This window comes from Dipodomys spectabilis, unplaced genomic scaffold (assembly GCF_019054845.1).
Source record: "Dipodomys spectabilis isolate Male_0828 unplaced genomic scaffold, ASM1905484v1 ptg000265l, whole genome shotgun sequence".
Taxonomy (NCBI): Eukaryota; Metazoa; Chordata; class Mammalia; order Rodentia; family Heteromyidae; genus Dipodomys; species Dipodomys spectabilis.
Genome location: NW_024870942.1, coordinates 943,251 through 1,015,339, shown reverse-complemented (window position 1 = coordinate 1,015,339; position 72,089 = coordinate 943,251). Strand labels below are relative to the sequence as shown.

The 72,089-nt window shown below is 38.6% G+C and overlaps 1 pseudogene and 2 gene segments (V, D, J or C); 1 reads left to right on the top strand and 2 right to left on the bottom strand.

The window, feature by feature from the left end:
• Positions 1–28,769: 28,769 nt before the first annotated feature.
• LOC122125467 lies at positions 28,770–29,391 on the bottom strand. The segment is given in 2 exon segments: positions 28,770–29,200; positions 29,320–29,391. Coding segments are annotated over 2 exon segments (477 nt in total).
• Positions 29,392–34,275: 4,884 nt separating this feature from the next.
• Positions 34,276–35,932, top strand: LOC122125466 (annotated as a pseudogene).
• Positions 35,933–40,349: 4,417 nt separating this feature from the next.
• LOC122125465 lies at positions 40,350–71,270 on the bottom strand. The segment is given in 2 exon segments: positions 40,350–40,777; positions 71,209–71,270. Coding segments are annotated over 2 exon segments (480 nt in total).
• Positions 71,271–72,089: the final 819 nt, after the last annotated feature.

Below are 72,089 nucleotides of genomic sequence, written 5' to 3'. Positions count from 1 at the left end.
AATACCAAACTTCAAACTCTACTATAAAGCCATAGTAATCAAAACAGCTTGTTATTGGCATAAGAACAGACCTCAGGACCAATGGAATAGAATTGAAAACCCAGAAATGATCCTACAGACCTATAGCCATCTAATCTTCGATAAGGGAGCTAAAACAATAGAATGGAAGAAAGACAACCTCTTCAGTAAATGGTGCTGGCAAAATTGGTTAACTACATGTAGAAAACTTAAGCTAGATCCTTATATATCACCCTGCACCAGAATCACCTCCAAATGGATCAAAGACCTTGAACTCAAAGCAGACACTCTGAAAACATTACAGGATGGAATAGAGAAACCCTAGGACTGCTTGGCTCAGGCCGAAATTTTCTGAATAGAGACCCGGAAACACAACAAATCAAAGAAAGGTTGGACAAATGGGATTGCATAAAGTTGCAGAGCTTCTGCAGGGCAAATGACATAGCTAGCAAGATCAATAGAAAACCCACGGATTGGGAGAGGATCTTTACTAGCCATACAACAGACAAGGGTCTCATATCTAAAATATACTTGCAACTCAAAAAATTAAACCCCCCAACAACAAATCCTCAAAGAAACAACTGCCCAATAAATAAGTGGGCGAAAGACTTAAAGAGAAACTTCTCTGAAGAAGAAAGAAGGATGGCCAATAGACACATGAAGAAATGTTCAACATCCCTAGCCATAAAAGAAATGCCAATCAAAACAACATTGAGATATCACCTCACTCCAGTTAGAACGGCAAAAATCAAGAACTCTAACAACAACAGATGCTGGAGGGGATGTGGACAGAAAGGAACCTTACTTCATTGTTGGTGGGAATGTAAACTTGTTCAACCGCTTTGGAAAGCAGTATGGAGATTCCTCAAAAGACTTCACATAGAGCTCCCCTATGACCCAGCAATCCCACTTTTGGGCATTTACCCTAATGTTTACAAACAAGACCACACTAAAGCTACCAGCACAACTATGTTTATTGCAGCATTATTTACCATAGCTAAGATATGGAACCAACCCAGATGTCCCTCAGTAGATGAATGAATCAAGAAAATGTGGTATATATACACAATGGAATTCTATGCCTCCATCAGAAAGAATGACATTGCCCCATTTGTTAGGAAATGGAAAAACTTGGAAAAAATTATATTAAGTGAAGTAAGCCAGGCCCAAAGAAACGTAGGTCCCATGGTTTCCCTTATTTGTAATATCTAGTATATGTATGAGTCAAGCGGAAAAGGTCAGATAATGTGATGTCAGGAAAATGAACCCTTAGATGTGTATTTTAATGTTTTTTTCTTTCATGCATGTGTTTCTAACATATTTATAAGATTATCTCGTTGTTGCTTTGTATGTCCCTCCCCCACAGTATAACCCCTGCTTTCACTCTATTTGATGTCAGTATAACTTGTGGAGGAGATGGGGAAAAACCAGTTGTTTAAGGATACAGGTGGACCTGTTGCAACAATGAGAAGTACAAGTTGTCATGTCCAAAACGAGCTTTACAACGTTGGTGCGGGGGGGGGGGGGGGGGCGGGGGGGGGGGGGGAAGGAGAAGGATTCGGATTAAGGGAGGAGGGGGGATGCTGGGAAGGGATGTGAAGGGTAAACAAAGGAGGAGGCTGCATTGCTTGGTAAGAAATGTACGCATTATCCTGCCCATGTAACTATAACTCCTCTGTACAGTATGTTCACAAATAAAATTAAATTAAATTTAAAAAAAAACTGGATTAGACAACAACATTAATATTAATCAATATTGATCTGACTACATTAATATACTTCAATAATAAGATAGAGGAAGGACACTTTCTGGGACAATGTTTATGTTTGCAGCATTATTTATGTGACAGTTGTTTGGCTATTATATTTAAATTTCTCAAAAATATTTAGACATTATATGGACCCTTTTGGGTATTCCTTAATGAAAAATTTTAAATTGGAATGTTAAGAGAAAACTGGAAAATATTTCAACCATATCAATAATTTAAAAATTAATATTTTAAAATTCTCTTAGAGGAAAAATATTCACTCAAACCCTCCCTGCTATTTCTCATCACACCCATAGCATCCAGATCCCAGCATATTTGCTGTGCGCTGGGTTCTGCTGCAGCTCAGGCCTTACTGGGGCCCCTGTAGGTTTGGATACAGGCTGCAGGTGTTGGGGGAGCATTGTGTACTCATTGCACATAGATAGGTTGCTGGGTCACTGAGCTAGGAGTTTCTGATGTGCAGGGAAAGATAGAGGCTGGCTTTGTTGAGGTGCACTGTGAATTTTCCTTCATCTTTATCACCGTTGGAGTATGTAGATGCCAGAAGCTCAGGGCCTTTCCCAGAATACTATCTGTACCACATGAAGTACTGATAAGCACTATTCTTATAAGTGCAGTTGAGAGAGGCAGTGGCTCCCTCTGGAACACTGAGGGACTCATGATGCTGCTCCACCTCCTTCTGTTGGCTGTTTACCCCTGTGCAGAAAGACAAATGTCATATAAAGGAACAATACAATACAAAGTGGATGCTTTCTCTTATGGAATGTAAATTACTTTTTTCCATGGCCCTTCCACCCTCCCTTGCCTAAAAACTGAGAACCTTCTGGTTTTTCCTCACATACCCGACACAGACACACAGACAACAACTCCCATCACTGAACTTCATGTTCCCATAGAAATGCCAACTCACAGCTCAAGTGATGCCACAGGATCACTAATAAGACACTCAACGATCTCATCCTTTCCCACTGAGGGCGAAGATTACAAACTGCACAAGAAAGTAAATCTCAGTATTGTGCTTTAGAAAACATAACAGGAACTGTCCTTCAAGTAGAAAAAGAGGATCTTTTCCCCACGCCTCCTGCACCAACCAACTCCTCCCTTCCTTTCTCACTTAAGAGAACTTGAAAGGTTTCTTTTTGGTCCCTGAATGCACACTGCCCTCTTGTGGTCGCTACTGATCAAATACTTAAAATGCAAATCAAATATTCAAACAAATATTCAAAATGCAAACCCTTCTTACATGAAATGTTAAAACGTAAAAATAGATATCTAGTTAGAGATTTTGGCAAAATTTGCTCAGAGTAAATATGGGGTCGTGATGTTCATGTGTGCATTTTATATTACTTTTTTTTGGAGTAAAGCAGTGATTCTCAAAACCCTGTTTCATGCACTAAAAATATTATATTTTTACTGTGGAAATCTGGGTGTTGTTTTCAGGACCAAGCAGCATTTCACATAGTAGAGATCTTCTTCATATCAATCTAGGCACCTTCAAGTCATTCCTCATCTTTAATTTTCAATGAAATTTCCTGAAATTTAAAAGAAAACTTTATAACACAGAATGGTTCAACATCTACTTAATGGAATGTTTCTTGTTCACAGCCTGGGAAATATTTATTTTCATTTTACAGTGTATATTAGTTTTGCAAAATAATGGGTTTATTGTGATTTTCATACATGATATAATGTACTTTGGTTATTATCACTCCAACATTCCTTCCTCCTTCCCCTTTACCTCCTTCTTCCTAATAGTTCAGCTTCTATTTAGAATGCCTTACGTTTCTCTAGTTTACACATATTAGAGAAAACATTTGTCTTTCTGAATCTGGATTATTTCATTCAATGTGATGATCTCTAGATCCACACATGATCCTTTCATCAATATGTTTCATTTTTGTCTTCAAATACTACATTTTCTTCATCTATTAGTTCTTTGCTGAACTGATTCCACAGCTTAGCCATTGTGAACAGTGTCACATTATGCATGAGTTGTGCTAGTGTCTCTACTGTATATTGACTTTGATTCCTTTAGGTATAAACCTGAGAGTGTTAAAGCAGTATCTTCTGATATATATATATCTATATATCTATATATATATATATTCAAGAAGCTCCATTCAGAAAGCTTTGTAGTTATTTCAGTATATATTTTCAGGAAATGCTATAGTGATTTTGATAGAAGCTGTATTAATTGTCATGCCTACTGTCAGCACTTAAGAGTTCCAACAGAGTATTTGGAAATGAGCACACTTACCTTGATTAAATAGAAATAATTGGCCCCATATCTAAACTTTAAATAAAAGGAGACATATCCATTATTTTGTTTAAATTTTCTAATCCTTTCATCTTTCTTGAATAAAGCCATAAAAATCTAGGAGTTGTAAAGTTCGTTTTTCGACATAACGACTTGTACATCTCATTGTTTTAATGGGTCCACCTGTAACCCTATTTAAACAGTTTGTTTTTCCCTTCCCCTCCACAAATTATATCAACATCAAATACAGTGAAAGCAGAGCTTATACCCTGGGGAGATACATGCAAAGCATCAAAGAAATCATCTCATAAATATGTTAGAAACAATCACAAGAGAGAAAAAGAAAACATTTGAATCCTTATCTTGGGGTTCATTTCGCCTAACATCAACTTGTCTGACAGTTTGTTTGTCGCAGACATATACTAGTTATTGCAAATAAGGGAAACTATGGGACCTATATTTCTTTCGGCCTGGCTTACTTAACTTTATATAATTTTTTCCAAGTCTTTCCATTTCCTAACAAATGGGGCAATGTCATTCTTTCTGATGGAGGCATAGAATTCCATTGTGTATATATACCACAATTTTCTTGATCCATTCAACTACTGAGGCGCATCTGGGTTGGTTCCATATCTTAGCTATGGTAAATAATACTGCAAGAAACATAGATGTGCTGGTATATTTAGTTTGGTCCTGCTTGTGATCATTTGGTTAAATGCCCAAAAGCGGGATTGCTGGGTCATAAGGGAGCTCTACGTGGAGTCTTTTGAGGAACCTCCATACTACTTTCCAAAGTGGTTGAACAAGTTTACACTCCCACCAACAATGCAGTAAGGTTCTCTTCTGTCCACTTCCCCTCCAGCATCTGTTGTTATTAGAGTTCTTGATTATAGCCATTCTAACTGGGGAGAGGTGGTATCTCAATGTTATTTTGATTTGCATTTCTTTTATGGCTAGAGAGGTTGAGCATTTCTTCATGTTGTATATTGGCCATCCTTTCCTCTTCAGATAGGTTTCTCTGTAACTCTTTAGCCCACTTATTTATTGGGCAGTAGTTTCTTTGAGGATTTGTTGTAGGGAGATTTAATTTTTTGAGTTCCAAGTATATTTTAGATATGAGACCCTTGTGTGTTGTATGGCTAGTGAAGATCTTCCCCCAATCCCTTGGCTTTCTATTGATCTTGCTAGCTATCTCCTTTGCCATGCAGAAGCTCTGCAACTTGATTCAATCCCATTTGTCCAATCTTTCTTTGATTTGTTGTGTTTCTGGGTCTCTATTAAGAAAATTTCGGCCTGTGCCAAGGAGACCTAGGATTTCTCCTATTCCGTCCTGCAATGTTTTCAGAGTGTTTGCTTTGACTCCGAGGTCGTTGGTCCATTTGGCGTTGATGTAGCTTTAGTTTTCTACAGGTGATTAAACAATTTTGCCAGCACCATTTACTGAAGAGGCTTTCTTCCTTCCATCCTATTTTTTTTTTAGCTCTCTTATCTAAGATTAGATGGCTATAGGTCTGTAGATTCATTTCTGGGTTTTCAATTCTATTCCATTGGTCCTGAGGTCTGTTATTGTGCCAGTACCAATCTGCTTTTATTACTATGGCTTTGTAGTAGAGTTTGAAATTTGGTATTGATATTCCTCCAGGAATGTTCTTTCTGTTACAGATCATTTTTGCTATTTTGGGTCTTTTATTGTTCCATATGAATTTTTGGATTGCCTCTTCTATTTCCTTGAAGAATGAGGTAGGAATATTGATAGGTATCACATTGAATGTGTAGATAGCCTTGGGAAGTATTGCCATTTTCACGATGTTGATGCTTCCAATCCAAGAGCATGGGAGGTTTTGCCACTTTCTAAGTTCTGTTTTTATTTCCTTCTTCAGGTTTTCAAAGGTTTCATCATAGGAGTCCTTCACTTTTTTGGTTACTTAATTCCTAGGTATTTTATTTTATTTATTTTATTTTTTTTTGTGAACATACTGTACAGAGTGATTACAATTACATGGGCAAGATAATGAGTACATTTCTTATCAAGCATTGCAGCCTCCTCCTTTGTTTACACTTCACATTCCTTCCCAGCCTTCCCTCCACCCCCTCACCCAATCCCCTCCCCCACACCAAAGTTGTAAAGTTCATTTTCGACATGACAACTTGTAGGTATTTTATTTTTTTGTGGGGCTATTATGAATGGAGTTGCTTTCCTGATTTCAGCCAGGCTTTTCTCATTGTTGGCATACAGAAAAGCCATTGATTTTGGAGGGCTAATTTTATAGCCTGCTACTTTGCCAAAGTTTTGAATCAGCTTGAGTAATTTGGGAGTGGAGTCCGTAGGATTCTTTAAATACAAGATCATCTCATCATCAAAGAGGGAGAGTTTTAGTTCATCTTTCCCTATTTGGATCTCTTTTATGTTTGCATCTTGTCTTATTGCTGTAGCTAGGCATTCTAATACTAGATTGAAGAGCAGTGGAGAGAGTGGAAATCCTTCTCTCATTCCTGAGTTAAGAAGAAAAGGCTTTAGTTTTTCACCATAAAGTATAATGCTGGCTGTTGGGTTGTTATATACAGTCTTTATTGTATTGAGGAATGTTCCATGGATTCCTAATTTTTCCAGAACCTTCATCCTAAAGGGTTGTTGGATCTTGTCAAGTGCTTTTTCTTCATCTATTGAGATAACCACGTGATTCTTATTCTTGCTCCTGTTGATGTGATGAATAATATTAATAGATTTGCGTATATTGAACCAGCTTTTCATCCCTGAAATGAATCCTGTTTGATCGTGGTGTATGATTTTTTGGATGAATTGTTGAAGTCGATTGGCCAAAATTTTGTTGAGAAGTTTTTCATTGATGTTCATCAAAGAAATGGGTCTATAGTTCTCTTTCCTTGATAAGTCCCTGCCTGGTTTTGGGGTGAGGGTTATGATGGCTTCATAGAATGAGTTTGGTAGTAAACTTTCTCTTTCAATATCATTGTTGAGTTGGAGGAATATTGGTGTGAGCTGTACTTTGAAGGCCTTGTAGAAATCTGCTGTAAACCATCTGGTCCTGGGCTTTTCTTAGACGGGCGGTCTCTTATTGCTGTTTCTATTTCAATGCTTGATATGAGCCTGTTAAGATGGTTTAACTCATCTTGGTTTAGTTTTGGCATGTCAATACTTGCTAAGAAAAGGTCCATTTCTGCCAAGTTCTCAAACTTATTAGCATAAATGTTTGAGAAGTATTCCCTTACAATGTTCTGAATCTTGGTTGTTTCTGTGGTGATGTTTCCATTCTCATCTCTGAGTTTATTTATTTGGGTGTGTTCTCTTCTTTTTCTGATAATATTTGCTAAGGGTCTCTCTATTTTGTTAATTTATTCGAAGAACCAACTCTTTGTTTTGTTGATTTTTTTCTATTTTTTTTTTTATTCTAAATCGTTTAATTCTGATTTACTTTTAATTATTTCTTTCCATCTACTGTCTGGGCATTTATCTTGCTGCTCTTTTTCAAAGAGGTTCAGATGTCTCATTAAATTGTTGGTTTCAGATCTCTCTAATTTGTTGATGTAGGAACTTAGAGCTATAATCTTTCCTCTGAGTAATGCCTTTGCTGTGTCCCAGAGGAAATGGTAATTTGTGTGTTCATTTTTGTTGAATATTTGAATTTTGTTTCTAATCTCTTCCATGACCCACTGGTGATTCAACAGTATGTTGTTCAACTTCCATGTGTTACAGGACTTTCTTTGATAGCTTTTGGTGTTGAGTTCTAATTTTATTCCCTTGTGGTCAGAGAGAATGCAAGGTATAACTTCAATGTTTCTGAATTTGGACAAGTTTGCTTTGTGACCTAAAATGTGGTCTATTTTGGAAAATGCTCCTTGTGCTGCTGAGAAAAATGTGTATTCTGATGCTGCTTGGTAAAATATTTGGTAGATGTCTCTTAAATCTAATTGTTCTATGTAGTTGTTCAGATCTGTGGTTTTTCTGTTGAGTTTTTGCTGAGTTGATCTATGTAGTTAGGATAGTGGTATGTTAAAGCCCCCATCAATTAATGATTTTTTTATCTATGTGAGATTTGAGGGAAAGTAGTGTTTCTTGGATAAATTTGGGTGCTCCCTTGTTTGGCAAACAGATATTTAGAATTGTAATATACTCCTGAAGGACAGATCCCCTAATTAGTATGTAGCAACCTTTTTTATCTCTTATCACAAATTTTAATATGAATTCTATTTTATCTGATATTAGGATTGCACCTCCCACCTGTTTATGGGGGTCATTTGCTTCGTAGATTTTGTTCCAGCCTTTGACTTTCAAAATATGTTTGTTTTTATGGGCAAGGTGTGACTCCTAAAGGCAGTAGATATAAGATAGTGCTTTTTAATCCAACTAGACAGTCTATGTCACTTAATTGGAGAGTTAAGTTTGTTTATGTTGAGAGTTATGACTGAGAGGTGTTTGGGAGTTCCTGCCATGTTATCCATTTTCCTTGGGCTGTGGCAACTGGGTTCTTCCTTTGGTTCTTGGATTCTCAGTTTGGGTGTGGTTTCTTGGCCTTTATTGTGCTCTTGTTGGTTTTCTATGTGTAGGACATCTTTAAGTATCTTTTGTAGGGCTGGTTTGGTGGAGATATATTGGTTATGAAGGATAGTTTAGCTGGGTACAGTATTCTTGGTTGATAGTTGTTTGTCTTTAGGGCATGGCATACATCATTCCAGGCTCTTCTTGCTTTGATTGTCTCTGCTGAGAAATCTGAGGTGATTCTAATTGGTTTTCCTTTATAGGTGATTGATCTTTTCTCCTTGACAGTGTTAAGGATCCTTTTCTTAGTTTGAATTGTTCCTGTGCAGATTATAATGTGACAGTGGGATGTCCTATTCTGGTCTGGTCTATTTGGGGTTCTAAAAGCTTTTTGTATCTGAATAGGCCTATCTTTTTGTATGTTTGGGAAGTTCTCTGCTAGGATCCTGTTAAACAAATTTCCTAGACATTAACTTCTGTCTCTACCTGCTCCTCCCCACCCATTATCTTCTGATTAGGCCTTCTGATGGTGTCTTCCAAATGTTGAATAGACCTGTCATATTTCTTGGATTTGTCTTGGATAGTTGTATGTTCTTTCTCTATAATATCTAGGCTGTCTTCAATCCCCGAGATTCGATCTTCTGCATAGTCTAACCTACTGTCAAGACTTTCTACTTTGTTTTTTATTTCTTTTCCTACTAATTGGTTGGCTTTGATGGCTTCTAATTCTTTGTTGGAACTTTGTTTTAGATCTTGTATGAACTTCTTTACTTCCTTAATTGGGTGTTCAGTGTTTATTCTCAATTCACTTATTTGATTGGTTATGGTTTCCTTGGACTCCCTTACCTTCTGTCAGGGTCCATTCAGCATTCCCTTTGTGGTCTCCCTGACTTTTTTATTTATTTATTTATTTTTTTATTATGAAAAAACTGTACAGAGGGGTTACAATTACATGGGCAAGATAATGAGAACATTTCTTATCAAGCATTGTAGCCTCCTCCTTTGTTTCCCCTTCCCATCCCTTCCAAGCCTTCCCCCACCCAATCCTCCCCCCACCCCCCTCCCACCAAAGCTGTAAAGTTTGTTTTTGACATGACAACTTGTACTTCTCATTGTTGCAACAGGCCCACCTGTATCTTTATTTAAACAACTTGTTTTTCACCATCCCCTCCACAAATTATACCGACTTCAAATACAGTGAAAGCACTGGTTATAGTGTGGGGGAGGGACATACAAAGCAACAAAGAAATAATCATATAAATGCGTTAGAAACAAATGCATGAAAGAAAAAAAAACATTTAAATACATATCTTAGGGTTCATTTTCCTAACATCACCTTATCTGACCTTTTCTGCTTGACTCATACATATACTAACTATTGAAAATGAGGGAAACCATGGGACCTATGTTTCTTTGGGCTTGGCTTACTTCACTTAATATAATTTTTTCCAAGTCTTTCCATTTCCTAACAAACGTCTCCCTGACTTCTTTCAGCTGTCCGTTTATGGATTCCATGAATGCCTTTAGTGATCTTTGTCTATTCTCATTTGCTCTCGCAATCCTGTATTACTCCTTGATTAGCTTCCTCACATTCACGCAATTCCTATAGTTCTCTTTGACTGTTCTCAACCTGCTCACGCAATTCCCGTATCAATCTTTGAGCAGCTTTCTCACACTTATGAGATTCCTGTATTGATCTTTGGTTTGCCTCCTGTCTCTCCCTTTCATGCTCACACTGAGTCCTTTGCAGGTTTTCAATATTTTCATTCACTATGTTTACCAATAGTGTTTGTAGAGCTTTTTGGGAACTCCCCTCTGGATTATTTATTAACTGTTCTGTCACCTGATTACCATGAGTGGGAGTTGAGATACCAGGACTTGCCATTTTTCTTATGTTTTTCTGGCTTGTTTTGCCCATTTGGTATGAAAGGAAAACCTATTTTGTGCTAGAACACTATTTTAAGGCAAGCATCAACCAAAGTCCTGTAGTTGCAAAGTCAAAAGGCTGCACATACAATCTAGTTCAACAGATACAATCTACTCACTATCAAACAACTATGGATTAATGGGCTAAGAACAGCAAGAAAGAATTTGGCAAAGCAGAAATTATTAGGTTTAGGGAGAAATGTGGGGAAAATAGGATTAGTGGGATGTGTAGAGTAAAAGGAGTGTGAATATAACCAAGTCCTAATCTCAGAGAGGGAAATGGATTGGATAGAATGGTAGGAGAGAGATTAAAAAAAAACAAGAAAAAATGGAAAAACAAAAATTTAAATTTAAAAAGTGAAACTTAAAAATTATCTATGTTTAAAGATGATATTGAGAGAAAGAAAGGATAGGATTAGAGGAGGGGAGGGATAGAAGAGACATGAAAAACTAAAAAATAAAAATTCTTTAAAAATTATATAGGCATAAAGAGATAATGCTGCTATTAAAGAATTTAAGCCTAAGAGGTTGTGAATTGTGTAGTAAATTTCTTGATTAAATTTGTAGACAATGGGGGATAAGGTCTAATAATCGAGGACAGGTATATATCTGAGGATGAGAAGATCAGCAATAATTCACGCATAAAAGTAAGAAAAAATAAAAAGAATGAAGAAAGAAGGAAAGAAAAAGGACCAAAAGGTCAATACAGATTAAAAAAAGCACGCACACATACACATATACACCTAAAATACAAATTATAAGAGGAAAAAAAAGATTAATAGAAAACATTTTAAAAAAAATTAAAAATAAAATAAAGGTACAAAAAAGAGTTCTTTGATTTTTTTGGGGGGGAGGATGGGATGGGAAGATCCTGTATCCCCTTCTATTCATAACCAGTCTCCTGGTGGAGTCTCTGGTCTGCTTGTGGTGTTTGGTTTTCCTGTGGCTTGATTAGTTTCTTAAGTTAGTTTCTTTGAGCAGGCAGAAAAATGCTCTGCTTTACCCAGATTCTCCACCCAAGCTAGTTCAATGGGTAGGAGATCTGCTTTGAGTATCACAAAAGAGGGAGATGACTGTTTCTTTTAGTTTGGAAATGCTGTGATGAGGCTAGGTTCTGGGTGGGGTTGAGGCCTTTCAGCAAACAGTAGCTATTTCCTGAGGGCTCTCTCCAGAGACACTCACAGAGCCCAGCCTAGAGCCATTCTCAGGGTTTATGTTTACTGAATTTCAATTGATTGTCTAGGCTGAGGTAGGGAGGGGCAGCCTCTGGCTCTGTTTACCCAGTGAAGAAAGCCACTTCTCTGGGGGCAGGGTTTTCTCTGCCTGGGCCAGGTGACTTTCTCCTGGGTGGAGTTGAGCCTGGCAGGTCCGGTCAGGTTCCTATGACCTGCTAAATGACTCGGCATGCGAGCGCGCACGCGCGCGCGCGCGCGCATACACACACACACACACACACAATCATACCCAGAACTGATGTCTTATGTCTGTAATCCTAGCTACTTAGGAGGCAGAGATATGATGATCATGATTTGAATGTAGCCTGAGCAGGAATGTCTGTGAGACCACTTATCTCCAGTTAACCACTAGAAAATTTGAAGTGAAGCTGCATCTCAAAATGGTAGAGCACTAGCCTTGAGCACAAAGCTCAAGCCCCACAACTGACCAAAAATAAGAACCATTATTTATTACTTTTCTAAGAAGTCATTAAGTGCAGCTTTAAGATTGCTGAAGCTGAGGACACACCTGGATTTGGCATATCTTGAGAAGAAGAGGAAGGAAGCCCTGTGTCCCATCCCAAAATATAGCCTATGCATTTTTTACCTCATAGTATGTATTCTACTAATAAATAAAATAGGAAAATAATCTCTTCAGTAACAATCACTCTATTTTTGTTTTCACCTGTCAGGGTCTCCTTAGACCTAAATCTTTGTGTGTTAGCTGCTACTTGCAAACAATTGGCAAATGCTGTGCAAGAAGGTCTGTGGCAAAGTATGGGCTGGAGCTCCAGTCTTGGTGGCAAGTTTGAAGACAGGCTGCAGGTGCCTGGAGAGCAATGTGTTCTTGCTGCACAGAAGTAGACAGCCGAGTCCCCAGGCTGGGCATCTTTGATGTGCAGGGAGAAGTGTTTGTCCTTCTTTTTCAAAAACACAAGGAATTTGTCATTTTCAATTTTGTCCCTATTTGAAAGAATGTTTATAATGAGCTGAAGACCCTATCCTGGCTCTTGCTTGTACCAAAGAAAGTAGTCTGAAGCACTGTCTGAATAAGTACAGTTGATGACACAGCTGTCTCCCTCCTGTATGCTCAGGATAGACGGACCCTGCTCCAGCTTCTCTCCTTCACTCACCCCTATGTGGAGAAAAAAAACCAAACAGAAAGGAGACAGTTGTCAGCTCAGTACTCTTCAGGACTGCCTTTTTCTACAGTAAGTACAGACAGCCTAGATAAAGTGATCTCCTGGATGTCTAAACATCAAGTATTAATGTACTCTGGTTTCCCAAATCAACTTACAGTTCAGCTGCAGCCACAAGAGCAAGCATATACCATGAATCAATCTCTTCATATTTCTTCCCAATTACAATCACTTGAAGACTTATAATCTATAGTAAGGACAACCACTTCTGTCATCAAATTGTTTCCTTTTCTCTCTTTCAATTATAGTGCTTTCTTGAATTGTCTACACAGCCAATAAGAAGACTTTATTTTTACCCTTAACCTACTCCTTTAGAATCCACTGAAATAACCCCCTGCCTATTGGGCATCAGCTGAAATTTACTGCCACCTCGTGGTCACATTGTTTACTAGTAACTGTAGTTCACTTTTGAGGACTTATAGGGACACAGATATATATTTTTCTTTCTTGCTATTGTTTCTAACGTATTTTTTATTATTTCTTTTTTATTGTGACAATACAATACAGAGTAGTTACAATTACATGGGTAAGATAACGAGTACATTTCTTACCAAGCATTGTTGCCTCTTCTTTGTTTCCCCTTCCCATCCCTTTCCATATTCCACCGACCTCCAACCCACACGATCCCTCTCTCCCACCAAAGTTGTAAAGTTCGTTTTTTGACATAACGACTTGTATATGTCATTGTTGCAATAGGTCCACCTGTATCCCTATTTAAACAATTTGTTTTTTCCCTTCCCTTCCACAAATTATACCGACATCAAATACAATGAGAGCAGGGGTTATACCATGGGGGAGGGACATACAAAGCATCATAGAAATCATTTAATAAATATGTAAGAAACAATTGTATGAAAAAAACATTTAAATACTTACCTTGGGGTTCATTTCCCTAACATCAACCTATCTGACCTTTTCTGCTTGACTCAGACATATACTAGTTGTTGCAAAACTGTATTTATAATGTACCATGTGGTTTTTTTGAGAATTTAAAATTTATTGTATGCATTATTATAAAAACTGTTAAGGTAGAATTGTAGAATTCATAGCTTTGATTTGATTTTTAGTAGCCTATAAGGAACTCTTGCAAGGTGCTATAGTTGCCAGAATTGGTTACTTTTTAAGATTATTATTTCCTTTTTTTAATTGTGAAAATACCATACAGAGAGGTTACAATTACATGGGCAAGGTAATGAGTACATTTCTTAACAAGCATTGTTGGCTCTTCCTTTATTTCCCCTTCCCATCCCTTACCTAACCTTTTCCCCACCCCACATCCAAAGTTGTAAAGCTCGTTTTTTTGACATAACATAAGCTCATTTTTGCAATGGGTCCACCTGTATCCCTAGTTAAACAATTTGTTTTTTCCCTTCCCCTCCCCAAATTATTCCAATATCAAATAGAGTGAAAACAGGGGTTATACTGTGGGAGGAGGGACATACAAAGCAACAAAGAAATCATCTTATAAATAGAAACAACTGCAAGAAAGAAAAAAAAACATTTGAGTCTTTATCTTGGGGTTCATTTCGCCTAACATCAACTTATCTGACCATTTCTGCTTGCTCAGACATATACTAGTTACTGCAAATAAGGGAAACCATGGGACCTATGTTTCTTTGGGCCTGGCTTACTTCACTTAATGTAACTTTTTCCAAGTCTCTCAATTTCCTAACAAATGGGGCAATGTCATTCTTTCTGATAGAGGCATAGAATTACATTGTGTATTTATACCACATTTTCTTGATCCATTCATCTACTGAGGGACATTTGAGTTGGTTTCATATCTTAGCTATGGTAAGTAAATCTAAAATAAACGTAGTTGTGCTGGTATATTTAGTATGGTCCTGTTTGTGATCATTTTGGTAAATACCCAAAACTGGGATTGCTGGGTCATAGGAGAGCTCTTTGTGGAGTCTTTTGAGAACCTCCATACGGTCCAAAGTGGGTGAACAAGTTTACACTCCCACCAACAATGCAGTAGGGTTCCCTTCTGTCCACATCCCCTCCAGCATCTGTTGTTATTAGAGTTCTTGCCCAGTCATTTTAATTGGGGTGAGGTAGTATCTCAAAGTTGTTTTGATTTGCATTTTTTTTATGGCTAGCGAGTTTGAGCATTTCTTTCTTTCTATTTTTTGCAGGTAGAAAACTTGTTTATTAACAGAGAGCAGCCCTTGAGCAATTTCTGCATGTACATCCTTCTTTCCTCTTCAGAGAAGTTTCTCTGTAAGTCTTTAGCCCACTTATTTATTGAGTTGTTCTTTGAGGATTTGTTGTTGTGGGATTTAGTTTTTTGAGTTCCAGGTATATTTTAGATATGAGACCCTTGTCCATTGTTGGCCAGTGAATATCTTCTCCCAATTCGTGTTTTTTTTTTTTTTTTTGATCTTGCTAGCTATGTCTTTTGCTATGCAGAAGCTCTGCAATTTCATACAACCCAACCTTTCTTAGATTTGTTGTGCTTCTGGGTCTCTATTAAGAAAATTTCAGCCTGTGCCAAGGAGGCCTAGGGTTTCTCCTATTATGTCCTGTAATGTTTTTAGAGTATCTGCTTTGACTCTGAGGTCTTTGATTCATTTGGAGTTGATTCTGGTGCAGAGTGATATATAAGGATCTAGCTTTGGTTTTCTACAAGTTATTAACCAGTTTTGCCTGAATCATTTACTGAAGAGGCTGTCTTTCTTCCATTCTATTTTTTTGGCTCCCTTATCAATGATTAGATAGCTATAGGTTTGTGAGTTCATTTCTGGGTTTTCAATTCTATTCCATTGGTCCTCAGGTATGTTCTTGTGGCAGTACCAAGCTGTTTAGGTTACTATGACTTTTTAGTAGAGTTTGAAATTTGGTATTGATATTCCTCCACCACTGTTCTTTCTGTGAAGAAGCGTTTTTCTATTCAGGGTCTTTTACTGTTCCATATGAATTTTTGGATTGCCTCTTTTATTTCCTTGAAGAATGAGGTTGTAATATTGATAGGTATCACATTGAATTTGTAGATGGCCTTGGGAAGTATTGCACTTTTCACTATGTTGATCCTTCCAATCCAGGAGCATGGGAGGTTTTTTCCACTTTCTAAGTTCTGTTTTGATTTCCTTTTTCATGTTTTTAAATTTTTATCATAGAAGTCCTTCACTTCTTTGTTAATTACTAGGTATTTTATTTTTTGTGAAGATATTACACACTGCTTTGCTTTCCTGATTTCAACCATGCTTTTCTCATTGATGGCACACAGAAAAGCCATTGATTTTGGAGGGTTAATTTTATAGCCTGCTACTTTGCCAAAAGTTTGAATCAGCTTGAGTAATTTGGGAGTGGAGTCTGTGGGATTCTTTAAATACAAGATCATGTCATCTGCACAGAGGGAGAGTTTTACTTCATCCTTCCCTATTTGGATCCCCTTTATGTTTACATTTTGTCTTATTGCTGTAGCTAGGCATTCTAATATTAGATTGAAGAGAAGTGGAGAGAATGGACATCTTTGTCTCATTCCTGAGTTCAGAGGAAATGGCTTTAGTTTTTCACCATTAAGTATAATGCTGGCTGTAGGTTTGTCATATACTGCCTTTATAGTATTGAGGAATGTTGCATGAATTCCTAATTTTCCCAGAACCTTCATCATTAAGGGGTGTTGGATCTTGTCATATGCTTTTTCTGCATCTATTGAGATAACGACGTGGTTCTTAATCTTGCTTTTGTTGATGTGATCAATTATATTAATTGATTTGTGTATATTGAACCAGCTTTGCATCCCTGAAATGAATGTTGTTTGTTCTTGGTGTATCATTTTGTGGATGAATTGTTGAAGTCGATTGGCCAAAATTGTGTTGGGAATTTTGCATCAATGTTCATCAAAGAAATGAGTCTATAGTTCTCTTTCTTTGATGAGCCTCTGCCTGGTTTTGGGATGAGTGTTATGATGGATTCATAGAATGAGTTTGGTAGTGAACTTTCTCTATCAATTTCATTGAAAATTTGAGTAGTATTGGTGTGAGCTCTGCTTTGAAGGCCTTGTAGAATTCCACTGTAAATCCATCTGGTCCTGCCCTTTTCTTAGATGAGACGTCTCTTATTGCTGTTTCTATTTCAATGCTTGATATGGGCCTGTTAAGATGTTTTAACTCATCTTGGTTTAGTTGTTGACATTTGCTAGGAAAAGGTCCATTTCTGCCAGTTCTCATACTTATTAGCATAAAGGTTTGAGAATTATTCCCTGATAATATTCTGAATCTTGTTTGTTTCTGTGGTGATGTTTCCATTCTCATCTCTGAATTTATTTATTTAGGTCTGTTCTCTTCTTTGTCTGATAAGATTTGCTAAGGGTCTGTCAAATTGGTTAATTTTTTCGAAGAAACAAATCTTTGTTTTGTTGATTCTTTCTATGTTTTCTTTGAATTCTAATTCATTTAATTCTGATTCAATTTTAATTATTTCTTTGAATCTACTGGATTGAGATTTGCCTTGCTGCTCTTTTTCAAGGAAGTTCAGATGTCTCATTAACTGTTGGTTTCAGATCTCTCCAATTTGTTGATGTAGGAACTCAGAGCTATAAACTTGCCTCTGAGTACTGCCTTTGTTGTGTCCCAGAGGAACTGGTAATTTGTGTGTCCATTTTTGTTGAATGCCATGAACATTTGAATTTCCTTTCTAATCTCTTCCATGACCCATTGGTGATTCAACAGTACGTTTTCAGCCTCGATGTGTTACAAGGCCTTCTTTGGTGGCTTTTGGTGTTGAGTTCTAATTTTATTCCCTTGTGGTCTGAGAGAATGCAATATAACCTCAATGTTTCTGAATTTGGACAAGTTTGCTTTGTGACCTAAAATGTGGTCTATTTTGGAAAATGTTCCAGGTGCTGCTGAGTAAAACGTGTATTCTGATGCTGCTGGGTGAAATATTCGGTGGATGTCTGTTTAATCTAGTTGTTCTATGCAGTTGTTTAGATCTGCGTTTTTTCTTTTGAGTTTTTCCTGAGTTGATCTATGTAGTTGGGATAGTGGTGTGTTAAAGTCCCCAACAATTAATGTCTTTTGATCTATGTGAGATTTGAGGGAAAGTAGTTTTCTTGGATAAATTTGGGTGCTGCGTTGTTTAGCGAATAGAGATTTAGAATTGTAATACCTTCATGAAGGAGAGATCCCTTAATTAGTATGTTGCAACCTTCTTTACCTCTTCTAAGTAATTTTAATTTAAAGTCTATTTTATCTGATATTAAGATTGCAACTCCCACCTGTTTAGGGAGGTCGTTTGCTTGGTAGATTTTGTTCTAGCCTTTCACTTTCAGAATATGTTTGTTTTTATGGGCAAGTTGTTACTCCTGAAGGCAGCAGATAAAAGGATCTTGCTTTTTAATCCAACTATGCAGTTTAAGTCACTTAATTGGAGAGTTATGTCTGTTAATGTTGGGAGATATGACTGAGTGGTGTTTGGTACTTCCTTCCATGTTATCCACCTTCTTTGTGGCTGCAAAAACTGGGTTCTTCCTATGGTTCTTGGATTCTCAGTTTGGATGCAATTTCTTTGCCTTTATCATGATCTTGTTGGTTTTATATGCATAGGACATCTGTAAGTATCTTTTGTAAGGCTGGTTTGGTGGAGATATATTGTTTCTGTTTCTCTTTGCTATGGAAGATTTTTATTTGACCTTCAGTTTAGCTGGGTACAGTATCATTGCTTGATAGTTGTTTGCCTTTAGGTTGTGGCATACATGATTCCAGGCTCTTCTTGCTTTAATTGTCTCTGCTGAGAAATCTGAGGTGATTCTAATTGGTTTCCCTTTATAGGTGTTTGATTTTTTTTTTCCTTGACAGCTTTAAGGACTTTTTCTGTGGTCTGAATTGACCCTGTGCAGATTATAATGTGAAGGTGGGATGATCTGTTCTGGTCTGGTCTATTTGGGGATCTGAAAGCTTCTTGAATCTAAATAGGCCTATCTTTTTGTATATTTGGGAAGTTCTCTGCTAGGATACTGTTAAACAAATTTGCTAGACCATTAACTTCTATCTCTAGGTGCTCCTCTACAGCCATTATCCTCAGATTAAGCCTTCTGTTGTATGTTCTTTCTCTATAAGATCTAGGCTGTCTTCAATCCCCAAGATTTAATCTTCTATATGTTCTAACCTACTGTCAATACAATCCACTTTGTTTTTTTTATTTCATTTCCATCTAATTGGCCAGCTTTTGATGGCTTCAAATTCTTTGTTGGAGCTTTGTTTTAGATCTTGTATGAACTTCTTTACTTTCTTAATTTGGTGTCCAGTTTTTATTCTCAAATCACTTAGTTGATTGGTTATGGTTTCCTTGGACTCCCATTCCTTCTGTCGGGCTCCATTCAGCATTCCCTTTGGGGTCTCCCTGAATTCTTTCAGCTGTCTCTTTATGGATTCCATAAATGCCTCTATTGATCTTTTTTCTATTCTCATCCTGCTCTCACAATTCCTGTATTACTCTTTGATTAACTTCCTCATGTTCACACAATTCCTGTAGTTCTCTTTGACTGTTCTCAGCCTGCTCACACAATTTCTGAATTTCTCTTTGACTATTCTCAGCCTGCTCATGCAATTCCTGTATTAATCTTTGAATAGCTTCCTCAGGTTCACAAGATTCTTGTATTAATCTTTGGTTTGCCTCTTCTCTCTCCCTATCACACTCACACTGAGTTCTTTGAAGGTTTTCAGTCTTTTCATTCACCATGTACACCAGTAGTATTTGTAGAGCTTTTTGTGAACTCTCCTCTGGATTATTCATTAACTGTTCTGTCATCTGATTATCATGAGTGGGAGTTGAGATACCCGGACTTGCCATTTTTCTTGTGTTTTTCTGGCTTGTTTTGCCCATTTGGTATGAAAGTAACACCCATTTTGTGCTAGAATACTATTTTAAGGCAAGCATCAACCAGAGTCCTGTAGTTTCACAGTCAAAATGGCTGCAGATACAATCTAGTTCAACAGATACAATCTACTCAACATCAAACAACTATGGATTAATGGGCTAATTACAGCAAAGAATTTGGCAAAGCAGAAATTATTAGGTTTAGGGAGAAATGTGGGCATAAATAGGATTAGAGGGATGTGGAGAGGTAAAAGGAGTATGAATTTAACCAAGCCCTAATCTCAGAGAGGGAAATGGATTGGAGAGAATGATAAGAGAGCAATTAAAAAAAAAGAAAAAATGGAAAAACAAAAATATAAATTTATAAAGCAAAACACTTAAAATTATGTAAGTTTAAAGAAATGATATTGGGAGAATGAAAGGATAGGATGAGAGGAGGGGAAGGATAGAAAGGAGACATGAAAAACTAAAAAATAAAAATTCTTAAAATTAGTTACTTGAAAATTATATAGATATAAAGAGATAATAATGGTATTAAAGAAGTTAAGTCTAAGAGGTTGTGAATTGAGTAATAAATTTCTGGATTAAGTATGTACACAATGGGGATAAGGTCTAATAATCGACCATGGATATATATTTGGGGATGAGCAGAACAGCAATTAAAGTAACGAAAAAAAGAAAGAAAGAGAAAAAAATGAAAAGAATTTTAAAAAATAAGGACTAAACGGTTAAAAGTGATTTAAAAACTCACACACATATATAAACCTAAAATAAATATTATGAGAGAAAACATTTTTTAAAAATAAAAATTTTAAAAAAGGTACAAAAAAGAGTTCTTTAATTTTTCTTTTGTGTGTGTGTGGGGGGGAGGGGGCTAATGGGAAGATCCTGTATCTCCCCTGTGTCCATAACCAGTCTTTTGGTGGAGTCTCTGGTCTGCTTATGGTGTTTGGTTTTCCTGAGGCTTGATTGGTTTCTTAAGTTAGTTTGTTTGAGCAGGCAGAAAAATGCTCTGCTTTACCCAGGATTTTGTGCTCCTCCTCCCAGGCTAGTTCAGTGGGAGGGAGATCTGTTTTGAGTATCACAAAAGAGGGAGATGGCTGTTTCCTCTAGTTTAGAGATGCTACGATGGGGCTAGTTTCTGGGTAGAGTTGAGGCCTTTCAGCAAATAGTAGCTTTTTCCTGAGGGGGTAGCTTCTGAGACACTCACAGAGCCCCGTCTGGAGCCATTCTCAGGGTTTATGTTTATTGAATTTCAATTGATTGTCTAGGCTGCTGTAGGGAGGGGCAGCCTCTGGCTCTGTTTACCCAGTGAAGAAAGCCACTTCTCTGGGGGCAGAGTTTTCTCTGCCTGGGCTGGGTGACTTTCTCCTGGGTGTAGCTGAGCCTGGAAAGTCAGGTCAGGTTCCTGTGACCTGCTAAATGACTCTTTAGTTTTCTTCCAAGGCCTGAGTTGGAGCTAGCTGCTCAGCCAGGAAATAAAGAAGATACAATTATGCAATCAGCTACTTTTTTTTTTTTTAGTGAAAGTAACAACCCTGATTTCTAACAAGCGAAAACATGAACTGTCAGAAAGAAAAGAGGATGAGAAATAATTCTGTTTGTGTTCCAGATCAAGAATGACAGACCTGCAAAACAGCAGTATATCTTGCTGAACTCAAGCAGCACCTGCAGCTGTCAATCTATCCTGGGTTGCCATCTCTTCTCCATTCCTTAGGAACAAGAAGCTAATGTGAAAATGGCTTCTCTTTTTCAATTCTGCTTATAATATAGATGCATGAATCAGCATAAGCTTTTCTCCATAAACCTTTACCAACACTTACATCATCACATCTTAGTTCAGGGTTAGTCTTAGAATGTCTACAGAGATTCCAAATGCTCAGTAGCATCATTCCAGTGGTTCAAAGTGAAGTAATGCCAATATTAATACAGTTTAGTTTGAATAACAAACAGTACAAAACTACCCTTCTTATTATGTTGTGTCTACTGAGTGAAGTCCATTGAAATTTTTCAACTGGGAATTGTATTTAGGCTTCAGTCAGTTTGACAATTAAACCAAAAATCAGCAAATTCATCTAAACTCCCTTTCATAGGCCACAATGGGGAACACATAATACACTAGATATCTATATTCTGGAGCTTTCTCACAACTGAATAAATTTCTTATCGTGGGACAAATGAATTTGGTTAAAAAAGATTACTTCTATTTCACTGCTTAGAATTCTGCATAAATAGCTTTAATTAACTATTATTGAGACAAATTGAATATATTTAGTTCATATTAATCAGAGTGGCTTGTGAAGTACCATACTCAGGAGAAATATTTTTAGGACAAACCAGTATGCAGGACCAGGAGCAGATGTTGAAGCTTGTCCACCATGAGTCTTGCTCTGATACTAACAGCAATGTTTATTCCTATTTCTATTAAATAGGGAAGCATGAAGCTTAGTGCCTCAGCTGTGACACAATACTATTACAGGCATATATCCACCAGTACAAACCAGGGCCTCTGTGAACATAATGGAAGAAAAAGGGGAATGGAAGCAAATGTACCAGTATGTATGCTATTTGCTGTGCCAAGAGTAAGTTCTTCATCTTTGACCCAGTTGTCTTCGATTATTAATGACAATACCAGTGTAATAATAACAAAAATACACATTAGCTTGAAAACATGAAATCCAAGAGCTGATAATCCCCCTCACAACCATAATAAAGCCTTGAATTGCTTATGAAAAATCTAGGTTTACCAAAATAAGTTTAAAGTGGACCTTTTTTTAAAGGATATAATATACCTCTGATAAAATAAACCTGTAATAAACCTCTGATAAAATGAATAAGCATTTTTAAAAATCGATGTTAATGAAATGAAGACTCATCTGCCATATTAGTGCAGTACACTAAGATGACTTGTGAGAAGCCTAAGAGCCACTGCACACATAGTAGGAGTAGGAGAGTTTGTAACAATCCACTCACTGCAATCATGACCTTTAACCCTTTATAATCTAATCACTTATAAAATCTCTACCAGGGATAATTACTTGAATTTGTTTCTGGACTAGAATAAAACTTGAACAAATACTTACAACTACTTAATATGAAAATACTCATATTTTCCCATATCTTGTAGTTGTGCCTATTTTTAAAAGTACTTTTTAAGTATGTTCATTAAATAATTTTCTATAATTATGGATAATTAGAAATAGTATAAATGTGATTGATTTAAAAATGCATATCTACACAAATAAAAAGGTGATAATTAGAGGTTATGTGCTTAATGCTTTTTTTCTCTGGCATGGAGATAACTAAATATAATGTGGAAAAAGCAAATTAATATATATCGGACACATATAAAATTCTGCCAGGGTATATAGTTTGTAAAATTTGGCTTTCTTTATGGAGAGCCTGAGTCTCAAAGGAGTTTTTCATTAGAGAAAGGAGGGACAGTGGACACAACTTGTCAGCAACAGGCCCAAGACCAGAGCTATTTACCCTAAGAAATGGAATACTAATGAAAGGAAATTTAAGTCAGCTTACATTCAGATTCTTCACCTAAGAAATATGGTATGATATACCATAAATTTTGAGGTAATATTGTAAAGGAAACTCCATTAATAAATACAAAAGACTTTTCCTTCCCACCCACAAGGCCAGGCTGAAAACTGCAGAGCTGGGATTCAGGTTTCAGGTGTTTGGGGAACACTGAGACACAAAGCACAGAAGGAGGTGAATGAATGTACAAGAGGGAGGCTGTGGAACTTCTTTTCAATAAATGATTTAATTTAACTTTACTACTCTTGGCTGGTTAGGTAGAATTAAGGCCAAAGACAGAGATCTTTCTCAAGGTATTACAGGAATCAGTACAAGTTGGAGATGTTTCTGTTTTGAGATGTGCAGTTGAGAATGGCAGGTGCTCTCTGTGGGTCTTCATGAGTGATGGGCTCTGCTGCACACAAACAGCTGCTCATCCTGTTTAAATGGAAACCACACTGAGAAGAGGACTTGTTGCTTCCACTTTTAATGCATATATAAATTTGCATTTTTTGATGAATTAGTAATTATACAGAAGAAAAAATATAAAGAAGAAATCTGAACTATCTAATTTAGCTTAAATCTAATTTAATTTCCTAACTGAAAAAAAGATGTATTTGATGGATACATACCTTTAAATTTGCTCTGTGTGTGTGTGTGTGTGTGTGTGTGTGTGTGTGTGTGTGAGAGAGAGAGAGAGAGAGAGAGAGAGAGAGAGAGAGAGAGAGAGAGAGAGACACTCAGGACCTTGTGCTCTAAGACAACTTTCTTACAACTGTCTCTGTACTACTTGAGTAATGCCTCCAGTTTGGCATTTTGCTGATAAATGTGACATGGAATTTCTTAAATTTTTCTTTTGGCCTGGCTTGCTTCTAACTGTGATCCTCCTAGTGTCAGCCATATGAGCAGCTAGGATTATAGACATAAGCCACTGGCGCTCAGCCTTGAAGTATTTGAAAGAATTGAAAGAATTTTGAAGCATTGGCATTCAACTTATCTCCAGACTAGTTACAATGAACTGTGCAGGGCCTGGTATCAAACAATCATGAAATATCCATTTACTAACTGCAGAAATGAATCTGTATATACAATCAAAATGATATTAAATTAACTAAATAATATATTGGAATATGTAATCACTTTAAATATGTAAGATTTAAAAAATCATATTCCCCTGCCAGGAACCAGTGGCTCATGCTTGTAATCATAGGAACTCAGGAGGTACAGTGCTGAGGGTCACAATTCAAAATCAACCTTGGTAGGAAAGTTGATGAGACCCTTATCTCCAATTAGCCACAAAAAGTTAAAAGTGAAGCTGTGGTTCAAGTGGTAGAGTACTAGCCTTTAGCAAAATGAGCTCAGAGACACTTCTCAGATCCTGAGTTCAAGCCCCAGGATTGGCACACACAAAAAGTCATAGTCCTACCACCCAAAGACAATCATTTTTAATACATCAGTTTATGTTTTTTGTGGTTTCTTTAGTTAGTATTTGCCTTTCACATAAGTATTTACTTATGTGAAATACCATATTTAAATGTTTCTAATTGTTCCTAGCCTGTGCAAACAGTGCTCTCAATTGCATGTAGGCTGCTTATCTCTTAAGTGTTTTTTTTTTAGATACCAGCAGCTGAAAAGCCCAGGATAGCCTTGGCTGCACTTACCAGTCACACTGCCAAGTTGTTGGAGCAAAAAGACCTTCTCTGGAACAGTTACAGAATATGACAGAAGAGTGTTCAAGATGTTGATCCTGACTAAATTAGTGGAGCAGGAATCTCCCTCTACAGTGAGCTTGCTGTGAAGCTGAACAACTAGGAGAAAAAGCCTGAGTAGCTAATCAGGAGAAAGAGACAGGTCAAGACATTACATTCAACCTTCTGTCTGTAGTTGGACTTTACACTGAGCTTTCAAACTGTGATGAAGTATGATGATCTTACTCACAGAAACAGAAACCCTGGTTAACTTTATGTGTTGACTGAGGATATTTTAGACTATAGAATTCCAGGTTCACCCTCAAACTCTGTTGTGTCTGGAAAAAAACAGCAGCTCCTTTATAAAAGCAATAAACAACATACATACAACACCCCTGCTCCACCTGTAGGCATCCTTGTCAGCCTCCAGGGACAGGTTCATGTACTGGCTGTAGAAGAACATCATACATCCACGATGGAGGAGGCTGTGATGTGCAGGGAGCTGTGCTTGGTGGCCACATCCATAGTTGCTGTGTCCCTTCCATTCCACTTTTTGCTTTCCATGAAATTCATCCTTGTTAGGGAAACAGGGCCTTTCCCTGTGTCATTTTTGCTACCTTATGGTTGTGAAAGGGGCTCATGGTGTAATTGTACTGAGAGTGCAATTCTCTACCTCCAGGATGATCAGGGACTCAGGCCACTACTCCAGTTTGACCACTCACTCCTATTCAGAAAATTCTGTAATGTGAGAGTTAAGACTTCAGTTGTCCAGCTGGGAAGGTGGCTCAGTGGTAGAGTGCTTGCCTTGCATGCATGAGGCACTGGGTTTGATACCTCAGCACCACATAAGCAAAAAAGAAAAAAACTGGAAGTGGTGCTGTGGCTCAAGTGGTAGAGCGCTAGCCTTGAGCTGAAGAGCTGAGGGACAGTGTCCAGGCCCAGAGTTCAGTCCCCACGACCAGACCAAAAAAAAAAAAAAAAAGGCTTCAGTTGTTCAATTATCTTAATGTTTTCTAATTAGCATCCCTTCTTTACAGTCCATAATGAATCTCTAGTTAGGTAGATAATGTGCCTAATTTTTTTGCCTCCTCCCACCACAAGATATTCACCTTTATCCCAGAATCTAAGAAATACTTCTGTGGGCATTTTCATCCAACCTGGTGACCTCTTTTCATTAAGTTATCACAAAAACAAAGCCAAGAAGCCACTAATGAGGAACTCAAGTATTTCTCCATTCTGATTCTGCAGAGAGGTCTGCCTTGAAAGCTGATTTGACAATTCAACATCTTCTCTTTTCTGTAAGGTCAAACAGAAGGATTTGAAAAGAGTATGGTCAGTCAGAGACCAGACTCAGTACATACTAGCCCAGAAACAGTGGAGACAGAGACATCTTGGGGCCAGAGCTAGGGTTTCTCATTAAGCTTTTGGATGATTTTCCTCTCCTCTCCTCACAGTGGCATATAGAATATAAGCCCATAGGGTCTATATAAAGACAGCAGATTGGTAATTAAGACATATATTTGAGGACCACAGTTTGAAATCTGGCTCTATCTGACATCAGATATATAAATTAAGCTTTAGCTTTCTGATAGGAAAGTAGGTTTTTAACATCTTGCAATTTTTGAAAAATTGAAACAAGTCACTTAAAAGGTCTGTGGAAGAGGTTAGAATGAATTTAAATCTTCAAGTAAAGTAGCTCATGTGTATAAAATTATATTTTCTATTGGCTACTGAATCTTTACAAGGTGGATTGTGCAAAAAACTTACATAGTAAATTTTATGAGTGAATAGCTGGTGATTTTGCTCAGGTAGTGACAATAGTACTTTAATAACTCATTAGTCCTACAGTTATTTTTCAAGTGTGTGTTGGTCAGATGTGGTGACATGTGCTCAGGGTCAGCAAAGCCCTGATTTGGAGAACTTATTGAATGAGAGGAAATGAGAAGTACTGGAGCTTGGATGCCAGGAAGGAGTAAAATACTCATGCTTATGAAATATTTTTTATTACCACTATTTTCTCAGTGACATGGACAATCAGTAAATCTGAAAAGTATAGACATATGGGGACTTAGTGTAAGACAAGATGAAATATACAGTGAGGTTGAAAGGGAATGTAAAGATATAGAGTATTCAAAATCAAAAGAGAGCTGTATAATTTAGTTTTAAAGGACAAAGTAGGCATTCAGAAAAAAATTACTAAAGCTGAAGATGATGAGATTTTATGTGCCCACCGGGATATGCTACTGTATCCAGGTATTTGTAAATTTATTCCCCATGTCACTTTGAGGTTTCTTTCTTTCTTTTTTTGGGGGGGGGAGTCTGGTCGTGGGGCCTGAACTCTGGCCTGGGTGCTGTCCCTCAGCGCTTTAGCTCAAGGCTAGCACTCTACCACTTGAGCCACTGCGCCACTTCTGGCTTTTTTTCTTTTTGCTTATGTGGTGCTGAGGAATCGAACCCAGGGCCTAATGCATGCAAGGCAAGTGCTCTACCACTGAGCCACCTTCCAAGCCCTGAGGTTTCTTTTTAGAAGATTAATACTTAAGCCAGTATGTTTCAAGCAAAATACTTTGTCCCCTATATTATGCATGGAACTCATCCAATCTGTGTGGGTTTTAAGAGACAAAGGAGGAAGTTTTGCCCCCATATGGATGCAAACTTGAAACTTGAACTGAAAAGCCACTCTTCCATGAGTGTGGAGCATATTAGCCCACTGAAAAAGTTAGACTTACAAGTTGCACAATCGCATTAACGAATCATCACAATAAATGTAGATGTTGGGTGAAGCAATGAAAAAATTCATAGCAATATGAATACAGAGTGGGTCCCCAGGTACAGATACAGAAGACACAATTCTGCAGTCATCGCCTTTGCCTTACACTTCAGAGGCTCATGGCCTTTCCAGTTCTTACTCTCTAAATTTTTAACTTTAAAAACTTTCTCATGCCGAAGTTTGAATTTAGGGGCTTTTATGTGATAGGTTCTACTCTCCCAGCTATTTTATACTTGATTTTTCTTTAGATGTCATTCTCTTTTCCCTGGAGTTACGCTCAGACTACAATATTGAGTAGTACCTACCCATCATGCAGAGCTGAGGTGACAGGTCTGTATCACCACACATTGCTTGAGATAGACTGTCATTAAAATTTATTCTGGCTGATCTTGAAACTCACTCTGGAATGATAGGTATTTCCCACCATTTCTGACCCTTTACTATCATTCACATAAGGTTTGTGGTATTAAGGATGAAACGTGTGCTTAACCTTCCACTGGTTAAGTTAACTACCTTGTTTATGCTTTGTAAGAAGGCCAGCTGATATGGGGAACTGGCCAGGGACACTCATCACTTTGACTTTAATTATTTCTGCAATTATACTTTTACTTTTTGTCTTTCTTTTGAGCATCGGCATTTTGTCTTTCTGATTTACTAACCAAGCAACCTTTCTTCTAAATGATGAAAGTCCTTTTTTCTCCATGAGAAGGTTTTCTTTCTCCTTATTCCTTCTCTTCCTGTCCCTTCTTTTTCTAAGAAGAATTCCTAGTAGGGAAAGAGCTGTGGCCTTTCTGTGACCTCTCCTTCCATGCACTGTTATTGGGTTATCATGCAGATTCCACTTTCTTTGTCACATGTGGCCCCTTAAAAAGCAATAGGATGGAGCAATGTGGACCAAGGTGACCTGGAACAAGATATGGAGCTGGTCTTTGCAGGAATAACTACAGAGACCATTTCAATTTTACCTGGCTCACATTGGTATTACTAGACCACCATAAGAACCTGTTTCAGATTCAGTAATGAACAGCTGAGCATGGTGATGTTCACTTCTTGTTCACCTGCTCTAACATTTGAATGATTTTACATCAGCAGAGAAGTTGAGGGGTGTATGCATCGGACTGTGCTGAAACCACACAGATGCCAGAGAAGAAGTTCAGCAGCCAGACCCTTGCTGTCACTCAGTTTGTGCTCAGCTTCCCCTGTGGTTTCTGCCACTGTGTCACTCAGAGCACAGTAGTACACAGCTGAGTCTGACTCTTGGACTGCAGCTTTCTTCAAGTGGAAGGAGGTGTTTTCTCTATTGTACATGGCTTCAAATCCGTTGTAGCTTCCCTTGTCATTGGCCTTGGAGACCCTAAAGAGGAGCTGGGGACCTTCTCCAGGATACTGGACATACCAGAAGAGAGAAGGGTACCATGTGGCTGAATAAGTGCAGTCTATGGTCATGGAAGCCCCTTCTGACACAGTCACGTGGCCTTCTTTCTGGGTCACAGAGTCTCCACAAGTCCTTCCTGGAGGAAAAAGAGAATGGTGGCACTTTGGGAATAAAGCTTTCAAGTATATTTATGGTTAAATATCTTGCTGAATTTATAGAAGAAAGTATCCAAGTTTTAAAATTGATTTTACTTACCAAACATTAAGATTATCACAGTCACTAAGCCTGGAGAAGTTCTCATCTTTAAACTCTTCACAGGAAGAAATGTTGAAGTGATGTAGAATGGATGAGTCTAAACCTTTAGCTCAGACAGGAAATGAGTTTGTATTAGGGAGCTGCTCCCTCTGGTGGACAGGGACTGAACTGGGATGAAAGTTTTCCTGGTTTTCTCCCAAAGTCAGAAGTATGTCCTCCTCCTGACCTCATTTATGAGTAAGTCTTAAGTCAGTCTTCAAGTGTTCTCTATCAATCTATGGGACAGCAATGATATTTTTAGGTCTTTAGTTGATAGCAATGTACATTAGAAGACCAACCCAGTTGTGTGTGTGTGTGTGTGTGGCTGAGAAGACACCCATTGCCTCAAACATTTTAACACAAGACTAAATATTTTCATGTGTTAATTGTGAGCCACTGAACTAACCATTGTAATATCATAGAAGTGTTTTTCACTGAAATCATATTAAGTGACAAGAGGACAAATTAATATTGAGTGATTCTCAGTTTTCAGTACTGTTTTCCTACACAGAGAAGAGCAACTGACTTCCCAGGTACCCAATGCATATTTGTTAAGTGAAACAAAAAGTTGAATGGGTGGTCTTTGGCTGAGGCATCACTATTGAAAGATGATATTTCCTCTGTTTTAAAATTGTTTCAAATCATAAGGATTAAAAAAATCTATTCTATCACTTTTCTGAAGAAAATGTATACTATCAAAACAATAACTCAGGTATTCCTGAATATCTAAGCATTGAAAAGTGAAAATGTGTGACAAAGTGTGGAAAAAAGGCTGTAATTTAAGCTGCTGAATCTCTATAGAATGGTCTGACATCAGTGTCTTCTTTCACAGTTTCATTGACTCCAAATTGTGAGTACTGCAATGGAAGTTGAGCCTGAAGTATTCTTGTAATGTGGATGGAAGCTAACTGTAGACTGTTTCCTGGGGTTCACTTCCCATAGATTCAGATAAAGAAATTTATGACTTTACAGGTAGACACTGAATAAATTCTTAGACAAAGACTTAAGTAAAAATCTCAGGCCTAGATAGCATAGGATTCACATATCCCTTTCCCTCTCCTCTACCTTCTAAATCACAGTGCCCCGACATGACACAGAACTATACTACAGAGAAAATGGGGGAAGTCAGTCCCAGATTTTTCTGGGAGAATGTAGAGTAGGTTGGGATGGTGCTTACTTATAAAAAGAAGCACAGTTTCAATTTTACAGAGTTAATAATGGTATTCTGAAGAGGTTTGTAAAATTGGTCACGTACTCAATACTACCGAACAGTGCACTTTAACATGATTAGGGGATAAAGTTAATGCCATGATCTTTCCCCACAATTTAAAATGAGCTAAATGAAATGCAGTAGAAGTTTTCTTTTGATACTTTTACTCTCAGCTGTCCTATTGCAAATACTGAGGAACTTAAAATGAAAGTCAGGCATCAACCAACCACTGCAATTCCTTTTTCAGGAATTGGAGGGAGAACTGTAGAGAATGAAGACTGAATTAAAGAGTGCTCATAGAGTAAAACAGGCTGCTGGTAAAATGGTCCACATGCTGACATATTTCTTGTAAAAGAAATGAAAGACTAATAGTATACAATCTGTTCCATCACCATGTCTCCTTCAGACTAAGTATTTATTGGTTATTTTATGGGTAGGATGGTATGTTTCAGACAAACTTGTCATATAGGAATTATGCTCTTTTACACTGTGGGTTGCAGCAATGTCATTAAATCTCATGAGTTTTCCATTCACTGTAGGCACTCTACATTTTTTGAATAGATGAATATACATACAAATACATTTTTTTTAAAAACCAAGCTTCCTAGGTATTTTGTTTTTGTGGGGCTTTTACGAATGGGGTTGCTTTCCTGATTTCAGCCATGCTTTTTTCATTGTTGTCATATAGAAAAGCCACTGATTTTTGAGGGCTAATTTTTTTGGGGGTCCAATTGTGGGGCTTGAACCCTGGGCCTGGGCACTGTCCCTCAGCTCTTCAGCTCAAGGCTAGCGCTCTACCACTTGAGCCACAGCGCCACTTCCAGCTTATTTCTTTTTGCTTATGTGATGCTGAGGAATCGAACCCAGGACCTCATGCATGCAAGGCAAGTGCTCTACCACTGAGCCACCTTCCCAGCCCCTCAAGGGCTAATTTTATACCCTGCTACTTTGCTAAAATTTTGAATCAGCTTGAGGACCTTGGGAGTGGAGTCCGTGGGATTTTTGAAGTACTAGATCATGTCATCTGCAAAGAGGGAGAGTTTTACTTCTTCTTTCCCTATTTGGATCCCTATTATGTTTGCATCTTGTCTTATTGCTGTAGCTAGGCATTCTAATACTAGATTGAAGAGAAGTGGAGAAAGTGGACATCTTGTCTAGTTCCTGATTTAATGCAATGGCTTTAGTTTTTCACCATTAAGTATAAGGCTGGCTGTACGTTTGTTATATACAGCCTTTATTGTATTGTGGAATGTTCCATGGATTCCTAATTTTTCCAGAACCTTCATCCTAAAGGGGTGTTGGATCTTGTCAAATGCTTTTTCTGCATCTATTAACCATGTGGTTCTTATCCTTTCTCTTGTTGGTGTGATGAATTATATTAATTGATATGCATATATTGAACCAGCTTTGCATCCCTGAACTGAACCCTGTTTGATCGTGGTGTATGATTTTTTGGATGAATTGTTTCGATTGGCCAACATTTTGTTGAGAAGTTTTGCAGCAATGTTCATAAAATACCTAGGAATTAACTTAACCAAAGAAGTGAAGGACCTCTATGATGAAAACTTTAAAAACCTGAAAAAGGAAATCAAAACAAAACTTAGAAAGTGACAAAACCTCCCATGCTCCTGGATTGGAAGGATCAACACTTCCCAAGGCTATCTACAAATTCAATGTGATACCTAGCAATATTCCAAGGAAATAGAAGAGGCAATCCAAAAATTCTTATGGAACAATAAAAGACCCGAATAGCAAAAATTACCCTTAACAGAAAGAACATTCCTGGAGGAATATCAATACCAAATTTCAAACTCTACCACAAAGCCATAGTAATCTAAACAGCCTGGTACTGACACAAGAACAGACCTCAGAACCAATGGAATAGAATTGAAAACCCAGAAATGAACCTAAAGACCTATAGCCATCTAATCTTTCATAAGGGAGCTAAAAAAATAGAATGGAAGCAAGACTGCCTCTTCAGTAAATGGTGCTGGCAAAATTGGTTAATCACTTGTAGAAAACTAAAGCTAGATCCTTATATATCATCCTGTACCAGAATCAACTCCAAATGGGCCAAAGACCTTGGAGTCAAAGCAGACACTCTGAAAACATTACAAGATAGGTCTCCTTGGCACAGGCCAAAATTTTCTTAATACAGACCCAGAAAAACAACAAATCAAAGAAAGGTTGGAGAAATAGGATTTCATGAAGCTGCAGAGCTTCTGCATGGCAAAGGATATAGTTAGCAAGATCAATAGAAATCCCACAGATTGAGAGAAGGTCTTCACTAGCCATACAACGGACAAGGGTCTTATATCTAAAATATACCTGGAACTCAAAAAATTAAATCCCCAAAAACAAATCCTCGAAAAAACAACTGCCCAATAAATAAGTGGGATAAAGACTTAAAGAGAAACTTCTCTGAAGAGGAAAGAGATGGCCAATAGACACATGCAGAAATGCTCACTCTCCCTAGCCATAAAAAACATGCCAATCAAAACAACATTGAGATACCACCTCACCCCAGTTAGAATGGCTATAACCAAGAACTCTAATAACAACAGATGCTGGAGGGGATGTGGACAGAAGGGAACACTGCTGCATTGTTGGTGGGAATGTAAACTTGTGCAACCACTTTGAAAAGTAGTATGGAGGTTCCTCAAAAGACTCCACATAGAGCTCCCCTATGACCCAGCAATTCCACCTTTGAGCATTTATGTGAATGATCACAAACAGGAGCATACTAAAGATACCAGCACATCTATGTTTATTGCAGTATTATTTACCATAGCTAAGATATGGAACCAACCCAGATGCCCCTCAGTAGATGAATGATTAAGAAAATGTGGTATATATACACGATGGAATTCTGTGCCTCCATCAGAATGACATTGCCCATTTGTTAGGAAATGGAAAGACTTTGAAAAAATTATATTAAGTGAAGTAAGCCAGGCCCAAAGAAACATAACTAGTGTATGTCTGAGACAAGCAGAAAAGGTCAGATAAGTTGATAGTAGGTGAAATGAACCCAAGATAAATATTCAAATGTTTTTTCTTTCATGTGATTTTTCTAACATATTTATAAGATTATTTCTTTTTTGCTTTGTATATCCCTCCCCCACCGAATAACCCCTGTTTTTACTGTATTTGATGTTGGAATAATTTGTGGAGGGGAAGGGAAAAAATTGTTTAACTAGGGGTACAGGTGGACCCATTGCGACAATGAGATGTACAAGTCATTATGTCCAAAAACAAACTTTACAACTTTGGCTGGGATGGTTGGGGGTGGGGGGTGGGAGCAGGGGAAATGGGAAAGGATGGGAAGGGGAACCAAAGGAGAAGGCAACAATGCTTGATAAGAAATGTACTTGTTATTTTGCCCATGTAATTGTAACCCATTTGGGCGGTATTTTCACAATAAAAAATAATAAAAAAATAAAAAATCAGGCTTCAGGGGCTCACTTGCCTAACGTCCTGAGGTCAGGCTGGCGGCTCAGAGCGTAGGGCCGGTGCCTGCGGCCATGGGAAATCAAGTTATCAGAACTGACTCCAGAAGAGAAAACCTGGCCGACCAGTAACAATGGAAGAAATTGGGAAAGTCTCCAAAAAGCGGTCATCCTCCATAACACCAGGCTCAGCTGGCATCTCAGGTTAAAAAAAAAAAAAATAAAACTCCTTCATGAAGAAGAACAACCTTAAGCAACATCATGGATTCAGAAGCTCATGAAAAGAGGTCAGCAATTTTAACATCTTCAAAACAAGAACTATCACCTCACATTACAAATGTTGGTGAAAAGAAGCATTACTTCTGTAGTTGTTGTGCAGCTTTCAACAACGGTCACATTTCCCATTCAGAAGCTCCTGTTCAGGCAGCAGCTGTATGGACTCAAAACCCTGGATGCGGTACTTCTGTTGAGAAAGGATGGATTTCGAAACTTGTATCGTGGAATCCTTCCCCCATTAATGCAGAAAACAACGACACTGGCCCTTATGTTTGGTCTGTATGAGGATTTATCTTGCATTCTAGTGCTCCCGAGTTTGCAACTCGTAGTGTGGCTGCAAGTGCTTGCAGGGACCACAGAAGCCATTTTCACTCCATTGGAAAGAGTTCAGACATTACTTTAAGACCACAAACATCATGACAAATTCACAAACACATATTAGGCTTTCTGGGCACTGAAATGCCGTGGGATTGGAGAGTATTATCAAGGTTTGGCACCTATTCTGCTCCGTAACTGTTGCAGCAATGTCCTTTTTTGGCCTTTGGGGTCCCATTAAGGATCATCTCCCTACTGCAACAACTCACAGTGCTCATTTAGTCAATGGCTTCCTCTGTGAGGGATACTTTACTTACACATAAATAAGGAGTCGGTTTCCATCTGGAGAAATCCACAGGGGAACTGAGCTCTTTGGCGCTAGAGGTAGTAAGGAGTCTGAATTTGTACTCAAGCATGAGGCAGGTCATATAGTATACCTGTTTGTGTCTTTGTTTGTTGTTCATGCTGGGCAAAACATTTATGTCTCAATCTAGGTGCCCAGCCCTTTTGCTTTGGTATGTTTCTGAGACAGACTCTCACTAATTTTTTTTTGAACTGATGATCAGTCTGGCTTTATTTCCTGAGCACCTGAGATTTACATAATTCTGTTAAAATAGAAAATACAATGACATATTGAAAACCCATTCTTATTTAAAACACTAGATTTAATATACCATTTATTCAGTATTAGCAGTGGATCAATTGAAAATTCAAGACTTCTTGCAAAGTTTTGCTCACTTTTTGGTCACAGTTCTGAATTTCTTTCACGATTAATCTGAAGGCCAAGTAGCACATTGTTTATTATGGGTATTCTTCCCTTTCAATCCTCTGTTGAAAAGTCTGTGTTTAGCTTCGAAGATTCATGGATTTAAAAAAAATTAGTCATAATTCTAGATGTGACCTATGAACCTAGAGATGTATTTTCTCAGAGGAAACATTTTCCCTCAAATACAATATTTGTGCCACAGACCTGGCCACTTTCTACCTGAAAAAGTGATTCTTTGCTTTGGTCCCTATAGCAGGTGGATGTCAGGCAATCCCCGAGTTCTGTAGTGTGCCTCTCTCCAGAACTCTTGTGTTTTGCTAACACGCTAGCCCCTCATCTGTGAAGCTGAGATAAGAAGAATGAAAGACTTCTTTGTCTTCTATAATTCTAGTAAGCAGTAACTTGCCCTTTCATTTTTCTGGTTCTGAGAGTTCTGGAGAACAAGGAATGCCATATCCCCACTGCTGGGCTCCTTGTACCAGAAGAGACCATGTCTCTAACACTGGTGTCATAGGTGCAGTGCAGGAGTACATCCTCTTTCCCCTGAACCCACACTGCTAGTTGCATCTGAGCTACCTTCTGGATAAACTGGATCATGATGGACAAGATAGAATCAGAAAGTGTAAGGGAGCTCAGCACCAGTAGCTCACTCCTGTAATCCTAGTCACTCAAGAGGCTGAGATCTGAGGATTGTGCTTCTAAACCAGCCCAGGCAGATAAATCCATGAGAACTTAAATAAGCTAGAACTAGAGGTGTGGCTCAAGTGATAGTGTGCCAGCCTTGGGAAAAATAGCCAAGGGAGAGAGTAAGGCTCTGAGTTAAAGCCCAGTAGCCCATGCATGCACGTGTACACTCACACACACACACAAACACACCACACACACACACACACATACACATACTCATCAATGAATAGAAAAGCAAAGGAAAGGGAAAACAGAAAAGAGAAAAGAAAATTTAGTGTTGAGTGGTGTAGATCAAAGAAACCCCACTTTTACCTCCTGTTGCCCCCTTTCCCAGGTCCCCATAAGATATTCCTATTCCGAGTGCTCAGGTCACACAGGATACGCATTTGCAATGGCCCACCCCTACCAGCCACATTGAAACCATGGAGCGTCTGGAGACCTGCATGTGTGTTCTTCCTTTGATGTGAAATGTATGCTACCTCTACTTTCTGAGCTCTGAGCTCTGAGGGGCCTTCCCAGGGTGAAGGAGTTTGTGAGTTGTGTGTTGCTGCTGCAGGAGAATGTGAAACATAGAATAACTGGTGTGCGACTTGTATATCATGTCTAACCTTTCTGTGCTGGCTGAGACTTTCACCCAATCCTACTTTTTAGAATTTTTTTCATTATCTTTAAATAGTTGTACTAATTCAACCTGCCAGTTTATGGATATAATGCATCTTGATCAATGCCACCCTTCCATAATGCCGCCCATCTCTTCCAACTCTACCCATCCCTCAAGTTACATAGTTCCATTTTCACATATGAGCATTGAATATTATGTCAACATTTGCCTACCTTTCTTCCACCATTGTCTGCTCCACCTTCCTTTGACATCATCCCCTCACTTTGGACAACACAAGGTCTAGCTTTCTCATGTTCATTTTAATACATACTAACTTAATTGTTTGAAGGGAATATCATTGCAATCTTTCCTTGCATACACTACTTTAGTTATTTATGTATATATGCATATGGCCCTGTATATGTTTAAGTATATATTATTAATTTAAATATTAATTTTACATGTGAGATGAAACAAGAATCTTTTGTTTCTGTGAACCTGAGTTATTTCACTTAACATATTTTTTCCAGGTTTATCCATTTTCATGCAAATGATGTAAGCATTAACCCACTCAATCTTGTAACCATTAATCTAAGGTGAAAATAATCTAAAGCATATCAAAAGGAAATTAATTTGATATCATAATCTCAGTCCTTACATCTGTGATATGACTGGAAGGGGGTAATAGTAACAATACCTGTTGGTATTTGTTACTAAGGACCAACCTAAGATACAATAAATGGATGTTCTAACACCTATATTGCTTCTTAAAGTAGAAATCAATCACTTTATCAACACAGGACAAAGTTGGATTTCAGCCAACCTATGGACACAGTAATATTCCTCATTTCTATTTTTAAACTTTACTTAAATATAGACCTTGGAGTAGAGTTGCTTGCGTCAGTGGTATTTTACTCTACAAAGTCACTACTATGCAACAAAGTGAAAATTTTGTTGCATTTTTTTATTCAATGCTATTGTTTGAAAATTCCCAATATGTAGACAGTCCCAACTAGAATAGATAATGTGAATTTTGATCAATAAAATCAGCCTGGTAAATGTTATAAAAATCTATTGATGAAAATTTAAGCTAGAGCTGGGGCAACTAAAATTATACAGAACATAATTCAAACTGAATGTATAAAATAGTATCAACCAGTTGCCATGATTTTGTAGAACAAAGAAGAGTGTTTGAATATATGCAGTGTATTAGAATTCAATAGTCACAAACAGAAATACACAAAACATTTGTTTTTTTTTAAATACTTTAAAAATTGGGATCGTTGAGAATATAAGATAATTATACTTTCTGTTTTTCTTTGATGGAACTCTGCCTAATTTATTATGTTCTCAATTTAGAAAAAAGCCAAAGACATGTCAAAATGTGAGGCAAAAGGAGAACTCTCTCTGTATCAGATTCTTTTCTACCAAATCCCTGACAGTTACAGAAAAATATAATTCAGCTAAGGGTCCTGAGATCTGAAGAGTGTCATTGATTATCAGAGCTTAGTGCAATCACACATATGGTTGGAGAGAGATTGGCAAGAAAAGAAGAGATTCCAGTGCAACCAAGGAGGCAGAGTCAGGAATGATGTAGTCACAGGCTGAGAAATGGTAGCAACCATCAAATTCCGTTCTGCTGCCAGATGCAGTCTGATGACATCTTGATTCAGACCCAGGAACACAAATTTCAACCTCACACTTTCAGAACTGTGGGGGGAAATACATGTTGTTATTCTTATATATTCCTATCCTTTTAAGCTATCAAATTTGTTACAGAAGTAAAATGAGGAAACATACCACTATGGCCAGATCTAACACTTAAATGTGTATGGATCTGAGATGCAGACTCTGTATTCTGGGTATTGACTTTGCCTGAACACTCTGGGTACATAATTATGGTTTGTTTTCTTATATTTGCTCCATTGTCATCTTAATAAGATACATCAAGTAAGCCAAATGAATACCACATCATTTCTCTTTTATAACCAAGAAATAAAGCAATAAAGTATAAGCCCCTGTTGTCTCCCCACCCTATATGATTTCTAGGGAGAATTAGACCAACCAAGAGCCGACTTGCTTCTATGGACCAGGAGTTAATTGTGTAGTGAGGGAAAATGGGAAAAGCCAGATGATGGCTGGGCTACAATATAGAACTTTGTTGTGGAAAACTAATATATTTGATTAACATTGCCTATTAGAGCAAATCAATTGGCTGATAAGTAGCATCCACAACTCAGCTACAAGAGATCATTCTCACCAACCTAGTCTCCAATTACTTTCATCCTTAGATAAATATGGGAGCTCTTGATCTTTTGCTACCCTTGTCTAGAGTTTGGATAATTAGAGAATCAAACATTTACATAGTGTATTTATTTCTGCTGATTTGCTGACAAAAGTATAAATATGTTTTTTAATGACATTTAAGATAAAATATGTAATTCAGTCAAAAGTTAAGATAAAGCAAAAATTAGTGGTGAACTGTTAACTATTAGTCCACCTTCCTTTTGTAACCCACTACTATGAGATGATTAATGTAGATGATAAATACTCACATAAAACTCTTCAAATACTAGAGAAATTTAAGGTGGCAATAAAAATTGTATCCAAGGAGTAAATTTAATTTTCTTGAAACATGGACCTTTATTGAGAAATATGAATGAAAGATGAATTTAACTTAATTTTATTGTGAATTATTTGCTGTCTACAACATGACTTTATTAGGTGAACATAAGTTGCATACTACAAATGTCTATCATTTTACTTAGTTACATTTTTGAGCATTTGAGAAGGTTAAATGCAAGAAAATACTTATTTGAGAAAAATGTAATAGTGTATAATTTTATTAACTACAGTACTTATATTGTACATTAGTCTTGTACACTTATTAATCATCATATCAGTTTCTTTGTATCCTTTGACTAAGTGTTCCCAACAAATAGTCTGAGTAAAGAATTATCAATTTTATTTTTTGATGTTTTATTTAGTTAACAGTATATAATAGTTAATCATGAAACTTTCAAAAGACTTAAACACCATGCACAATAGAGAGGCAATATTTATATTGAAGTCATTCATATGGAGAAATTTGATATCATAAATTCATAAAGCACTGAGTTAAGAAACCATCATGCTGGATGCCATCGGCTCATGGCTGCAATCCTAACTACTCAAAGGTTACAATCTGAGGACTATGGTTGGAAGCCAGCCCAGGCAGGAGAGTCTATAAGACTCTTATTTCCAATTGCCCACAAGAGCCCATGAGATTCTTTCCAGTTACTCATCAAAAGCTGGAATTGAGCTTTGGCTTAAGTGCTAGAGCACTAGCTTTGAACACAAAAGCTCAAGGGCAGGGACCAAGCCCTGAGTTCAAGTCTACATACTGGCACAAGACAAAAAGAAAAGAACCCACTATTAGTTGCTTCTAACAAGTTGTTAAGTGCAGCTTAACAAATGCTGAATCTGAGGATGAGCCTGGATTTGGCATGCCCAGAGAGGTTGGGAAATGAGACCTTGTGTTCCATCTCTAAACCTAGCTCTACCGATTTTTCTTTCACCTCAAAGCATGTATCCTTCCTATAAATAATACTAAATAAACTAGAAAAAATTATCTCTTACAAATAATCCACCTATAAGAGGTTCTCAAGAGCCATGTCCCCTAAACGTAATATTTATTCTTAATATTTATTCTTAGTATCTCTGTGTTAGCTGCCACTTGCAAACAATAGACAAATGCTGTGCTGGAAGGGCTATGGCAAGGAAAGATGTGGGCTGCAATCCTAGAGGCAGATTTGAGGACGGGCTGCAGGTGCCTGGGGAGCAATGTGCACTTGCTGCACAGTAGTAGACAGCTGAGTCCCCAGGCTGAGTGTCTTTGATGAGCAGGAAAAGGTGTTTGTCATTCTTCTTCAATAAGACCAGGAGTTTTCCATTTTCATTTCTGTCCCGATTTGAACGGATATCTATAATAAGCTGGGGACCCTGTCCTGGTTCTTGCTTGTACCAAGGGAAGTATGAGAAGGCACTGTCTGTGTAAGTACAGTTAATGACACAGCTATCTCCCTCCTGCACACTCAGGACAGAAGGACTCTGCTCCACCTTCTCTCCTCGGCTCAGCACTATAGGGAGAGAAAGACAGAAAGGAGACAGTTAGGTCAGTACTCTTCAGAATGATCTTTTCCTACAGTAACTATAGACAGTTTGGATAAACTGATCTTCTCCTGGATATCTAAAGAAATATATGGTTTCCCTTAATCCTCAACTAACAGTGCAGCTGCAGCCACAGGAGTAGGAATAAATCATGAATCAATTTCTTCATTTTTCTTCCCAAGTAGGATCAGTTGAAGACTTAAGATCTCCTATCTGATGTCACTTCTGTTACCAAGTTGTCTCCCTTTCTCTCTTTCAGTTGTAGTATTTCCTGAGATGTCTACATAGCCAATAAGAAAAAGATTTGCTTTTATCTTTGGCCTATTCATTTAGAACCACTAAAATGAACATATTGGATATCTGCTGAGTTTCACTGCCACCTTGTGGTCACACCCCTAACTACTGAACTCTGGTTAAAAGTTCACTTAACTGTGTGAACTACAAAGCACAAAACTGCAATAAGTTAAATAAAATGTGTCTTGATTAAACAGTAAATATATAATAAGTATGTAGAGATCAAGGTTGACATTTTGTCACAATTAAGTCACTTTTTGGTAATATAAAGTTTGAACTCAAGGCCTCACACTTCCTCCACTGTAATGTGTGTGTGTGTGTGTGTGTGTGTGTGTTTAACACCAAACTTTGAAAAATTCCTTTACTCTTTTTTCTTAAAATTTTATTGTAAATGTATTTTACCTAGAGGTTATAGTTACATAAGTCAGGTAATGATACATTTCCTTTTGAACAGTATTACCTCATCCTTCATTCTTTTCCAGTTTTTCCCCTCCTTAATTCCTTCCCCACAAAGCTGTATGGTTCATTTCCAACATAAAAAGTCCTTTAATCTTCCAAATTTCTACGATTTCTTTTTTTGTCAAAAAGCCTTTCCCAAAGGCATTTGCTGTTGGCTCATGCCTTTAATCCTAGCTACTCAAGAAGCTGAGATCTGAGGATTGAGGTTCAAAGCTAGCCTAGGCAGGAAAGACAGAGACTCTTATTTCCAATCATCAGAAAACCAGAAGTTGTGGAGTGGCTAAAAGTGGTAAAGTACTAGCCTTGCACAAAAGAGTTCAGGGATGGCACCCAGGCCCTGAGTTCAAGCCTCACAACTGAGAAGAAAAAAGAGGAGGCTTTTCCATCTACTTTAATGTCTTGATATTTTCTGCCTACTTTTGCAAGAATATTTCAAGTGAAACCTTAATTCTGTGTGTGTCTGCAAAAAGAAATTGATCTTAGAGAACTGACCACAATCAATAATTTCAGAAAAACCAAGATGATCTTATTTCAGGAAGTGATTTTATGCTTAGAGTTCCAGGAGTTGTGGGGAATTAATCTAATTCCTTATTCATAATTCACAGACTTAAAGATTTTAGAAAGCTGTGATAATGACCCTCAAACCCAACTCAATTTAGAATTCATGTATACACACGTACATACATGAAATATATAGAAAAGTACATGCATGAGATGTATATTGTGAGTGTATAACATTTCCCTTTCAAAGGATTTTGTTCTCCTTCTCATGTCCTATAATGGAATTCTCAAATCAATCACTGGGCAATGTTTTCTCTGCTTTGAAACAGATACTTTAGGACAGTGCCATCCTGTTGAGTCATGGCATCCAGGTAAGGATGTTTTTAACACTTTGATGGACTGTGAGTTTCAGGAAGCCAATACATACCTTCATCTCAGTTTCATTCACCATTTGACTGATAATGTTGGATTGAGGTTTATTATGTTGCTTTCCTGCCTTTAAAGTACATTCATTGGAATTGGGTGCTGAGGACTCATGCCTGTAATTCTAGCTACTCTGAGATCTGAGGGACATGGTTCAAAGCCAGCCCAGGCAGGAAAGTCTATGAGACTCTCATTTCCAATTAACTACCACAAAACCAAAAATGGTGCTGTGGCTCAAGTGGTAGAACACTCACCTTGAACTGAAGAGCTGAGGGACAGTGCTCAGGCTGTATAAACCTCAGTATCAACAAAAACAACAACAAAAGATATCTATTTGGTATAATTAATATGCATTGTTACTTTAGAAAAGACTTTAGAAATCATGGGGTGGAGAGGAAAGCACTGTCCCTTTGGCTCACTCTCCAGCAGCCAGTAGAATATCCTCAGCTCATCCAAGTTTCCTTTCTTTTTTCTTTTAATTTAATTTTATTTTATTTGTGAACATACTGTACAGAGGGGTTACAATTATATGGATAATGCGTACATTTCTTACCAAGCATTGGAGCCTCCTCCTTTGTTTACCCTTCACATCCCTTCCCAACCTCCCCCCTCCCTCCAAATCCCAATCCTTCTCCTTTCCCCCCCCCCCCACACCGATGTTGTAAAGCTCGTTTTGGACATGACAACTTGTACTTCTCATTGTTGCAATAGGACCACCTGTATCCTTAAACGACTTGTTTTTCCCCATCTCCTCCACAAGTTATACTGACATCAAATATAGTGAAAGCAGGGGTTATACTGTGGGGGAGGGACATACAAAGCAACCAAGAAATAATCTTATAAATGGGTTAGATACACATGCATGAAAGAAATAAAACATTAAAATACGTATCTAAGGGTTCATTTTCCTAACATCACATTATCTGACCTTTTCTGCTTGACTCATACATATACTAGATATTGAAAATAAGGGAAACCATGGGACCTATGTTTCTTTGGGCCTGGCTTACTTCACTTAATATAATTTTTTCCAAGTTTTTCCATTTCCTAACAAATGGGGAAATGTCATTCTTTCTGATGGAGGCATAGAATTCCATTGTGTATATATACCACATTTTCTTGATCCACTCATCTACTGAGGGGCATCTGGGTTGGTTCCATATCTTAGCTATGGTAAATAATGCTGCAATAAACATAGTTGTGCTGGTACATTTAGTGTGGTCTTGTTTGTAAACATTTGGGTAAATGCCCAAAAGTGGGATTGCTGGGTCATAAGGGAGTTCTATGTGAAGACTTTTGAGGAACCTCCATACTGCTTTCCAAAGTGGTTGAACAAGTTTACATTCCCACCAACAATGAAGTAAGGTTCCCTTCTGTCCACATCCCATCCAGCATCTGTTTTTGTTGGAGTTCTTGATTTTTGCCATTCTAACTGGAGTGAGGTGGTATCTCAATGTTGTTTTGATTTGCATTTCTTTTATGGCTATGGAGGTTGAGCATTTGTTCATGTGTCTATTGGCCATCCTTTTTCCTTCTTCAGAGAAGTTTCTATTTAAGTCTTTCGCCCACTTATTTATTGGGCAGTTGTTTCTTTGAGGATTTGTTGTTGGGGGGTTTAATTTTTTGAATTCCAAGTATATTTTAGATATGAGACCCTTGTCCGTTGTATGGCTAGTAAAGATCTTCTTCCAATCCATGGGCTTTCTATTGATCTTGCTAGCTATGTCATTTGCCCTGCAGAAGCTCTGCAACTTGATGCAATCCCATTTGTCCAACCTTTCTTTGATTTCTTGTGTTTCCGGGTCTCTATTCAAAAAATTTCGGCCTGAGCCAAGGAGACCTAGGGTTTCTCCTATCCCATCCTGTAATGTTTTCAGAGTGTCTGCTTTGACTTCGAGGTCTTTGATACATTTGGATTTGATTCTGGTGCAGGGTGATATATAAGGAACTAGCTTTAGTTTTCTACAAGTAGTTAACCAATTTTGCCAGCATCATTTACTGAAGAGGCTGTCTTTGTTCCAGTCTATTGTTTTAGCTCCCTTATCGAAGATTAGATGGCTATAGGTCTGTAGGTTCATTTCTGGGTTTTCAATTCTATTCCATTGGTCCTGAGATCTGTTCTTATGCCAATACCAAGCTGTTTTGATTACTATGTCTTTATAGTAGAGTTTGAAATTTGGTATTGATATTCCTCCAGCAGTGTTCTTTCCATTGAGGAGCATTTTTGCTATTCGGGGTCTTTTATTGTTCCATATGAATTTTTGGATTGCCTCTTCTATTTTTCATAGGTATTGCGTTGAATTTGTAGATAGCCTTGGGAAGTATTGCCATTTTCACGATGTTAATCTTTCCAATCCAGGAACATGGGAGGCTTTGCCATTTTTTAAGTTCTGTGTTGATTTCCTTTCCCAAGATTTTAAAGTTTTCATCATAGAGGTCCTTCACTTCTTTGGTTAAGTTAATTCCTAGGTATTTTATTTTTTGTGGGGCTATTACAAATGGAGTTGCTTTCCTAATTTCAGCCACACTTTTCTCATTGTTGGCAAACAGAAAAGCCATTCATTTTGGGGGGTTAATTTTATACCCTGCTACTTTGCCAAAGTTTTGTATCAGCTTGAGTAATTTGGGAGTGGAGTCTATGGGATTCTTTAAATACAAGATCATGTCGTCTGCAAAGAGGGAGAGTTTTATTTCTTCTTTCCCTTTTTGGATCCCCTTTATGTCTGCATCTTGTCTTATTGCTGTAGCTAGGCATTCTAATACTAGGTTGAAGAGAAGTGGAGAGAGTGGACATCCTTGTCTTGTTCCTGAGTTAAGAGGAAATGGCTTTAGTTTTTCACCATTAAGTATAATGGTGGCTGTAGGTTTGTCATATACAGCCTTTATTGTATTGAGGAATGTTCCATGGATTCCTAATTTTTCCAAAACCTTCATCATAAAGGGGTGTTGGATCTTGTCGAATGCTTTTTCTGCATCTATTGAGATAACTATGTGGTTCTTATTCTTGCTCCTGTTGATGTGATGAATAATATTAATTGACTTGCGTATATTGAACCAGCTTTGCATCCCTGAAATGAATCCTGTTTGATCATGGTGTATGATTTTTTGGGTAAATTGTTGAAGTCGGCTGGCCAAAATTTTGTTGAGAAGTTTTGCATCAATGTTCTTCAAAGAAATGGTTCTATAGTTCTCTTTCTTGGATGAGTCCCTGCCTGGTTTTGGGATGAGGGTTATGATGGCTTCATAGAATGTGTTCGGTAGTGAGCTTTCTCTTTCAATTTCATTGAAGAGTTGGAGGAGAATTGGTGTGAGCTCTGCTTTGAAGGCCTTGTAGAATTCCGCTGTAAAACCATCTGGTCCTGGACTTTTCTTAGCTGGAAGGTCTCTTATTGCTGTTTATATTTCAACACTTGATATGGGCCTGTTAAGCTGGGTTAACTCATCTTGGTTTAGTTTTGGCATGTCAATATTTGCTAGGAAAAGGTCCATTTCTGTCAAGTTCTCAAACTTATTAGCATAAAGTTTTGAGAAGTATTCCCTTATAATGTTTTGAATCTTGGTTGTTTCCGTGGTGATGTTTCCATTCTCATCTCTGAGTTTATTTATTTGGGTGTGTTCTCTTCTTTTTCTGATAAGATTTGCTAAGGGTCTGTCAATTTTGTTAATTTTTTCGAAGAACCAACTCTTTGTTTTGTTGATTCTTTCTATAGTTTTTTTTGGATTCTAATTCATTTAATTCTGATTTAATTTTAATTATTGCTTACCATCTATTGGATTGGGGTTTATCTTGCTGTTTTTTTTCAAGGAGGTTTAGATGTGTCATTAAATTGTTGTTTTCAGATCTTTCCAATTTGTTGATGTAGGAGCTCAGAGCTATAAACTTGCCTCTGAGTACTGCTTTTGCTGTGTCCCAGAGGAGCTGGTAATTTGTGTGTTCATTTTTGTTGAATAGCATGAACATTTGAATTTCCTTTCTAATCTCTTCCATGACCCACTCGTGATTCAGCAGTGTGTTGTTCAGCCTCCATGTGATACCAGACTTTCTTTGGTGGCTTTTGTTGTTGAGTTCTAATTTTATTCCCTTGTGGTCAGAGAGAATGCAAGGTATAACTTCAGTGTTTCTGAATTTAGACAAGTTTGCTTTGTTGCCTAAAATGTGGTCTCTTTCAGAAAGTGTTCCATGTACTGCTGAGAAAAACGTGTATTCTGATGCTGCTGGGTGAAATGTTCGGTAGATAGCTGTTAAATGTAGTCCAAGTTTCCTTTCTTGACTACTGTGTCACACATTTACACAAACTGGAACTCCATAGTGGAAGCTCAGTGGTCCAAGACTGTTCCACAGTCAAAAAGCAGAGCTCAGTTTTGGGCGGGGTTTCATTATAACAGTTTCTCCTCACTCAGCAACTGGACCAGCAAGAATGGGCAGGTAGAGAATTCTCACGAGGAAGTGAGGAAATGGAATTTCTTTCTATATACCCCCACTTACTAGCTGTTTCATAGTGGCATTTTGAATATCCTTTCTATGATTGTAAACTGAACATCATCTGTCTTTTACAATGTTTATCCGAGAAAATTTCTTTGGAGGGCTATGTGAACTGTGGAGTAGTATAATAGTGGCGTGAAATTGCATAGCATCTTGGACATCCAAAACCATTTCATGTCTATCTGTGTAAACCAGTGTTTGTGAGGTCACTCTAACCAGCTTCTAGGCTTCTTCAGAAGCAGAAACAAATATTCAGGATGTTATCTTTCCTGGTCCATCCTTCTCTAACATAAATGATGGATAGTAGATCACTAAATCAATAGAAAATGAAATAAAATAAACTCCAGTCTGAGCATGAGTTAGCAGAATTGTCTATTAGGAAGATCTATTTATTTTATTGGATAAATGGATCATTTGTAATAAAATAAATAATTTGTATCCAAATTACAGCAGACCCTTGACATCTGCAAATCTTTGGTTTCAAGCAGATTGTCATTGTGGAACAACATAAATTCTCAGGCTGCATAGAGTTCAGCATTGTGGATGCTTGGTTCATCTTCATTACTATGCTACCATGACATTGGAGATGTTTGGGGACACTATTTAAATACATGAAACAGATTTTTACAAAATTAAGGGCAGGGAAACACTCAACAGATCACACAATAATTAAACAGTGCATGTGGGGTTATGTTCTTCAGTGCTGAGAACTTTTTGGCATCTACTGAGCTGCATAAGATATGTGTAGTAATTTTAAATTTCCAGTTCCGTATTTTCTTTTGTGGATTTTAGTTAATCATTTTTATTCTGCTTAATCAAAACACTTCATAGTAAGTTTACCTTGCTGTCTATCTTCACACAGGAAACACGCATCCACAAACATACACACAGAAACACACACACATTATCCCACATATTCACTCAACTTACCATTTTGGAGATGCCAGAGTGATTTATTAATATATTAAACCAAAGCATGTTATTGAACCTTGAAGGATTCTGAATTAAGTCATTCTCATTCCAAGTGTACTTTCTAAATTCTAGTTTCCAATAGAATTGGCTACAAAATTCATGGACTCAATGCAAAATGAATTTTGGGGTCCTTATTCAGGAGCAGAGAATGTATCACTAAGTAAAAGAATAACACTCCTTATAAAACACAATATTTATACTGACCCATAAGTAACAAAACAGATGCAGAATGCAAAAGATTAGCATTAGAAATATATATAAAATCGCATTGTCTTTTGAAAATGATATGATGATTTCATTATAAGACTTCTCTGGCTCGCATTTCTGTAATTTGATGTTGAAGGTTTTCACAAATAACCTTGTTCGCAGTTCATTTTCAAAAAGATATCAGGTTCCCATCATCAATTCAATATTGGAATCTGAAGGTTTGATCATTCTTAATTAGAAAAATGATGCACAAGGTATTGGAGCTCTTTTATATGAAGTATACATTTTATATGCTATGATAATATAAAATATTAATGATAAATGATAAAAATATTTGAAACAAAGTATTTAACAATAAACCTGCCTCATGCCTGCAATCCTTGCTGCTCAGGAGTCTGAGATCTGAGTGTCATAGTTCAAAGCCAGCTAGGGCAGGAAAGTCTAGGGGATTATCATTTCCAATTAGCCACCAAAGAGCCAAAGTGAAGCTATTGTTCAAGTGGTAGAGCTTTCATCTAGAGAAAAAGGTTAAGAGACTGCATCCAAGCCAAGATTCTAGGTACCACTACAGCCATAAATAAATAAGTAAATAAAAATTAAACAAGGTAAATTCACACAGGTTTATTTTAATGTTTCTTATAATACGTTCTTGAAACTTCACAAGAAAAGAATGTTCTCTATCAAACTGCTATTTTTATTACCAATAATTTATGTCTGTTATCAGGCACTCTGCTGTGCTATGTGATATCTATTTTCAAGATTGAAAGTTGAAGCTTTTGTAAAGAGTCACACAGAATCACACAGAATGCTTTATTGCAATGCCTACCTATGTGCTTTCATGTTGCAGTAATGTAATAATGATACTTACTGATCTCCAGTTTGAGTTTACACCAAACACAGAGTCCATCCCATTACATGCACTTGGACTGGTCCACACAACTGCTCAGCTCTTTGATTACACCCTATATCCTTGAACTGGAGCTTGCCATTGCTTCTGTCTTCAAGCCTGTAAATCTCTGCTCATGAACCTGTTCAATCTTCTTGTCCAACTTCACTTATAAAAATAAAGACAAATCATTCAAGGATAAAGTAGTATTTCAAGACAGCATTAGAGGAACAGTATTAATTAAAAACCCAGGCCCTTCCTGAAAGCTGGACCCTGGGACAGCACAAATCACAAGCCAGGAAGCTAACCCTGCCTGCTCCCACCTTCACTGGGATTGTCCATTTCTCTTCCTTGTAATTTTTAGGGCTGTATCCTTCCTTCTCTTGCACATTACATTAACGTTAATGAAGAGAAAGGTTTAAGGAGTTCTTCCTTATAAAGGGCTGTTAAGAAAAGACAGAATGGATATTTTTCAGTGTTACATCACTGAAATCACACTATATAAATTTACCAAAAGGTATTATTTACATTCTGAAATGCTCTAAAAGGCTCACTCAGAGTACAAGCTCTGGTTTTGGATCCAGCACTCCTAACTAGAAACCGTGCTGGGAAGTCACCTTCACTCTGCAATCCTTAGTATCTTCCTGTGCAAAGTGGTGAAATATTGTCAGTACATAAATAATGCATATAATCACCTAGAGTCCTAACATTTGATGACAGGAAATGTTCTTTCAGTGTATCTGTTATGGGCCTATATTTGAAGAAAAATCTGAATATAAAATGTATATGTGTGTTTATGTAAACTTTCCATTGTTTTGTTCCTTGGAAAATTAAAAAGAACTGTAATGAATTGAAAACTAGAGTATATTTTTCTATTTTTTCACATATATTAAAAATGAACTGTAATGAGTTGGATCACTAGAGTATACACACACAAACAAAAAACATACAGATACACACACACACACACACACACACACACACACATTCAGTGCTAGTACTGGGGCTTGAAGCCAGGGCCTGAGTGTGGCCTCTTGAGTTTAGGTTAGCCTTCTACCACTTGAACTAGAGTTTCACTTCTGGCTCTTTGGTGGCTAACTGGAGGTGAGTTTTGTTGCAGACCCTGCTGGCAATGTGTGATCAAAGGTTTCCTGCCATTGACCTCAACCCTCTGGGCTGCAAGTACTTCCCCTTTTATTTTATTTTGTTCTTCTTGGCTTTGTGCCTGGCGCTTATCTGGGAGAGTATGGTAGACAAAGATTGTTTGAATGAGGAAGGATACCTACTGTCTGCACATGTTGGCACGGTGGGTCCTGAAACAATGTGATGCAAGCATTTGAGAAACATAGAAAGTCTATATAGCTGAGGCTTTTGTTGAAATAAACAGAGTTGTGTTTTCAAACTTCTCCTCTCCTTCATCAATCCCCTAGCCCCGGGGGAGCCCCTGTTCGTGTTGCAGCTGGGCTGCGGCAACTGGCACCTAAACAGGGACCAGAGGAAATCACAGTGAGGACTTCTGGAGCACAGAAGTATCAAGGTAAGGGAACCACGAAGTGCAGTAGCGGAAAAGGAAAGGAGACGTAATATGGGGCGGAGGTGGGATGGGGGGGGCAGAGCAAAGAAAGGCGATTGTTTCTGATGGCCTTCTTAGCCCTTGTAAGGCAAAAGGGCTGCAAGATTAGTCTAAAGGGAATAGAGGAATTTTTTGAGGTTGTGGAGAATCTCTGCCCCTGGTTCCCCGATGAGAGAGCAGTGGATTTGGCTATCTGGCAAAAGGTGGGTCAAGATTTAAAAAATCAGATTAAATTTACAGGAAAACATGCTATCCCCCCTCAGACATTTCATATTTAGAATATGAGTCAAGAGAGTCTTGACTCCAATCACCAGATCAAAATTGTTTCTATAAGATCCTTGTCTTAGGAAAAAAATAAAGAGACCTTCCTTTGTACATCAGATGTGGAAGGAGAGGACTGTCAGTCCCAGTGTTGGAATTTCAGAAGCATTGAAAGTCTGTGTCAGGTTTTCAACACTCTCAGTAAAGAAGACAAAGACCCTCCAGGGTAGCAACCCTACCCCACCCCCAGCCCTATGAGAGCTGCCTTCTTCTCTGTGATAAAAGAGGAATGCAATTACCACAGCTGTTAATTCAGACTCTACCACCTATGTCTGCAGCCCAAAAGGCTATACTGACTGCTAAGGAGTGGCATGAGGATACTGGGGACTTCCAACTTTTTCCTGTTTTACAAGACTGAGGCCAACAGCAGAGAGGATGTATTTGGAAGGAGATCTTCATCCAGTTGCCGTTCCTACATGGTTCTGGGGTCCTTTGCCACCTAGGACCATAGGGCTGGTGTTGAGCAGTCAAGCTGGACTATGAAAGGACTGATTGATTACCCAGGTGTCATTGATAATGATTATACAGGAGAGATTAAAATTATGGCTGGGTTGAAAAAACGAACCTTGCTTGTGCCTGCCCATACTCCCATTGCTCAATTGATTTTGCTTTTTTTAGTTCCTCTTCCTAATAAATCTCTTCAGTCTAACCAGGGAAATAGAGGCTTTGGCTTCAAAGATAAAGCCTTTTGGCTTCAGAAAATTGGGCAAGAACGACCTGAGTTAGAACTCAGATAAGAGAGACACTTTTTATAGACACCAAAGCTGATGTTTCTGTTGTATCTGGCCTATACTGGCCTCCCTCCTGGGCAAAAGAAGATATCCTCACCCTGCGCAGGCATGTCCAAAGTTACTCAAAAAAGTTCTGCTGTGCTCAGGTGGCTGACCAAGGAAGGTTATTTGGGCATCTTTTTCAACCTTTTGTTCTATCTGACCTTCCAGTAAATTTGTGGGGCTCAGATGGGTGCTTATATCCACAGTCCCAGCCCAGTTGTTACTCAACAAATGCTTAATCAAGGGTATGATGGATGTCAGGTCTGAGACCACAAGGAAAAGGAAGGTTGGAAACTTACCAGCCTGTTGTAAACCCAAATGGACAGGGCTTGGGTTTTCCACAGGGCCACTGATAATGGCAGCTTTACATGCAGAATCTATATGTTGGAAGACCTCAACTCCTGTATGGGTAGATCAGTGGCCCTTGCCCAAGGAAAAACTTGAAGCTGCCAAGGTTCTGGTTCATGAGCAATTGAAACAAGACAATATTAAGCCTTCCACTAGTTCCTGGAATACCCCTATCTTTGTTATTAAAAAGAAATCAGGGAAATGGAGCCTTCTCCAGGACTTGCAAGAAGCTAATAGTGCTATGTCCCCTGGGGGTGCCTTGCAACCTGGCTTTCCCTCACCAAGAACTATTCCCTTATTCCAGTGGTCAAGAGATAGTTGAAGGGGCCAGAAGGGCTCTCACACCGGAAACCCTATTTGTGGCTATGCTAGCATTACTACCCTGTGCCCAGATTTCAGCTGAGGTATGCTGACCCTATTTGCCTGACTCCCCCCATTGCCTGCCCAGTGTCATGGGAGGAACTATCCATAAGAGTGTATACTAATGCCACAGGCTCTTTGGGGGAGAGACAGCTGAATTTCTGGAGCCATATTCTAGGACAATAGAATGGACTGGGCTGTTAGCTCACCTATTTGCATACATGGATGTGTTAGTGTGGTAGAACATACATGTGTAGTAAGGTATTCAGGGATAGATTATGGCTCTGAGTTCTTCTGGAAGAAAAAGGTGTATGGATGGAAAAAGATGGAGCTTATGTATAACACTAATAGAGTTGCTTTGGCAGGAGATGGTGTGCGCCCCGATGGATTCCACTATGCCAGCTGCTGCTGATCAACCACCATGGAGAGCCTATGAATTCAACATCTTGTTTACTGTTCCAGTGGTGGGAGTTCCCCACTATGCATTGCAGGACTAGTCTCAGAGGAGTGATGTGATCAACAGTGTTTTGTCAGCTATGCTCTTGGTCAACCCACATGGACAAGCTCACCCTGATATCTGGAGACTGGCTACTTGGACTAATACCTCTCACCTTCCCGTACCACTGTTCTAGAGACCTATTCCGCTCCATGGATTTGTATCATTTACTGTGAAAGCTTGTGTTATGCATCCATATATGCTGGTGGTTGGGCAGGGTGTGGTGGTTAAGGATGGGGAGGCATTTCATGCCTCTTGCCAAAATAATTGTGTTCTTACTAACTATATAAGTAATTCTGGACATTTTGGAGCACATACAGTGTTTGTTACAATACAACTCCTTATGTTGCCTGTTAAGGTGATGGAACCATGGTATAATGATTCTGGGCTTCAGTTTGCTATTGAGGTTCAAAAGGCTCTTAGCTGCTCCCACAAATTTTTGGAAATATTGGTTGCCAGCATTATTGCTACCATAACTCTGATTGCCAGTGCTGTGGCCCTAACCCAAACCATATATACAGCACAACATGTTAATCATGTTAATACTTTGGCTCAAAATGTTTCTAGTGTCCTTGGGACCCAAGTGTGAGTGGGGAAAAAGATGGCAGAACATCTAAATGCTTTGGAAACAGCCATGATATATATTAATAATCAGGTATAACTGCTGAAGACTCAGTTAAAAATGGCATTCCATGCTATTTATCAGTACTTTTAAACATGATGGAAATGTGACTTGGCCAATATCCAGCATCATATTCAAGGAATTTGGGCCCATGATAATTTGAGCTTTGATATTATGCAGCTTCAGGGGCAGGTATTTGATATTGGCCACTCTACCCTAAAGGTAGCAGAGCCTGAAGACTTGGCTGCATCAGTTCTTCATTCCCTGCAGGGATTCACTCTGGAAATGTGTTACAACACTCCTTTTGGTATTTCTTGGACATTTTGCTCTTTGTTGTTTTGATGTTACTTTCTCTGCAATTCTTCCTAAGATGTATGATCCACTCCTTTATCCAGGTCCAGGATATATATATAGTTGCTCAATTTAAAAAATAAAAGAGGGGGAAATGTTGCAGAAGCTGAGGTGCCAGGAGCTGGCAACGTGTGAGCAAAGCCTCCCGGACATTAACTCCAACCCTCTGGGTTGCAAGTACTTTGCCCTTATATTTAAGGAAGTGTTTTTCTTGGTTTTGGGCCTGGGGGCTTGTATGGGAGAGTATGGTAGACAAAGATAGTTTGAAATAGAATGAGGAAGGATGTGTACTGTCCACCCTTGTTGGTGCGTGGGTCCTGAAACTGAAAGACCCCAGACCCACTGGGATGCCTTCTTCAACGGGAGGGCACCCCAAGAACCAAGACTCCAAACCAGCAGATGCAACAAGCAAGAGGATTTTATTAGGCGTTTGCGCAAACGGGCTCCCTGTCCAAGGCAGACTGGAAGCCCCGAGCAGCGGTTACAGGCACTTTTAAAGACAAAAACCACAGGATTAGCATAAGACCCCAGGCTCCCCAGGATTGGCTCAGGTTAAAAATTATCATATACTCCAGCAATCATTTTGTTGTGTGGGAAGTCTTGTAACACTAGTTGTAAACTGGTTGGCTCTCTAGGGGGAGGCTTCCCTGGGGGGGAGTCCACATAGTTACAGGCTCGTGATTGGTTGACATTTGACCTAGTTTGCTGGGCTCGCCAGATGGTCCTTATCTTGAGTCCCTTGCTGAGAGTTTCTAAACAGGAATTTAGAAGAACATACTCTTTTGTTCTTTATCTATGTTTGCAGACCTTGTCCCTGGGCCTGCATCTGGACTTTGTAACTTTTTAACTTATTTCTGGGAGGGGAAGAGTCAGTGTTAGCACAAGCAGGTTTACAGAAGCAGAATTAGCAGTTAGCATATTGTAAAATGGACATAGCCCCAATTTCAATCTTTCAAAACAATGTGATGCAAGCATTTTTCAAATATAGAAAGTGTATATAGCTGAGGCTTTTGCTGAAATAAACAAAGTTTGCTTTCAGCCTTCTCTCCACCTCCATTAGTCCCTTTGACCCCGCGGAGCCCTTGTTCGTGCTATGGCTGGACCCTGGCAGTCTCACGAACTTGTTCGGCTGGCTAAATCGATGGTGCTCAGATCTCATCGTCTTAAGTAGCAAGGATTATAGGTGTGTGCCACTGGGTCCTGGATAATCATCTATTTTTAAAAAGTGTTCCATAACAGTAATTCCTGTGTAATTGATGAAGTCTGTTAGGAGACCTGTTTTCCCATTACTTTCGGTCACTGGTTCCATGAGGGATTTTTCTTATCAAAGAATTCCCGGATGGTAAATGGCACAAATCAAATGAATGACAGTCCTGAGATCAGAAGAACTGACAGCGACTCCAGGTGGATCAGGAACCCACAGCTGGGGAATGCTGCTGCACACTCCCTGAGGCAGAGGCTGGGGCTGCAGCCCAGCTGCACTTTGGGGCCAGGCTGCAGGGTGTCTGGGAGCACTGTGCCTCTGCTGCACACAGGTAGGTGCCCGAGTCTTCCAGCTGGGAGGCAGAGATGTGCAGGCTGCTGTAGCGTTCCTTGGAATCCAGTGTTGACTGCAGCCTTCCCTTCTGCTTTGTCCCTGGAGTCATGAAGAATAGGCTGAGGAGGCCGCCGCCAGGATTCTGTCGGAACCACTGCACATTGTACACCGTGGTAGAGAAATTGCACCTCAGGTTCGAGCTGGCTCCATCCTGGAGTCTCTGGACTGAAGGGCTCTGCTCCACCTGCAGCCCTGTCAACCCTGGTGGAAAGAGAACAGCAGGTGCAGATGGTGTCAGAGGGAAATCACCAAGGCAGCTGCCAAGCCTGAGGACACCCCAGGAAATGCCCAGGATGGGGAACACAGCATAGGAGCTTTGTTGCAGCTGTCCCCTGTCAGCTCTGGAGCTCCCTGACCCTGCTTGTGATGGCCCCAACTCACAAAAATCTGTACCCACAGAAGTCCCAGAGCAGCCCCAAGCCTCCTCCCCATGGCTCCTGGAATGTTTGCTGGGGTGATTTACCCAGCTCTGGAGGCAGCGAAGTCGTCAGCTCACACACACTTCTTTCCACAGGCAACAGGTTCCACCTGACTCACCAGAGCCAGTCAACTCTGAGCTCTGCCCTTCATCTAACAGGAAACCAGCCTCACTGCCTGAAGGTGCACAGCAGCCCCTGCTGTGAGGGCAGTGTAAGGGTCCCAGTCAGAGCTTCCAAAGTGTGAGGAGGAAAGGATTGGTTTTATCTTGACAGAGTCCACCTAGAGAGAAGCTTGTGGGGAAGGCTGTGTGCTGGAGGTTGATGCCTCAGAGAAGGACCTCTGGCTCTACTGTGTTGAGTAGGGCCTTGAGGAGTTACAGAAATAGCAATCCCATTTCTTTAATACAAGCTTGTCAGAGAAGTTGAGAAATAATTCACATGAAAATCCTGAAAAATGACAGTTTTGATAACATGCAATGTGCCTTAATATAAACACAGTTGTGTAAAATTACCAGGACACTGACTGCACAGAAATTGTTTCAACATTAGTTTGGCTGATTAAGAGAAAATAGGACAGACATAAGCTGTTCTGATTTCCTTCTCTCCTCTTCTCTCTCTCTTTGTTTTTCTCAGTCTGGTTGTGGGGCCTGAACTCTGGGCCTGGGCACTGTCCCTCAGCTCTTCAGCTCAAGGCTAGTGCTCTACCACTTGAGCCACAGCGCCACTTCTGGCTTTTTTCTTTTTTGCTTATGTAGTGCTGAGGAATCGAACTCAGGGTCTCAGGAATGCAAGGTAAGCGCTCTACCACTGAGCCACCTTCCCAGCCCTCTTCTTCGCTTTTCTGTCCAGCCCTTTCTCCTACTATCTGCAGGCCACACAGCAACTCTGCCCAGGCCTCACACAACCTCACTGAAGCCAAGACCACGTTCATCATCTGGAGAACTGCATGCTGTGTTCTCTCACAGATGTGACATGAGTCTTCTTTTACTTTCAGGGCTGGAGTTCTTAGTGACCCTCACAGATTAAGCAAGTTTGTGGGCTCTTACTGTTGTAGCAGAATGGGAAAGAAAGTCTTCTTGATAGTTGTTTATTATGTCTAGCCTCTCTGTACTGGCTGAAAGTCTCAACCAATCCAACTTCCTTTAGAATTAAGCGCTCTAACAATTTTTTCCCATTATCTTTAACTGGTTGTCCAAATTCATCTTGACAGTTCCTAGGTATAATACTATAAACGTTTTAGTAATTCTTCCCATCTCTTCCAACTCCATCTGTTACCTCAAGTTACATAGTTTCATTGTCATATACGCACATTGACAAGTATGACTACATTTTCCCACTTTCCTTCCACCATTATCTTTCCTGCTTCCCTTTGACATCACACCCTCAAATTCTGCAACACAATTCCCAGATTTGTGGTGTTCATTTTGTTACACAGTAAGTTAATTGCTTGAAGGAGTTACACCATTGGAATCTGCATATACCAGCTGTCCTTTAGTTAATTTGTTTATATATAGATATGATCCTATATGTATCTACATATAGTTTTAATTGTAATCTAACTTTTTCAAATGGGAGAAAACAAGCAACCTTAGTTTCTTTCAACCTGAATTATTATATTTAACATAATTTTTTCTAGGTCCATCTATTTCCTTGCAAATAATGTATGAACTAATCCACTAAATCTCAGGCCTATCTGATTTACCCATAATCTCAGTCTTTACACTTGTGATAGAGACAAGTGGGAGCTGTAATATTAATAAATACTAGAGGTAAAATATGTAAAAATCAGGTATCCTCACACCTCTGGATACTGTTTCCTTCAGTAAAATCAATCACTTCATCAACATAGAACAAAGTTGATTTTTGAGAGAGTAATATTTCTCCTCATTTCCAATGACTTTTCAGTTACCTGTTTTGGGGCAAACATCAGAAAATTTTTTTTTTAATTTTATTTTATTTTATTTGAGAACATACTGTACAGAGGGGTTACAATTACATGGGCAGGATAATGCATACATATCTTACCAAGCATTGCAGCCTCCTCCTTTGTTTACCCTTCACCTCCCTTCCCAGCCTCCCCCCTCCCTCCCACCCAATCATACCCCCCCCCACCGACATTGTAAAGCTGGTTTTGACATGACAACTTGTACTTCTCATTGTTGCAACAGGTCCACCTGAATCCTTAAACGACTTGTTTGTCCCCATCTCCTCCACATGTTATACTGACATCAAATATAGTGAAAGCGGGGGTTACACTGTGGGGGAGGGACATACAAAGCAACAAAGAAATAATCTTATAAATGCGTTAGAAACACATGCATGAAAGAAACAAAAACATTAAAATACATATTTGAGGTTTCGTTTTCCTAACATCACATTATCTGACTTTTTCCGCTTGACTCATACCTACACAAGATATTGCAAATAAGGGAAACCATGGGACCTATGTTTCTTTGGGCCTGGCTTACTTCACTTAATATAATTTTTTCCAAGCCTTTCCATTTCCTAACAAATGGGGAAATGTCATTCTTTCTGATGGAGGCATAGAATTCCATTGTGTATATATACCACATCTTCTGGATCCATTCATCTACTGAGGGGCATCTGGGTTGGTTCCATGTCTTAGCTATGGTAAATAATGCTGCAATAAACATAGTTGTGCTGGTAGCTTTAGTGTGGCCTTGTTTGTGATCATTTGGGTAAATGCCCAAAAGTGGGATTGCTGGGTCATAGGGGAGCTCTATGTGAAGTCTTTTGAGGAACCTCTATACTGCTTTCCAAAGTGGTTGAACAAGTTTACATTCCCACCAACAATGAAGTAAGGTTCCTTTCTGTCCACATCCCCTCCAGCATCTGTTGTTGTTAGAGTTCTTGATTTTTGCTGTTCTAACAGGAGTGAGGTGATATCTCAATGTTGTTTTGATTTGCATTTCTTTTATGGCTAGGGATGTTGAACATTTCTTCATGTGTCTATTGGCCATCCTTCTTTCTTCTTCAGAGAAGCTTCTCTTTAAGTCTTTCGCCCACTTACTTATTGGGCAGTTGTTTCTTTGAGGATTTGTTGTTGGGTGGTTTAATTTTTTGAGTTCCAAGTATATTTTAGATATGAGACCCTTGTCCGTTGTATGGCTAGTAAAGATCTTCTCCCACTCCCTGGGCTTTCTATTGATCTTGCTAGCTATGTCATTTGCCCTGCAGAAGCTCTGCAACCTTATACAATCCCATTTGTCCAACCTTTCTTTGATTTGTTGTGTTTCCGGGTCTCTATTCAGAAAATTTCGGCCTGAGCCAAGGAGACCCAGGGTTTCTCCTATTCCATCCTGTAATGTTTTCAGATGTCTGCTTTGACTTCAAGGTCTTTGATCCATTTGGAGTTGATTCTGGTGCAGGGTGATATATAAGGATCTAGCTTTAGTTTTCTACATGTAGTTAACCAGTTTTGCCAGCACCATTTACTGAAGAGGCTGTCTGTCTTCCATTCTATTGTTTTAGCTCCCTTATCGAAGATTAGATGGCTATAGGTCTGTAGGTTCATTTCTGGGTTTTCAATTCTATTCCATTGGTCCTGAGGTCTGTTCTTATGCCAATACCAAGCTGTTTTGATTACTATGGCTTTATAGTAGAGTTTGAAATTTGGTATTGATATTCCTCCAGCAGTGTTCTTTCCGTTGAGGAGCGTTTTTGCTATTCGGGGTCTTTTATTGTTCCATATGAATTTTTGGATTGCCTCTTCTATTTCCTTGAAGAATGAGGGTGGAATTTTGATAGGTATTGCGTTGAATTTGTAGATAGCCTTGGGAAGTATTGCCATTTTCACGATGTTAATCTTTCCAATCCAGGAGCATGGGAGGTTTTGCCATTTTTTAAGTTCTGTGTTGATTTCCTTTTTCAAGATTTTAAAGTTTTCATCATAGAGGTCCTTCACTTCTTTAGTTAAGTTAATTCCGAGGTATTTTATTTTTTGTGGGGCTATTACAAATGGAGTTGCTTTCCTAATTTCAGCCACACTTTTCTCATTGTTGGCATACAGAAAAGCCATTGATTTTTGGAGGTTAATTTTATAACCTGCTACTTTGCCAAAGTTTTGAATCAGCTTGAGTAATTTGGGAGTGGAGTCTATGGGATTCTTTAAATACAAGATCCCGTCGTCTGCAAAGAGGGAGAGTTTTATTTCTTCTTTCCCTATTTGGATCCCCTTTATGTCTGCATCTTGTCTTATTGCTGTAGCTAGGCATTCTAATACTAGATTGAAGAGGAGTGGAGAGAGTGGGCATCCTTGTCTTGTTCCTGAGTTAAGAGGAAATGGCTTTAGTTTTTCACCATTGAGTATAATGCTGGCTGTAGGTTTGTCATATACAGCCTTTATTGTATTGAGGAATGTTCCATGGATTCCTAATTTTTCCAAAACCTTCATCATAAAGGGGTGTTGGATCTTGTCGAATGCTTTTTCTGCGTCTATTGAGATAACCATGTGGTTCTTATTCTTGCTCCTGTTGATGTGATGAATAATATTAATTGATTTGCGTATATTGAACCAGCTTTGCATCCCTGAAATGAATCCTGTTTGATCGTGGTGTATGATTTTTTGGATGAATTGTTGAAGTCGGTTGGCCAAAATTTTGTTGAGAAGTTTTGCATCAATGTTCACCAAACAAATGGGTCTATAGTTCTCTTTCTTTGATGAGTCCCTGCCTGGTTTTGGGATGAGGGTTATGATGGCTTCATAGAATGTGTTCGGTAGTGAGCTTTCTCTTTCAATTTCATTGAAGAGTTGGAGGAGAATTGGTGTGAGCTCTGCTTTGAAGGCCTTGTAAAATTCCGCTGTGAAACCATCTGGTCCTGGACATTTCTTAGCTGGGAGGTCTCTTATTGCTGTTTCTATTTCAATGCTTGATATGGGCCTGTTAAGATAGTTTGCCTCATCTTGGTTTAGTTTTGGCATGTCAATATTTGCTAGGAAGAGGTCCATTTCTGTCAAGTTCTCGAACTTATTAGCATAAAGTTTTGAGAAGTATTCCCTTATAATGTTCTGAATCTTGGTTGTTTCCGTGGTGATGTTTCCATTCTCATCTCTGAGTTTATTTATTTGGGTGTGTTCTCTTCTTTTTCTGATAAGATTTGCTAAGGGTCTGTCAATTTTGTTAATTTTTTCGAAGAACCAACTCTTTGTTTTGTTGATTCTTTCTATAGTTTTTTTGGATTCTAATTCATTTAATTCTGATATAATTTTGATTATTTCTTTCCGTCTACTGGATTGGGGTTTATGTTGCTGCTCTTTTTCAAGGAGGTTTAGATGTGTCATTAAATTGTTAGTTTCAGATCTCTCCAATTTGTTGACGTAGGAGCTCAGAGCTATAAACTTGCCTCTGAGTACTGCCTTTGCTGTGTCCCAGAGGAGCTGGTATTTTGTGTGTTCATTTTTGTTGAATAGCATGAACATTTGAATTTCCTTTCTAATCTCTTCCATGACCCACTCATGATTCAGCAGTGTGTTGTTCAGCCTCCATGTGATACCGGACTTTCTTTGGTGGCTTTTGGTGTTGAGTTCTAACTTTATTCCCTTGTGGTCAGAGAGAATGCAAGGTATAACTTCAATGTTTCTGAATTTAGACAAGTTTGCTTTGTGGTCTATTTTAGAAAACGTTCCATATGCTGCTGAGAAAAACGTGTATTCTGATGCTGCTGGGTGAAATGTTCGGTAAATGTCTGTTAAGTCTAGTTGATCTATGCAGCTGTTTAGATCTGCAGTTTCTCTGTTGAGTTTTTGCCGAGTTGATCTATCTAGTGGGGAGAGTGGTGTGTTAAAATCCCCAACAATTAATGTCTTTGGATCTATATGGGATTTGAGGGAAAGTAGTGTTTCTTTGATAAATTTGGGTGCTCCAGTGTTTGGCGAATAGATATTTAGAATTGTAATATCCTCCTGAAGGAGAGATCCTTTAATTAGTATGTAGCGACCTTCTTTATCTCTTTTCACGAATTTTAATTTGAAGTCTATTTTATCTGATATTAGGATTGCAACTCCCGCCTGTTTATGGTGGCCGTTTGCTTGGTAGATTTTGTTCCAGCCTTTAACATTGAAAATGTGTTTGTTTTTACGGGCAAGATGTGACTCCTGCAGGCAGCAGATAGAAGGGTCTTGTTTTTTAATCCAACTAGACAGTCTATGTCGCTTAATTGGAGAGTTCAGTCCGTTAACATTAAGAGATAGGACTGAGAGGTATTTGGGAGTTCCTGTCATATTATCTACCTTCTTGGGGGCTGCGAAAACTGGGTTCTTCCTATGGTTCTTGGATTCTCAGTTTGGGTGCAGTTTCTTGGCCTTTATTGCGGTCTTGTTGGTTTTCTATGTGTAGGACATCTTTAAGAATCTTTTGTAGGGCTGGTTTGGTGGAGATGTATTGTTTCAATTTTTCTTTGCTATGGAAGGTTTTTATTTGGCCTTCAGTTATGAAGGAGAGTTTAGCTGGGTACAGTATTCTTCGTTGATAGTTGTTTGTTTTTAGGGCATGGCATACATCATTCCAGGCTCTTCTTGCTTTGATTGTCTCTGCTGAGAAATCTGAGGTGATTCTAATTGGTTTCCCTTTATAAGTGATTACCCTTTTCTCTCTGACAGCTTTCAGGATCTTTTCCTTGGTCTGAGTTGATCCTGTGTGGATTATAATGTGACGGTGGGATGTCCTATTCTGGTCTGGTCTATTTGGGGTTCTAAAGGCTTCTTGTATCTGGACAGGCCTATCTTTTTGCATGTTTGGGAAGTTCTCTGCTAGGATCCTGTTAAACAGATTTCCTAGACCATTAACTTCTGTTTCTAGGTGCTCCTCTACACCCATTATCCTTAGATTAGGCCTTCTGATGGTGTCTTCCAGGTGTTGGATAGATCTATCATATTTCTTGGACTTGTCTTGGATGGTTGTATGTTCTTTCTCTATAATATCTAGGCTGTCTTCAATCCCTGAGATTCGATCTTCTGCATGGTCTAACCCGCTGTCAAGACTCTCTACTTTGTTTTTTATCTCTTTTCCTTCTAGTTGGTCAGCTTTGATGGCTTCAAGTTCTTTGTTGAAGCTCTGTTTTAGGTCTTGTATGAATTTCTTTACTTCCTTAATTTGGTGTTCAGTGTTTGTCCTCAAATCACTTAGTTGATTGGTTATGGTTTCTTTGGGCTCCCATTCCTTCTGTTGGGTTCCATTCATCATTCCCTTTGTGGTCTCCCTGACTTCCTTCAGCTCTTTGTTAATGGATTCCATGAATGCCTTTAGTGATTTTTGTGTGTTCTCTACCTGGTCTCTCAATTCCTGTATTACTCTTTGATTAGCTTCCTCCCGTTTGTGGGATTCCTGCAGATCTCTTTGAGTGTTCTCAGCCTGCTCACGCCATTCCTCTCTTTCTCTTTGAGTATTCTCAAGTTGTTCACACAAATCCTGTATCAGTTTTTGAGTAGCTTCCTCACGCTTATGATATTCCTGTATAAACTTCTGGGATGCCTCCTCTCTCTCCCTATCACGCTCATACAGAGTCCTTTGTACGTTGTCAAACTTTTCATTTATCATGTTTGCCAGCAGTGTTTGTAGAGCTGTTTGGGAACTCTCCTCTGGATTATTCATTATCTGTTCTAACCCCTGATTATCAGGATTGGGAATTGAGATACCCGAATTTGCCATTTTTCTTGTGTTTTTCCGGCTTACTCTGCCCATTTGAGATGAAGATAGCACCAGTTTTGTGCTAGAACACTATCTTAAGACAACCATCAACCAAAGTTTGTATTTGTACAGTCAATAGTCTACAGATACAACCTAGTTCAACAGATACATCTATTCGACATCAAACAACTTTATGTTAAAGGACTTCGAACCGCAGAGAAGAATTTGGAAAACCAGAAATTATTAGGGTTAGGGAGAGATGTGGGTAAAAAATAGGAATAGATTGGGGTGGGGAGGCACAGGGAGAGTTAACTATGTCCTAATCACAATGCAGGAGATAGGTTGGGTAGGATGTAAGTAGAGAGAGAGAGAAAAAGAAGAAAGGGAAAGGGGAATGAAAAGAGACCAGAAAATAAAATAGAAACGTAAAAATTAATGTTATTTTAGAGATTAAAGACCATCTATTTATAGAGGAATATGAATATGTTGAGAGAAAAGGAGGGATATAGAGGAGATGAGAAAAACTTTAAAAAAATGCTTAAAATATTATATAGGTATAAAGAGGTAGTACTGCTATTAATGAATTTAAGTCTCAGAGGTTTTGAATTGAGTAATAAGTTTGTGGACTAAGTGTGTACACAATGGGGGATAGGGTCTTCTGGTTAACTATGGGTTTATCTGAGGATGTGCAGGACAAGAGTTAACTCACATAAAGATGAACAAAGAGGAAAAGATGGAAAGGATAGGAAAGTGAGAAGAAAAGATCAGAAGTTCAGTAGAGCTAGAAAAAAAAACAAAAAGATAATTAAGAATGAAAGAAAAAGAGAAAGAAGACAAGAAAAGAAAAAAAACACACATTTACGTATTCCTAAAATAAAAATTATAAGAGGAGAAAAAAAAAAAGTTAATGGAAAACAATTATTTTTTCAGAAGAGGCAAAAATTAAAGATTAATAAAAGTTTTAGAAAAGCAAAAAAAAAATTTATATATATATAAGGTAACAAAAAAATGAAAAAAAACAAAACAAGAAAAAGAAAAAAAAGAAAAGAAGAAGAAGAAAAAAAAAGTTCTTTGATTTTTTTTTTTTTTGGGAGGGGTGGGAAGAGTCCTGTATCTCCCTTTTGTCTGTAATCAGAGTCTGGTTGGAGTCTCTGGTCAGCTTGAGGTCCTGTGGCTTGATTGGTTTCTTAAGTCAGTTTGTTGGAACAGGCAGAAAAATGCTCTGCTTTACCCAAGAGTTTGAGATCCCCCTCCCAGGTTAGTTTACTGGGAGGGTGATCTGCTTTGAGAATCACAAAAGAGGGGGATGCAGTGATGAGGCTAGGTTCTGGGTAGAGTTGAGGCCTTTCAAAGATCAGTAGCTTTTCCCTGGGGCTATTTTGTGAAAAAAAAAAAAACTCACAGCACCCAGCCTGGAGCCATTATCAGGGTTTCTGTTTTTCAATTGATTGTGGTGGTGCTAGAGGGCGGGGCAGCCTCTGGCTCTGGTTACCCGGTGAGGGGAGCCACTCCAATGGCTGGCGCCTGAGCTGGGTGACTTTTCCCTGGATGGAACTGAGTCTGTGAGGTCACTTCGCCGTTAAGTTCTTGTGACCTGCTAAATGACTCGTTTTATTCCAAGGCCTGAGCTGGAGCTAGCCGCTCCTCCGAGCTTTGTCGGTATCCAAGATGGAGATCACCGGTGCTGGGGGGGGAGAGGTGGCCTTCCCTCCTCTGCTCCCAGAGAAGGAGTGAGGAAGTGGGGCTTCTACTCACGCGGAGTCTTGGATCCCGGGTCGTCTCTGGTCTGCAAAGTGCAGGATGAAGTTGTCCGCTCCTTGTCGGTTCTTGCTGGTGTTGAGTAGAATCCGCTCGTCCGCTGCATCTGGCTCCTTCGTCCCGGACTGCGTCTCAGGTATGCCTCCGCAGCGGTGGTCGCCGCTGCGACCCTGCCGCCGCAGCGGCAGCTGCTCAGATGTGTCTGCTTGGCTTCCCCTCTCTTGACTAACTCTCTGTCCTGTGATGGCACACTTGGTGTGATTCTCTGGCTTGGGACTGTTCACTGGAACTCTGAAACTGTTCTCTATGCAAGAGCTTGTTCAGATTCCAGCTTCTCCTCCGCCATCTTCCCGGAACATCAGAAAATTTTAACCTGTATTTGCTAAGGATTTCACCATGAAGTTCTCAGAAACTTAGTACTATAAACAAGTTTGCATTCTGTATTTCATTTTAATCACACTCTGGTCATAAAGGCCACATTAGAGACCAGAATCTGATCTTTAGGTTTGAACTCTTGAATATTTTCCTCTTTGCTTTAACTGGCATCTGGATGATTGACAAGTTACTGGATCATTCCCTAGGGCCCTGATTGCCCTGATTGCCCTGATTATAGTATCTCTCACTGTCAGAAACCTCTTTCGTTTTTTGTCATTGTGGGGCCTGAACTCTCGGCCTGAGAGCTTTCCCTCAGCTCTTCAGCTCAAGGCTAGATCTCTACCACTTGAGCCACAGTACCACTTTTTCTATTTATGTGGTGTTGAGGAATCGACCCCATGGCCTCATGCATGCAAGGCAATCACTATACAACTGAGCCACCTTCCCAGCCCCAGAAACCCTTTTCTGTGAACATTAACAATAAGGCAATATTAACAAAAGAAAAGGGAGATATTCTCAACAATTTGTGCATACATAAGAAAGCATATATCCTTGGACAGTAATGGAAGACTTTGGCTTCACTTAAAATTTTTGTTTATATTTTAACTCTCTCCATCTGCTGACTAGAAAAAAAATCTCAACATTCCACACCAGTTACAAACAAACTCTGATGAGTAGGCCCTATGAAAGCTGCCACTTGGGCATTCATAAATCAGATTGTATGTTACATAAACATGAATGACTTGGCATTCTGGAAACTATTTTGGAGAAAGTCTCCTTTGAGCCCTGTCAAGTGACCTCATTAGGTACTGTTCACCAAAAGTTTTCCAAGAAAAGTACAAAGAATTAACTTTGATTGCATTTGAGAATTAGTTTGACATAATTCATTCCTAAATGACATTTAATTAAGAGATCTCCAGAAATTTCCAAGGCAGACTCTCCATAGATAATGAATACTCATACCAAGGCATAATGGCTCACACTTGTAATATCAGTCTTAGGTTGTAAATATAGGAGGATTTTAGTCTGAGGTCAGTCTAGGCAGAAACATGAGATTCTATTCAAAAAAAAAAACTGGTGCAAAATGCTGGAGGTGTGATTGGGTTGTAGTGTGCTTGCCTAACAAGCATGAGGGCCTGAGTTCAAGACCAGAATGCCAAAAGGAAATAAATGAGAGCTGGCCCAGGATCCATGGACCAAGACTATATTTTCATGAACAGCATTTTCTCAACAGCATTGTGGACATGACTGGAACCACTATCTTTGTAGTCCCTTGTTTTCTCCTTTTAAGGTTATTTTGTCATGTTAATAACAGAATCATGTTTCTATTTATAGTCTTTACTTAGGTATAGACCTTGGTATAGGCTTTGCTTGAGTCAGTGATGACACTGGCATAATTCACAGCCACTGTTGTGTTACAAAGTAAAAAATCTGTTCCATTTATAATTCAGTGCTACTGCTTGGGAATTCCAAAGAAGTAGATGGTCCCATTAATTGTTATAAAAAATCTATTGATGAAAATTTAAGCTAGAGCTGGGGCCACTAAAATTACACAGAACACAATTCAAACTGAATGTATAACATGGTATAATCTTCAACTGTGCCAACCAGTTGTCATGGTTTTGTAGAACAAAAATGAGTACATGAATTTATGCAGTGTATTAGAATTCAATATTCATAAACAGATATGCACAAAACATGTTTGTTGTTCTTTATATTAATTTTAAAACAAAATTAGGACTCTGAGAAAATAAGATAATTATGCTGTCTGTTTTTCTCTGATGGAGCTCTGCCTAATTTATTATTATGTTCTCAATGTAGAAATAAAAACCAAAGCCATGTTAAAATAAGAGGCAAAAGGAGCTCTCTCTCCACATCAGATTCTATTTCACCAAATCCCTGACAGTTATAGGTAGATATAATTCAGCTAAGGGGCCTGAGATGGGAAGAGCATCATTGATTATGAGAGCTTAGTGCAATCACATATATGGTTAAAGAGAGATTGACAAGAAAAGAAGAGATTCCAGTGCAACCAAGGAGGCAGAGTCAGGAATGATGCAGCCACAGGTTGAGAAAAGGCAGCAACCATTAGAGCTAGAAGAGATAGCAAACAAATTCGCTCCTGCTGACATCTTGATTCCAGCCCTGGAAAATGAATTCCAACCTCACACTTTCAGAACTGTGAAGAAAAAAAACGTATTTTCATATTTTAAGATTCAGAAGAAAAAGAAGAAAGCAGACAACTATGACCAAGATCTAAAACTTAAATGTGTATGAGTCTGAAATACAGACTCTCTACTATACCAGACTCTGAGTTTGGATTGTGCACACTCTGGGTACATAATTGTGGTTTGTTTTCTTTTTCTTTTTTCTTTTTGGTCCAGTCGTGAACTCTGGGCCTGAGTGCTGTCCCTCAGCTCTTCAGCTCAAGGCTAGCGCTCTACCACTTGAGCCACAATGCCACTTCCAGCTTTTTTCTTTTTGCTTATGTGGTGCTGAGGAATCGAACCCAGGGCCTCAGGCATGCAAGGCAAGCGCTCTACCACTGAGCTAACTTCCCAGCCTGTGGTTTGTTTTCTTATCACCTTAAGAAAACACAGCAGTTAAGCCAATGAAATTATATCAACTATATTTTTTTAATTTTTTAATTTTTTTATTGTGAAAATACTGTACAGAGGGGTTACAATTACATGGGCAAGATAATGAGTACATTTCTTATCAAGCATTGTAGCCTCCTCCTTTGTTTCCCTTTCCCATCCTTTCTCATCCTCCCCCCACGCCCCCCCCCCACCAAAGTTATAAAGTTCGTTTTCGACATAATGACTTGTATATCTCATTGTTGCAATGAGTCCACCTGTATCCCTATTTAAATGATTTATATCAACTATTTTATAACCAAGAAATAAAGCAAAACAATATAAGCCCTGGTTTCCTTCCTACTCACAATCAATCTTGGGAGAATTAGACTGACCAAGAGTAGACTTGCTTCTGTGGACCAGGAGCTAGTTTTGTGGTGAGGGAAATGAGAAAAGCTGGGGCGAGGGGGGGGGAGGTTGGGCTACAATATTGATCTTTCTTGTTGATAACTAGTATATTTCAATGACACTGCCTATAAGAGCAAGTCAATTCGCTGATAACTAACATCTACAATTCAGCTAGCAGAAACTCTTCTCCCTAAAAGAATCTTCAATTACATTCATCCTTACACAGAGATGGAAAGAACAGAGGATCAATCATTTACAAGATAATTTTTTATTGAATTGTCAACAACACTAGAGGATGTGTTCTTAAAAATTTTAGGATAAAGCCAGGTGTTGGTGGGTGATACCTATAATCCTAGCTACTAAGTTGGCTGAGATCTGAAGATCGTGGTTCAAACCAGCCCAGGCATGAAAGTCCATGAGACTCTTATCTCCAATTAACCACCAGAAAACTGGAAGTGGTGATATGGCTCAATTAGTAGAGTGCTTGCCTTAAGCTGAAGAGCTGAGGGACGGTGCTCAGGCCCAGAGTTCAAGCCCCATGACTGACAAAAAATTAGGATAAAATAAATAGCTTGGTCAAAAATTGAGGATAAAGTAATAATCCACTGCTATGCGATGAGTAATGTAGATGATAAATGATACATATAACTCTTTATATAATTAGAAATATAAGGTGACAATAAATGGTATGCAAGGAGTAAATTTAACTATCTTGAAATAATGGAGATTTATTGAGAATGACGAATAAAAATATTTTTTAACTAAATTGTACCGTGAATCAAGGATTACAACATTACATTATTGGGTGAATATAAACAATAAATGAAATACTACAGATGTCTATCCTTTTACTAAGTTAGTTTTTTGATCATTTGAGAATATTAAGAACACAAAAAACACTTACTTGAGAAAGATTGTAATACAGTGTAATATTATTAGCTATGGTCCTTATATTGTACATAAGATCTGTGCAATTGTTGATTGTACGTATCAACTTCTTTGAATCTATTGACCAAATTCTCCTAACAGATAATCTGGATACAGAACTGTCCATTTTAAATTTTGATGTTTCATTTAATTAACAGATTTTGTATAATGGTGCATCAGAGAATTAACATGAAACGTTCAAAGATTCCAATTCCATGCACAAGAGACAGGCAATATTTAAACTAGAATTTTTCATATGGAGAAGTTTAATCGTGAAACTAATAAATGAATTTCAAGAAACTATCATGCTAGGTACTATTGGCTCACACTTGTTATCCTAGCTATGCAAAAGGCTGAAATCTGAGGACCATGGAAGAGAGTCCATGAGTCTCTTATTTCGAATTTCCTACCACAAAGCTGGATATTGAACTGGAGTTCAGTGGTAGAGCACCAGCTTTGAGCACAAAGTTCAAAGTGGGTGCTCAGGCCCTGAGTTCAAGTCCAAGTACTTGCAAAAGAAAAAAGAAAAGATAATATCATTAGTTCCTTTTAACAATCCATTAAATGTAACTTTAAGATTGCTGAACCTGAGGATGAGCCTGGATTTGGCATGCCCAGAAAGGTTGGGAAATGAGACCTATGTTCCGTCACTAAACTTAGCTCTACCCATTTTTTTTTTACCTCATATAAAAATACTGAGTACATAGAGAAGCAATCACTTCACAAACATTCACCCTACAAAAGGTTCTCAACTGCCAGTGTCTCCTTCAACCTAATCTTCTTATAAATCCTTAATTTCTGTGTGTTCTGCTACTTTTTTTTTTTTTTGTCGGTTGTGGGGCTTGAACTCTGGGCTTGGGCGCTGTCCTTGTGCTTTCAGCTCAAAGTGAGTACTGCTTGAGTCACAGCGCCACTTCCGGCTTTCTAGTGGTTTATTGGAGATAAGAGTCTCATGGACTTTCCTGCTCGGGCAGGCTTTAAATGGCTATCCTCAGATCTCAGGCTCCTGAGTAGCTAGGATTACAGGCATGAGCCACCAGTGCCCGGCATGTTCTGCTACTTATAGACAGACATTAAGCAAATGCTGTGCTGGAAGGGCTGTGGTGAAGAAAAGGGCTGGCTGCAACCATGGTGGCAGGTTTGAGGATGGGCTGCAGGTGCCTGGGGAGCAATGTGTACTTGCTGCACAGTAGTAGACAGCTGAGTCCTCAGGCTGGGTATCTTTGATGTGCAGGGAAAGGTGTTTGTCATTCTTCTTCAATAAGACTAGGAGTTTTCCATTTTCATTTCTGTCCCGATTTGAACGGATGTCTATAATAAGCTGGGGACCCTGTCCTGGTTCTTGCTTGTACCAAGGGAAGTAGACTGAGGCACTGTCGGTGTAAGTACAATTGATGACACAGCTGTCTCCCTCCTGCACACTCAGGACAGAAGGACTCTGCTCCACCTTCTCTCCTTGGCTCAGCACTATATATAGAGAAAGACAGAAAGGAGACAGTTAGGTCAGTACTCTTCAGAATGGTCTTTTCCTACAGTAACTATAGACAGTTTGGATAACCTGATCTTCTCCTGGATATCTAAAGAAATCCCCACTAATATATGCTTTCCCTTAATCCTCAACTCACAGTGCAGCTGCAGCCACAGGATCAGGAATAAATCATGAATCAATCTCTTCATTTTTCTTCCCAAGTAGAATCAGTTGAAGACTTAAGATCTCCTATCTGGATGTCACTTCTGTTACCAAGTTGTCTCCCTTTCCTGAGATGCCTACATAGCCAATAAGAAAAAGATTTGCTTTTGTCTTTGGCCTATTCATTTAGAATCCACTAAAATGAACATATTGTATATCTGCTGAGTTTCACTGCCACCTTGTGGTCAAACCCCTAACTACTGAACTCTGGTTAAATGTATGGGTACCTAAGCCAAGCCAACAACACAAAACAGCAATAGGTTAAGTAAAGTTAAATAAAATGTCTTGATAAAGGAGTAAATGTACAGTAAGTATGTAGGGATCAACATTGAGATTTTGTCGCAGTTGAATCACTTTTTGGTAGCATTAAGATTTGAACTCAAGGTCTCATACTTCCACTGAAATGTGTGTGTGTGTGTGTGTGTGTGTGTGTGTGTGTGTATGTGGGTTTACATCAAACATTATAAAGGTCCTTTAATCTTACAAATTTATACGTTTTTCTCTTTTTCCATCAAAAACCATTCACATCTACGCTATCTCATTGTGTTTGTGAGAATAATTTTAGGGAAACCTAATATTGTCTGTGTCTGCAAAAAGAAATTGATCCTAAAGAACTGACCATAATCAATAATATCAGAAAAACCAAGATGACCTCATTTCAGGAAGCGATGTTATGCTTAGAGTCCCATGAGTTGTGGGAAATGAATCTAATCCCTTATTCATGATTCACAGACTTAAATATTTTAGAATAGCTGTGATGATAAGCCTTAAACTCAACTCAGTTTAGAATTCACATTTCCGTGCGCACACACACAC